At 35.7% G+C, this 72,089-nt stretch overlaps 2 protein-coding genes across 11 annotated transcripts; one reads left to right on the forward strand and one right to left on the reverse strand.

The window, feature by feature from the left end:
* The first annotated feature begins 16,776 nt into the window (after positions 1–16,776).
* LOC148855302 (uncharacterized) lies at positions 16,777–39,873 on the forward strand. Of its 9 annotated transcripts, XR_016113119.1 has the most exons (13): positions 16,777–16,979; positions 17,095–17,151; positions 23,722–23,898; positions 23,988–24,071; positions 25,964–26,043; positions 26,607–26,703; positions 26,887–26,995; positions 37,143–37,201; positions 37,882–37,989; positions 38,175–38,310; positions 39,177–39,277; positions 39,372–39,521; positions 39,601–39,873. XR_016113119.1 is itself a non-coding variant. In XM_088985475.1 (11 exons), exons 1-10 carry the CDS (start codon positions 16,851–16,853, stop codon positions 39,240–39,242), a joined length of 966 nt encoding a protein of 321 aa, XP_088841601.1. In that variant the 5' UTR covers positions 16,777–16,850; the 3' UTR covers positions 39,243–39,277; positions 39,372–39,873. The 9 variants fall into 9 exon arrangements, 3 of the variants coding, with proteins under 3 accessions (XP_088841601.1, XP_088841602.1, XP_088841604.1); XR_016113122.1 differs by lacking the exon at positions 38,175–38,310 and having other exon boundaries at positions 37,878–37,989; XR_016113118.1 differs by having other exon boundaries at positions 39,372–39,873.
* Positions 39,874–41,290: 1,417 nt separating this feature from the next.
* LOC148855303 (small ribosomal subunit protein uS11z-like) lies at positions 41,291–49,682 on the reverse strand. 2 transcript variants are annotated; one of them, XM_088983034.1, is made up of 6 exons: positions 49,259–49,682; positions 47,288–47,407; positions 47,136–47,181; positions 42,698–42,783; positions 42,103–42,232; positions 41,291–41,596 (listed from the first exon to the last, which is right to left on the reverse strand). In XM_088983034.1, the coding sequence occupies exons 1-6, from the start codon at positions 49,259–49,261 to the stop codon at positions 41,529–41,531; spliced, it is 453 nt and encodes a 150-aa protein (XP_088839160.1). In that variant the 5' UTR covers positions 49,262–49,682; the 3' UTR covers positions 41,291–41,528. The 2 variants fall into 2 exon arrangements, with proteins under 2 accessions (XP_088839160.1, XP_088839161.1); XM_088983035.1 differs by having other exon boundaries at positions 42,103–42,266; positions 49,259–49,656.
* Positions 49,683–72,089: the final 22,407 nt, after the last annotated feature.

The raw sequence follows: 72,089 nt of genomic DNA on the forward strand, positions 1-72,089 counted from the left end.
CACCATCAGATCGTCAAAACGCGGGGAGGCAATGTAGTCTTCAACTGCCTTCTTCTTGGCGTCTTCAATGCCTTGGGAAAAAATCTGTGTTCTCTCCCTGATGTCCTCCTGAAGATATTCGACTTGATGCTGCAAATCCAACTTCAAGTCCGCCATATGCTTGACAACTACCCCCATGGCCTCGGTGTCACGCTGAGACCTCGCCTGTCTGGCCATCGCGACGTGAGCAGCCTCTTCAACAGCATAAGCAGCCGCCTCAGCAGCCCGGGTATTTGCCTCTGTAGCACGGAAGGCTTCTTCAGCAACATGAGCGGCAACCTCAGCAGCTCACGCCTGTCGCGAACTCCTCTCCACTTGGGCCGCCAAGGCATGAATCGAAGAATTCACCTACCAAAAGAAATAAGTGAGCAAATGACAGCAGAAGCAACAGAATAAAAAAGTAAGACAGAATCTAACTTACCACCATGGCATGTGTTACGGCGTCAACACGCTCCTAAACTCCCCTTGAGCTCTCGAGCCTGAGGGCCCAGCCCGCGTATGAGCAGACCCGGAGTGAGCAGGAGCACTTGAGTACGCAGGAGCGCCCGTATGAGTGGTTTCAGCGTAAGGCGCCCCGGCAGTCTCGTGCACCGGTGGAGTCACTTCGGGCTTCCTGGGTAGATCCTCTGGCGTATGGTCTGGGGCTTGGGGCTCCTCATCCAGGGGCAGCTCGGTATGAGTTCACTTGGCGACCCGCTTCCTCCTCTTCATACCTTGGAACAAACGCCCCCCACGAGTTCTCTCCGCGTCCATCACACCTACAGAAACGAGTTCGACATCAGAAAAAATGAAAGAACAAAGCAAGCAAGAAACCACATAGCTAGAAACCTACCCGAACTCAGGCCGACTGCAATAAGCTTGGCCTCCGTTAAGTAGTGATGGCACTTTAAGCCTTGCCATGCCCATTGCCGGAGACCCTTCACCGTCTCTTTATCAAGAGTTACGCCCAAATCGAGAGCGGCCTCACCCCACCCGGTCTGAAAGGGCCATCCTTATGCACTTCGCGCGCCGAAGTAGTCCCGCTTCCAAGCCGGGACCTTATTAGGAAGATCGTGCAGAAGCTTGAAACCCTGGCGAGGAGAAAGGTAATACGCCCGTCTCCCCCCAGGAAGAGAACCCGCCTGTCTCTTGAGCATCAAGATAGAGGAGAATATCTCTAAGTCTAAGGGAAAGTTCTGCTCGCAAAAAAGGGAATTTGTCCCCACCAGGTTCCGAATAGAGTTCAGATGAAGCTGGCCAATGGTGACACCGAAGTGGTTTATGACTTCGACGAGAAGGGAATGGAAAGGAAGTCGCAACCCTGCAGCGAGCTGCTCTCGAAAAATCACGATCTCATGGGGACCGTGTTCCCAAGGAAAGCTACCCGAAGGAATAAAATATGGGTACCCCCCAGGAAGATTGTAAGACAGAAGTATGGATTGAAGCCCCTTAGGCGTCATGGTCGAAGGGCCAAATCGGTCTAGCATCCGACATCGGCGGGAGGTCGACGCCAAATTGCCCGAAGCGACTCGACCTACTGGTTCGTAGTCCTCAAACTCCATCTCAGGATCACTGAGGCAGTCTGGGGACACGGCTCGGTTGGTGGAACCTACATCGGCCCTACTCGAAGAATCGTCTGATCTATCAAAGCTAGACATTGGGGAAAAGACGAATTCAAGAAAGTACTCACCGAAAAGTTTGAAGAAAAACCAAAGAACCGTGAAGACTGTATAACCAGCCTTGATGCGAGCTGGAAAAGTTTGGACGCGAGCTGAAAGGTTGGACGCGAACTCAGTAGACAAACCGCAGAAGTGACAAAACAATCGGGGTCCCCCACTATTTATAGCTACAGTAACCAAGAATCGACCGTGCAGATCGAAGACGATCCGAGGCCCACGTTCTTACCGACCGCACAACCCTTAAGGTCGAGACGTGATTGGCGTACGTCTTTCTGAAAAAAGCGAAACGTCAGCGCACGTCTTTTTGAAACCGACGTCGCTTCGACACGCGTCTTTTCGAAACTGACGCGCTGCACGTCTCCCTGACAGTCGCCCGCGCACGTACAGCAGTGGCGCGCCTTTTTGAAATGACCCGCTGTCACGTCCCAGCGGCGCGAATTGGTTTGAAATTTAAAACGCGCAGTCACAACCACTAGCGTTCTTGAGTAAGCACGTTTCCAGCCTTCTCGGAAACCGAAAGAACCCTAGCAAAAGCGTCTCGTGCAGTGAAGGTTCGAAGGACGGGACAAATCCACCAGCTACCTCGCGAAAACTCCCCGCACCATGGCAAGACCCCCGGCGCAAGGAGTGGGGGGCAATTGATGAAGGAAGATTTGGCCCGACCTCTCTATTATGTGACACGTGGCAGAAACAACAGCTCGGCAAAAGGGGCCAAGCCTAGGCGGGAACAAGGGGACACACTTCGCCGAATTGACCCTTGTAACAGCTCAGGATACACTTCGCCGAACTGACCACCTTGTAACAGCTCGGGATACACTTCGCCGAACTGATCCACCTTGTAACAGCTCGGGATACACTTCGCCAAACTGACCCATTTTGTAACAGCTCGGGATACACTTCGCCTCGGGATACACTTCGTCGAACTGACCCACCTTGTAACAGTTCGGGATACACCTCGCCGAACTGACCTGCCCTATAGATACCTCCAAGCTCAAGACCGCCTCGCTCAGCACTTCGCATCACCTTCTAGGCACCAAAACCAAACAAGTCGTACCATGCCTGACACTAGGGAAGTCCGTGCCCGAGGGCGCCACGCCTGACTGACTTGGGATCTGACGTTTGGCAGCAGCACTCTAAACGGCCACCTGCCACCGCCATCTCCAGTTAGACGGTTAGGCAGTGACGATTCTATCTCAGCAGAAAGGACGACGGCCGAATTGACAAGCACAAGGGTAATCATACCCGATCTGACAAGGGCCTCGGGACGAGTACACGAAGTGACTATAAGAACCCCTGCCCCCCGGCAACAGAGGTATGCAAACTTTGCGCTATCTGGTATTACCTTGCTTTTGAAGGATTCTAACTTGAGCTTCGGAGCCTCTACACCGGGTTCCCCCCGGAGCTTTCCCATCTCCTCCGTTTCAGGTTCCCTGCTACCCCGTTCAGAAGCAAGGCAGCGGACAGCTAAGACCAACCGGATCGCGCTCCATCAGCTTCCATCGGCTACTATGAAACCATTGTCTGGTCGGAAAGCGAAGAGACGGGTCAGATCTTCTGTGCCATGATTGGAAGGTGCTTGGAAGGTGCTATGAAACCATTGATGGCCCTGTGCTATGAACGGGAACAAGACAACTTTCTTCCCATTCATCTTCTCTGGTCTCAAGATGGTGTAAATGGGCATAAAACTCTACTATGAAACCATTCATCTTATCTGTGGAAACTTTTCACCGAATCTCCATGTAAAACTTATACAAAGTAGAGTTTTATGCCCATTTACAATTTAAACGTAATCTTAAAAAAATGCAATTAAAATCTAATCAGAATGTAAAGTTTACCCCGATTCTCATTTACATAATGAGCATCCCACAAATGAGCCAAGTGCATGCCCTCTCTCAAATGAAATTAGAAAATATTATAATATTTATATCTATTGTATTTGTATGTAGATTTGTTCATGGTCTGTTCAAGTGCATGCCCTTTCACTAGTTACCAATGCAACATATTGAGGCCCAAGCCCAAGCCGGGCCCAACCATCGGGCCTATATCTTAAGCCCGAGCCCGACCCTCATAAAAGCCCAAAGTCTGAGTTCACCGCAAGGTTGGTGAACTGGAGAAAGAGGGAGAGAGATGATGCCACTGCATTGTAGATGTCGTTGACCTGATGTTGGGACTTGGGAGTGTTTGGAGCAGAGCTGAGCTCAAAGAAATGGGGATTGGTTGTTGGCTTGCCGCTACGAGGACGGAGCTCGCAGGGATGTCGCCGCCTCGCCGGTCACTGAATCGCTGCTTGAGTGTAGATTGTAGAAGAACAAATATCACTACTGCTGTGAAGGGGATTAGTTTGCTCGAAGTTCAAAAAACTGGATGAGTTTGAATGAAAATTTGGGCTAGGGTTAGAAATATTATATTTTTAATAATATTATTAATATTTTTATTATATAAAATATTATCGGGCCAGGCTTTTTTATGAAATCTCGAACCCAGCTCGAAATCAGGTTGGACTTAGATAATAGGGCCCGAGCCCAGGACCACGGGCCTAATAATATGTCAAAGTCCGACCACAATTGGGTTGGGCCATTTGGTTACCCGGCCCATGAACAGATCATGTCTAAATTAAGTTAGAGGAGGACTCTTGTTGTCCAATAAAAGACAAAGTCGAGACCGTATTTATAAGAACTTGGATTGGGTTTCCTTGTTCTCCAATTGTAATCTATCCTTGACCAAAAATGGGGGTCGGACCATAACCCCATGACTCTAGATCTTATGTCTAAATTGACGAAACTCCTTAAGCCTTTCCGGTTCTTTATATTCTGGCTTAGACATGACTAATGTAAGGACTTAATAAGCAGGAGTGGAACTTGAGGATTAAAGTGTATGTAGACTATAGGATTGCTCTAAAGCTAGATCAGATCAAAAGTAACTCGAAGAATGGAGTGGAAAAGAAGTAGGGGAACTTTGAGTCAAAAAAGATAACCAAGATCTACTAATTACCTAAGTAGAATTGGACTACGAAGGAAATATGCAGATCTGTCATGCCTTGTATAGAGAAAGGGGGAGAAACTGTTGGAGGATATGGAGAGTTTCTCGCATAAAAAAATTCAACAACTTTGGCTCTCTCATGGGGACGACAACACCCGGTTTTTCTATAGAAGTTCCCTTACTAGACAAAAGAGAAATTACATTGTTTGGATAAGGGGTCCGAATGGGGACTGGATCTCTAAGCATAATGACATATAATTAATTTTTATAAAGTACTTCCAAAATTTGTTTGAGAGTTCCTTAGAGTCTGGTATGGAGGATCCTCGTTGTTTCATCTAGTAATTACAGATGAGGACAATCTCAATCTTACTTGTGTCCCCTCAGTTGAGGATATTAAAAAGGCAATGTTCAGTATAAGAGCCCTTCAATCGCCTAGTCCTAATGGCATGCCATTTGGAAAGCATTTCTAGTGTCTCCCTTGTCTCCTTTTTTATCTTGATTAATGGTACTATTAAAGGATACTTTTCCCCATCCCAGGTTGACTTGTTCATGGGCTAGTCTGGGCTGGGCTTTGTCTCTTTATCAACAGAAAATGTGCAGTCCAAGCTTGAGCCCAGCCTGACTATCGAGCCTATATCTTGAACCTGAGCCCAGCCCTTATATAAAGCCCGAAGTTTGAGCCCGAGCCTGAAGCTTGATCTATACACAAAATGTCTTATTTTCAATGTACTTTTATAAACTAATATTATATTAATTTAGTAATAATTTAATAAATTAATAAACTAATTGTATTTCCTAATAGTAAATTAATATTTATTAATAATTTAAGAAACATATATTGTATATGTTTATTATATATAGCATAAGTACTTTTTTATTATTTGTAATAGTATCGATTCGGGATGGGCTTATTTGAAAAAGCCTGAGCCCAGGGCTTATTTGAGAAAGCTCAAACCCAAGCCGCGGGCCTAAAATTTTGTCCAAGTCCAAAAAAACGAGTCGGGTCATTGGGTTACTTGGCCCATTAGCATGTCTAATCCCAAGGTATTAGACAAGGGAGCCCCCTTTCTCCTTATTTATCTATTTTGGACATGGAAGGCCTTTCTAGACTCCTGTTGAAAGTAAGGGTAAAATCCAAGGTGTCATGGTTGCCAATAGAGGTGTAAAATGGGTCATGCCAAGCTATGCCACCCTCCCCTGTGATAACTTGGTCCATGGGCCAAGCCTTAGGCCAGGCCAGGCCATAGACTAGGCCAAAGCTATTTTTGCTTATTTATTTAAAAATTTGAATAAAAAGTTATAAATTTTAATTTTATATGAATTTTGATGTATACAATTGCTCATATATACAATAATTAAATAAATTAGTATAATAAAATTGAAAGCAATTGTTTATTTTATTAATATATTATATACTATATTATTATATAATATTATATAATATATAAATATATATATATAAATAATATGTATGGGTCGTACCGGCCTGACCCCAAGCCCAACATGACCCAGACCATCGTGTCAGAACTGGCATGGCCCGCGTGCCACTGTGTCGGGCCATGCTGGGCTGCGGGCGACATGGCCTGATTTACACCTCTAGTTGTCGCCCAAATGGGCTCCTCCAATGAAACATTTGCTTTTTTATTTTTTTTAGATGATTTAATGTTTTTTTTAGAGCCTATAGGGATAAGCTAGGGAATCTCAGGAAGGCGATGAATAAGTTTCAACATATATTTGGTCAATTGATTAATTGTGAGAAGTTAGGCCTATTTTTTAGCAAGAGTATCCATCCCAAACATTAGAAGACGATTAAAAGACAAATGACAATGATAACCCTAGATTCTAAAATTAGGCATCTTAGTATTCCCCTTTTTTGAAACAAATAGAAACATAACTCCCTGGCCTATATCCTAGATATCTTCAAAGTCAAGATGTCAAGGTGGAAAGCTTCAGTCTTGTATCTAGCAAGACTCTTGTCCAATCTGCCCTCCAGGCTATTCCTCTCCATTGTATGGGGATAGCGCTTTTCCCTAAAAAAAAGTTGTAGCAAGCATAAAAAAAATGCAAAATGATTTTTTGTAGACTAGTAATCTAGGCCAAGGTAGGTTTAGGTGGACCTCTTGGTCCTGGGAGAAGCTGTACTCCCTCAAAGTGCAAGGTGGTCTTCGACTGGGTGATGGGTATTGTTAACAAATCTCTTTTGAAGCAGCTTGTTTGGAGATTCCTAATGAAAAAACACAAATGGCGGGCTAAACTCTAGCAAGCGAAATACTTTAAAGAGGGGTATCTATTTCCCTTTAGAATTAAAAGTCAGCCTCCTATTTTTGGAAATCTATAGGGCCAATCCTTATGGACCTTTTTGAGGAAGTGGGTTACCTAGCAGCCCCAGACTCAAATTTCCAAAATTTTCTTGTGCCCTAGATAAGGGGTAAAGAAGGTTTTTTTTGGAATATCTCAACCGTTAAATAGAGATTTCCAACAATTGAAGATTTTTGACTTGATCAGGGAGGATGGCTCTTGGGACAGACTAGGGTTGTTAAGTTTCCTTTAGGAAGATGTAGTTGTTCAAATATGTAAGACTTAAATCAAACCCCGTGAGCAAAACCCCCCCATTGGATTTGGACCAAAGGAAGGAATGGTTTCTTCTCGGCTAAACAAGCATATCAAATGGAGAACCCCTTGCTGTGGGATGCTCCAAACCTACCCCTACATTTGTGCTTTAAGTAGGCTTGGAAGTTAAAGGTAGTTGAGAACTTCAAGATGGCCCTGTAGCAGGTTCTAGCAAACCTTTTCCTTGTTAAGACTAAGTTAGGGTTGGGGAGAGAGGAAATCCTTTGTGCTTTGTGTTAAGCGGAGTTTAAGTCAAATAACCATATGTTTTATCTATGTCCCTTAGCTAAGGCTATTTGGTTTGGACCCCCCTAGGCTATTAATGCTCTTCAGTCACTTCATCCCTCATTTAGGGACTAGGTGTACTAGATTATCAAGGGTGCTCTAAACAAACAATTAACGATAGAAATACTATCCTAGGTTACTATAAGCATTTACTACATTTGGTTTGTGCGTAATGAAGTAGTGTTCAATGGTAAAAATAGGGGAGTTATCTGGCCGCTAAACAAAATTAGTTCTACCTATAACCTCTTGGTTGGATCCTAGTTAGAGGAGACCTCTTAGGAACCAATTAGTAGTAGATTCCCTTTAAGTATCCCAAACAAAACTCAATTCGTAGTTTTCTGTGATGGAGGTTAATTAACCCTTCTTTTAAGTACCCTTGGGTTTGTGTGTATAAATGTTGATGGATCCTATGCAAGTTTGGCTAGAGGGTCTTTTTCTTCTTAGGGGATAGTGGAAGAAACTAAGTTGATGGCAGTCCACAAGGTGTTGTCCAGGGCTAGGGAAGAAGGCTAGGAGCAAGTCGTGTGCTGCTCTGATTCTCTCTTAGTTATCAGAAGCATAAATGGGTCATTTTGTTCTCTTCCTTGGCAGATGCTGCATTTGTTTTTTGATATACAAGAACTTAAGCTCAGTTTCAGTCAAGTTTCTTTTGTTCAATTGGCAAAACTTTGAACTCTGCAATGCATGCTATGGTGTAGTATGCAAAAAGAACTCAGTCAAATGCTTTTTAGTTTGACGAGTGGTCATCCTGTATGTTAGACCTTGTAAATATTGTTAATTGTGGTGGTTAATATAGTTACTTTAATTATAAAAAAAATGCATTTAATTATGCACCATATAGGCTCAATTTGATTGTAGTGTAAATTTCATTTGCATTAGTGTAAATGCATGGGAATGTCAATAGGCTGAGTGTAAGTTTTGTTTGTCTTGTTTGTTACTTGTTAGTAGTAACATAGGTGGTAAAATATTGTTCTTCCCACCTTATATGCAAGAGAATAGAGGTAGTATGAGGGTTATTTGTTTAAGAGTACATTAGAAGATAAATAATGCACAGTCCACTTTATAGCCCTTTCAACTTATAATAGACTGTTTCTTCTTAAAAGCATTGTAGATGGTCTTCTATGCACATGACTAAGGGTATGTTTAGCGAATAAATACTTATCGATGTTTGGGAGATCTTTTCTTAAACCACTTCTACTTATTTTAAGTATTTATTTATGTTGTAGTGTTTGGTGAGCTGCTTAATCCACAAGTACTTATATTTGCAAAAATGATAATTGTAGCCCTAACTTAAACAAAGGCATATATTTAACATTTTTTAACATTATGTTGACACACTTTGGTGAAAAACAATAAAAAAAATAGGGTATTACAAAGGATGCCACTGACAACAATCGATTAGTGTCAAATTTGAAAATCCATCGTAAATTAAAGCGTTATGATCTAAAAACAACATGGGAGAAGGAAAGGATTAAGAGAAATGAAGAAACTAAAGAAAACAACATGAAGAAAATGGGGACAAGGGATGGAGTTTCATGCACCTAAAGCTATGAGAATATTAGGAAAGTTGTCACCACTGCTCTTGGACGTTTGAATGGGGAAGACGATAGGGTTCTATATATCATCCTTTGAAGAATGAATCAATCCTTAAATATTTGGGGTTAGATTTGTTCCAAAAAAAAAAAAAAGAAAGAAGTGTTTTGCACTTAAAAACGCCACCCGTTATTGGTTATTTTTTATTATGGGCTTGTTTGCTAAACAAGAATAAGCACTTATTATCCACTTATTGTGTGGTCTCAACACTTAAAATAAGTTGTTTCTAAATAGAGGCTAAATCATATGAGTCTACTTTTTTCATTTTATCACCCATTAGAATTACTACTATGTTCCTTGCAATGCCTTCATTTCTGGCCTATCATTTTTAGTGATTCTATAAATCCATTTGAATATATGCATTCTTTACAGCACTCTTATTTGGACATTTCCACAAAAAATTGGACATGTTTTATGAATGTTTAACACCTTGGTCCATATAATATTGTTGACCTTAAAAATGTCTTATAAAATTTTTCTTTCAATATAGGTGGTATTTGCTATGTATTAGTTGATTTGATTGGGTTAATTTGGCAATATAGGTGCAGCGTGGATTCAGTGCGTTTGGACTCAAAGGGATTTTCTCTTTGAGTCCACTAAAATTTTGATACATCATTTCATGCTTAACTGGCCATCACTTACAACCGGTTGGAGCTTAAATAAAAATTGATAAAAGAAATTAAAAAAAATCTACATTCTGCAACTTGCGAAAAAGATTTATAGAGCAGTCTCTGTAAAGCCCTGTGGCGCAAACCTTCTCCCCCTAACCAGTAACAACAACAAGCCTTATCAATGGTGTTCAAACTACAACAAAACGACAACAGTAGATTTTAGTGACGACAGCAACGATAATACCGGAAAGTTTCAAACATCAAAGTGTTCAAAGGTGAATGAAACTCCAAAATACAGAAGGCATAAACTGAGAACAAAAAAGCTAATAAACCCACTAATTTGTGTCCAAGAATCCTTTGTAAGACTGAAGATCCTAACTCTAACTCATTTTGGCAAGTTGTCAACACCGACCAAGTTAATGAACTCACTGATTTCTGTCCGAAAATCCCTAATACCACTTTTTTGTATTAAAATCTGAAACCCAATAATCCTTTGAAAATAGAAATTTTTTAGAACCTATCATAAAAGAAAACCCTTTGTATGACAACGTGGCTGCTTGAATATATTTTTGTTAAAAAGATATCTTTGGAGAATTGGAGCTATTTTTTTTTTACTTTCAGAGGCTTAGTATAGAGGAAGAAGAAGACGTCTCGTGTCTTGCAAATCCAAAGCCAAAACCGGATTTGTCTTACCATTAATGGTTGGAGGAGCAAGGCTTGAGTTGCATTTGGATTGAGAATGTAACGATTTATCTTTCAAATCCAAAGCCACAACCATGAGGAAGGTTTGTCTTCCCGTTAATGGTTGGGGGAGAAAGGTTCGAGTATGAGAACACAAGGGTTTCAAACTTTCTGTCAATATTTAGTTAGACTTCTTTACAAAAAATTTATATTTATCAATTTTTATTTAAAAATATTTTTGTCAATCATAATCCACAGTAAAACTTCAACTGGTCGCCGGTGATGACCAGTCTAACACCGAAACACGTGTCAAAATTTTAGTGGACTTGAAGAGAAAATCCCTTCGAATCCAAACACACTGAATCTGAACTGATATAGGGTGGTATTTGCTATTTATTAGTTGCTCTAGAAATGCATAAGGGAGGGCAGCAACTTATGAATGATTTGGGAAGAAAGAATTTCAGAATGTTTAAGGAGAAGAGAATGAGTGCATAAGTTGTTTTGAAGGCATTGTGGTTAAAGTACATTGTGTAAAGACTATGACTGTTTTCTCGGATTTCACCTTTGATGATGTTATTAGAAATTGGGGGTGATGCAGCTTCTTCCTCTTCCAAGAGAAAATTGATAGAACAATGTACCCCACCCACAACTGATTTCCTTGAATTGAATTTTGATGGTAGTAGTTTTGGCAATCCAAGCCCTTCTGGGATAGGTGATGTTTTAAGAAATGATAGAGGAGAAATTCTAGGATTTTTCCAAGGACCAATTGGGGAAGGGGACTCCACAAGAGTAGAGCTAAAAGGAAGTCATGTTTGACCTACAGAAAGTTGTGGAACTAGGCTCTCAAAAGTTGGTAATTGAAGGTGATTCTAAAGTAATCCTAAGCTGGCTGAGAAAAGAGGAAAAAATCCATGGTGGTTGAGAAATGAGATTAAAATATTTATGAAGTAATCAAAAGACATGCAGTTATTAATTCGGTTGGTTCCAAGGTCAGCCAACATCTAGCTGATCAGTTGGCAAAACAAGGGGTGAACAGAGAACAAGTATTCTGGACATAATTGTAACATAGAAAAGCAAAATCTTTGGGTTTTTTCTATTTTTTGTTGTAAGGGGTAGTTGAGGCTACTCAATGATGTAAAGACACCCTTTCTTTATCAATAAATATCTTCTTTTAATGATAAAAAATATGAATTTATTAAAATTCTAAAAATATCACTAGATCAATAAAATGTTGGTTGAAACATTGTTTGAAGATAAAAAATATTATAGATAGATAAAAAAGACTAAAAAGCACAAAAATAGAATGTCTACAACCCCTAAGGTACATTATGGGAGATTACCAATATTACTTCAAGATTCACCATCATGGGTAGATCTGTTCATGGGCCAAGTGGCCCAACGGACTGGCCCAGCCCTGGACGGGCTTGAACATGTTTATTGGCCCACGGGCTTAAACTCGGGTAAAAAATCCCAGCCCGACCTAACTTAAAATTATACTTAAAATGGGTTATGTGATTATGTCCATTTGAATAAATTTTTTTTATTTAAGAATGTAAAACTGTGTTTTAAAACGTAAAAAAAAAAGGAAAAAAACCATCTTGTAGGCCTATTGTTCATTTTAATAGGAAAAAAAACATCTGAATTTTTAATTCTAATTTGAATAGAAAAAATTATAATTTTTTTATTAGGTCAGGTTTTAGGCTCGGGCCCAAATTATAGGCCCATTGATCGGGTCGGGCTTGGGTTCGGGCCTAGCATATTTCCATTAATGATGAGTAAAAACCCAACCCAAGCCCGGCCTATGAACAGTTTTAATCATAATCATGGGTTGCCATCATTTTAGAGCAGTTCCCTTACCTCTCAGCCTAGCGCACTCGTGTTGAATTAATGCTCCTTAATTAATGTGGTTTGCCTATGCTAAGTGCATTAAACCATCCAAGTGAGGCAGTTGCATGCCACGTTCTAGAATATCTCTCCAATCACATGGGCGTCTGGATACCTAAAGTATTGTCTGCACATGTTTGTGTGTCAAGCAAAGTGCAAGTGCAGCTATCCGTTTTGTATGTATTGCACCTCTTATGTCAGTTTGAGCAGCCACTTTCATTAATTTGCACAACCACTTTTGTCAGTCGTGCTCAGGATATTGGTGCTCAACAATACCATGCTTACACCGTTTATATAATTTTTGCAGTCTTGCATATTTCTATATACATACAGAGAAATTCTTAATGCTCTTGTAAGCATCTAAGTCAATCTCAAACAACCCTTAAAACATAATCATTGAACTACAACGATGAAGCTTGGGTGTGAAATGGGCACATTGTGATCTTTATGAAAAAGGAGCATTATGCCCTTTGATTTGGTATCGTCAAATTTCCCCCCGACAACTTCTTAATGTCCTTACTTATTCATGGTGCAAGAGTCTTTCTAAAGCACGTGTCCGCTCCATTACAATATCACCTGTGAGATATTCGTTGGAAGATTGTAAAGATGTATCCAGACATGAAAATGATTTATACTCTAGTTTGATGGAGTTATATTAGCCTTACATTATTTCACTAGTACAACATCATTGTTTAAAGTCCAAAAACCTCCATTGAAAACGTAATCCTGTCAGCCTTACCATTGAAATGTACTAGATACCAAGCATCCAAAAACTCCACAAAGCTATTTGTATCGTTGGATCCCCAATCCCTTGAGAGGTACTTCTTATTCCTTAAGTTCGACCTCTTATCAAGTTTATAAATCCAAAGGTTGATGACCATTCAGCTCTTCTGGATTCAAGATTTCAATGAATCTAATGGCAAGTCATCTCCTATATTTATCATAGAGAGGAAATGCCAAAATAAGAGGAAGGGAGGGAAAGGGAAAAGAATGGGAGAAAAATAAAAATTAAAAGAATTGTTTGACAAAAGATACACCAAAAGTATATATATATATATATATATATAGAGAGAGAGAGAGAGAGAGAGAGAGAGAGAGAGATAGATAGATAGATAGATAGACATGAGAGAGAAAGAGAGAGGATGAGTAGTTGGTTTTGGAGCAAATCATAAAAGTTATTTGATTGTATATGGCAACTTATGGCTTTCTTCACCCTTTACTTGCACATGTAAATACATAGTTGCATATGCATACATGCATGAATAGTGAATAGACATGTGCATAAGTACTTTCGTGCATAAATGCATCCATGTATATATCTACTTATAATATATAAAGCAAATGCTTGACTTGGTTTTCTTGTATGTCAGTTAAATTTGATAGCATAATATTTATTTATATCTTTTTTCTTTACCCTTTACTTCTTCTACACATTCAATAACACATGCCCTTACACTATTCTATCTATAATTCTATGCTACTATCAAGTGGGTTTTTGTCTTAATTTTGGTGCAGGTCATAAAACTTAAATTTGAGTAACTTTATATTTTGCCATTTCATCTTTTTACACATGTAACAAGTGCCCCTTACATTTGTGGTTAATATAGTTGCACATATACATAGCATTAACATGTGATCTTACACTAATATTTGTATAATAATAACAATAATAACAACAACAATAACAACAACAGCAATACATGCATGCATACATACAAACATATATAAAATAGGACGGTCCATGTCAGCATGTCTCTCTTTTGAGAGAAGTTTTTTATCTATTTTTGAGTTTTTGCATTTTTTATTTTCTTTTATTTTAAAAATATAAAAAAATAATCATTGTCTATTTTGATTAGATTAGTAAAGTTATACATTATTAGAGAGAGAGAGAGAGAGAGAGAGAGAGAGAGAGAGAGAAGCCTTTGAGTTTTTCAAGGCCTCTTATTTTAATGCATGTTATTATTACATTTACAAAAGACATTTAAGAGAGAGGGGAGAGAGAGGGAATAGTAATATAACATAATAAAGTAAAATATTAATAAGTCAAATAATATAAATAGGTTGAGGTTAAACAATCAAACATAAAACAATAAAAATAAAAATATTAATTTAAAAATACACTAAACTTCCACTTAAAACTAATAAATATTAACAAAACTTAATAAAATTTAAAAACATTTCAGTTCCACTTAAAAGTCAAACTTAATAAACACTAATGAAAATAAGAAATTTAAATACAAAAAATATTAGTTGATAGTTTTAATAATATTATAATTTAAACATGGGTTTGATATATTGCAAATAGAACGTGTGTTCTAATATTGTATTTTCTTTTGTTTATTCTTTTTATTTTATTAGATAACTTTGTATTGTTAAAATGATAGAAACCTTTATTGTGATACTGCATTCCTTCCTTATAATAGTTATATTGTTAAAATTAATAATTTTTATGAGTTGAGACCTTTATTGTGCATAGTGTCCATACTACACAAGAGACATACAAAATATAGGACCCATTAAAAATGATATAAAATTAAACGGGTTTGTGTTAATCCATTTTTGATAATGGTCCGAGTTTGTTTAGAAACTTGTAACATAGACAACATACAAAATAATAATAATCTATATATATATATATATATATATATATATATATATATATATATACACACACACACTTTGAAACCTAATAAATATAATTAATAAAAATCGCTAATGTTAATAATAATATTAAAATTTAGCAAGTTTTTTACCTAGCAACTACTAAAAGTTAAGAAATTAATAAAAATTAGTAGTTCATAAATAAAAAAAACTAAAATACAATTTAATCCTATTTAAATGTATTTAATATTAATAAGATAATTAAAATTAAGAATAAAAGTAAAAGATTATGAAAAATAATAACATAAACCATTTGTATTCCACATAAAAATTATCAAAATTAATTAAAATACTGCCATAAGACTCTGACCATTTATAACTTAACCAAAAGCAAATATTTTTGTTTTAAGCTTGATCTAGCTCAGATCTACACCAAGCCCACACAAAATGTGGTCAATAGGGTTGTAAAATTAATAAAAATTACTAAAGTTAATAAAAAATATTAATTTTAGCAACTTTTATCTAACAACTATTAAAATTTAAGAATTTAATAAAAATTAGTATTGATAAGATAATTAAAATTAATAATAAAAAGTAATAAATCATTTATAATTTAGCCTAACCCAATTAGATCTATAAATTTCTGTGTTCAAGCAACTATTTTCTTTTGAGTTAGGTTTAACTCAAATATGCACCAAGTCCACACATAATGTGGGTAGTATGACCGTAAACAAATCAGATTCAAATCAATTCCAATTACATTCACATTAACATTCGATTATGAAATTTATAAATATGCATCCACATCTGATTATTATTAGGTTGGATTTTGATTTTTAAAGTATAAATGCATGTATGTATAATTACACATAATATCTATGTATATACATAATTATACTGCATATACAAAATAATAATTTTTATTAGATATTGATTTTAATCAAATTGGATGGGGTTAAATCCACATCCAACCAAATTATTAACCAAATGCAAGTTCTAACATTCAAATCTGAGATAATTAGATTCGAAGTCTAATTGAGTATCCAACTTTCAAAGTCCAATGATGGCCCTAGCAAATAGGACCCAAGCTAAGAAACCCCTAATAAGCTTAACTTAGAAGCTATATGCATATATAATATTTAGATAACAAATTTTATATTAATATATATTTTTTATACTAGACTATAATTGAATAAAAAATTTAATTTGTAAAAAAAAACATAATTTTATAATTAACACAAGCAAGCCTATAGGCTCAAACAAATATTATTACACTTAAGGTATAGGGTGGGCTAGGCCAAACAACCTTAAAAACTTCTAATACACTATCAAAATTTTCATTGGGCTACACAATGGGGGTAGCCCATCCTTCATAGCTCTTTTGGCTTCAATATTAAAAAAATCCTATAAAATAATGCATGCATGGATTGCACTTGATTTGATTAAGTCCAATTATGAATGTTACGATGTATGCAACTTGGTGGATTGGGTTAGGATGAGGATCAATCTAAGCCTAGTACAAAGTCTTAAACCTTAAGTTTGGGCTTACATTAATTTATTATGATTAAAAAAAATTAAATATAGATTAATTTAATTATTCCTATAGGCTACTTTTATATATTTACTGATATTTAAGTGATACTTACAAAAAATTGAAACATTTAAGTTGAATTTGGTGAAGGCTTAAAAATCTAACCTAATTCAAAATTAAAGCTGGATTCATACTTTTCCCTAACCCGAACTTCAACCCAACCCGACCATAGTTTTTTCGGGCTGGGTTCGGGTTAACCCGGCCCAAGTTGCAGACATATGTGCAGGCCCCTTACAATGAAAACGGTTAGTTTTTTCGTTGTTCGCAGCCCTAACCAACCTCTCTGGTACCGCGAATCTGAGAAGTGAGAAGTGAGAAATGCTTCGCGTTTCCGAGGGCGAGAACCGTCGACCCGAGGGTTACCTCGCGAACTACAAACAGCTTCGCGATTCACTCCTAGAGCTTCAAAGCGCCGCTGATCGAATTTTCGACAGGATTGAAGAGAGAGTACGTTGAAATTGGGGGCAGAGTTCGCCTGCGTGAGCTACAATTTTAATCGTTTACAATAGAGTTCTTATTTTAGTTTTTGATTTTTTTTTCTTTTTTGTGTGTATTTCTATAGACTGCAAAAGAGCATGATAAGCTGATGGACTTGTCTAACAGAGTTCAAAAGGCAAAGGTAATTAGAATGTAGACTATACTTCTCATTTTTTTTTCCGGTTCTTTTCTTAGCAAGGAAGATTCATAAATGAGAAAAGGGAATCGAATCAATTACCAGTAGAAGAGTGTAAATGATCATCTCTACATACTTAGATTTGGAAAATCAAGATCATATCCTGCATTATTAGCAATACTAATGATTTCATAGAAAAACCTGATAAAATTAACAAAGAGTTTCCAAGATGGTGCATCAACTGTTAACTATTCTCGGGGGTATCCCCCATGTATAGAAATTGAAGTGTGACCAAGTAAATTGGGAAATACAACAGCAGAAGTGATGGGCTAAGTAGGAGCTGGGGGCTGTTATTTTTAAATCACTGAAGCTATACAGCGTACTAAAGGCCCGTATATTGTCAGGCTGGACTGTTTGACCCTGCAGCAGTACAGTACTAATGCTTATTCACTTGTTTCCATCTTGTCGAATTTAACCCAGATTTTGCTCGCACAATATACACCCATTCACTTTTCCTCTGATGGGTTGTCGGACATCCTAAATGAGTAAAATAGTGATCTCTAGACAAGTTAGAAGACCATATCCTGGGGCGAAGACAGGGGAAGAAATGAAAAAAAAAAAAAAAAGGAAAAAATGTCCACATTCTACATACACAGAAAGAAGAGGAAATAATTTCAACTGGTGCTGGCTTAGTTGGTAGGATCTTTGTAGTAGAGACCTGGGACCAAATCCTGCTGCCACCAGGGGTTGGGGGTTAAGGGGATGGGGAATAGGCTACCCCCATTGTGTAGCTCCATGAAGCAAAAAGGAAGAAGAAGAAGAATGTTTTTACATTAAGATTTCCCAACAAATGATGATATTTCTTTATCAAACAGTTACTGTAGAGGGTTCTCTAATGATAATGAAGAATGTTTTTACATGTCATGCTTGGTTATTTTTTTTAATGGATTTTCTCATACTTGGTTCGTAATGCTTTCCTGGGCATCATTTCTCTTCCAACTTTATAGATAATGAACAATCTGTAGTTGGCTTTGTTATGCAGGAGAGAAGAATGGAAGAAGAGAGAAAAGAGAAAGAGAAGAAGAGAGAAGAGAGAACTGAGAGCAAAAGATGTTGTTGGCGGAACAACTTTTTTAATATATATACTAGGGCAACAACAACTAAAATAAAAAAGAGTAAAAGTACAATAGTACCCCTGTGGTACTATACATAGGAAAAATAACAGCTGTTAACACTCCCCCTCAAGTTGGGACATAGATGTCAATCATGCCCAACTTGTAAATCATGATGCCGTGAGTGGTGTAATCCTTTTGTAAAGATGTCTGCAAGTTGATCCTCAGAGCTGACATAGGGAGTACACACTTCCCCTGTGATAACCTTCTCTCTGATAAAATGCTTGTCGATTTCGATGTATTTAGTTCTATCATATAGTACAGGGTTAGCAGTAATGTTTATGGCTGCTTTGTTATCACAGAATAGGGTCATAGGTCTGCCCACTGGAAAACCCAACTCACTCAACAGATTCTTTATCCACATAATTTCAACCACTCCATGAGCCATTGCTTGATATTCAGCTTCAGCACTGGATCTAGCTACCACACTTTGCATTTTGCTTCTCCAGGCAACTAGATTTCCTCCTATGAAGGTACAGTAGCCATTAGTTCACTTTTTGTCATTTAGGGATCCTGCCCAATCTGCATCAGTATACACTTCAACTTTCAAATATCCATGCCTTTGAAATAACAAGCCAGCACCTGGAAACCTTTTAAGGTATCGAAGGATTCTTTTTGCTACTTCAAGATGAGTGGTCATAGGGGCATGCATGAACTGGCTAAGGACACCAACTGCATAAGCAATGTTTGGGCGAGTCATAGAAAGATATAACAATCTCCCTATAAGTCTCTGGAAACGTTTCACATCCTTGATAGGTTCACCTTGGCTATCACATAATTTATGGTTATGATCAATAAGGGAATCAACTGGCTCCGCTCCCATTTTTCCTGTATCCTGGAGTAAATCTAAGACATACTTCCTTTGGGAAATGAAGATACCCCTTTTTGAGCGGGCAACTTCAATTCCTAGGAAGTATCTTAGATGACCTAGATCCTTTATTTCAAACTATGTGGCAAGAAAACTCTTCAACTTTTGGATTCCATCATTCTAGTTGCCAATGATAATTATATCATCAACATATACTATCAAAGCAACAATTTTACCTTCTCTTCTTTTCACAAACAATGTGTGATCAGATTGACATTGCTTGTACCCTTTCTGCTGAACTGCTGTATGGAATCTACTGAACCAGGCTCTCGGTGATTGTTTCAGCCCGTATAAAAACTCCTTCAACCTGCACACCGTTTGTTCAATGCCTTGAGCCTGAAAACTAGGGGGTCGTATCATGTAAACTTCCTCTTCAAGGTCACCATTCGAGAATGCATTCTTGATATCAAATTGATGTAGATCCCAGTCAAGATTAGCAGCATGAGAGAATAGAACTCTAATGGAGTTCATCTTGGCAACGGGTGCAAAAGTCTCTGCATAATCAACTCCGTACACTTGTGTAAACCCCTTTTCCACTAAACGAGTTTTATACCTCTCCACTGTGCTATCAACCCTATGTTTGACCATGAACACCCATTTACATCCAACTAGATCCTTTCCCTTAGGAATATCTACAAGTTTTCATGTGTCATTTTTATGAAGGACATTAATTTCTTCCTTCATAACATCTGTCCATTCAGGTACTGAAAGAGCATCTGCCACATTCTTAGGGATAGGGACACTGTCAATGGATGTGAGAAAGGCTCGAAAAGAGGGTGAAATGTTTTCATAGGAAATAAAATGGGAAATGGGGTGTTTAGTGGTGTACGATCTAACACCTTTCCTGTGAGCAATAGGAAGGCCAATGTTATTAGCAACAGAGGTATCAATTGCAATGGGATCAGGGACATCAATGGGAACCAAGATACCTAAGTGAGTATGATCTGCCCCTGAAGAGTTTAATGGCATTGGAGGTACAGGTTTTGGATTCTCCACAGCTCTTGAATTTGATTGGCCTTCGTGACAACGGAAGAAGACGCGAAAAGGAGGAGGATCAGGAAGAAGAGGGAGTTAAACCAGTTTCTCCTCATTCCTACTCTCCCTCTGAGGAGAAACAGGGAAAAAAGGTTCGCTCTCAAAGAAAGAGACATCCATGGAAACATAGAATTTTCGAGAAACAGGATCAAAACAACGGTATCCCTTCTGAGTGAAGGAGTACCCAGGAATATGCAAGGAATAGCACGAGGATCCAATTTTCCACGAGTGGGTGACAGATTTTGGACAAAGCAACAACAACCAAACACACGAGGAGGAATGGGAAGAAGGGGGGCCTTAGGAAAGAGAAGCTGATGTGGGGCTTTGCACTCTAACCAATGAGAGGGTATACAGTTGATGAGGTAGGTAGCACAAAGGACAACCTCAAGCCAAAAGCGTTTTGGAACATTCATATGGAGTAGTAAACCCTGGGCCACTTCAAGGAGGTGTCGGTTCTTTCTTTCAGCAACACCATTTTGTTGTGATGTTCGGGCACAAGAGATGTGGTGAAGTGAACCACGTGAAGCAAAAAATTCCGTGAGATCACTTGAAAATACTCTTTGGCATTATTCGACTGAAAAATTTGGATTTCAGTTTGAAATTGGGTGAAGATCATCCACTGAAAGTCTTGGATAATTTTTGGTACTTCATCCCTGGTTTGCATGGGATATACCCATGTATATCTAGAATAATCATCGATAATGGTAATAAAATACTTGTAGCCACTCTTAGATGGTAAAGTAACAGGGCCCCACACATCAGAATGAACAATGTGAAAAGGAAATTCAGATTTATTATTTTTTGAAAGAAAATGAGTTCTACACTGCTTACTCAATTGACAAGTTTGACAAGAGAAATCTGAAATGGACACTGACTTAAACAATTCTGGAGACACCACTTTCAAAGACTCAAAAGATAAATGACCAAGACGACAATGCCATAAATAAACTTGACAATTACAGGACTGACTCTTAAACTCTGTGACTTAAAGACCAGCCTTATTCTCCAACATGTAAAGTCCATCAACCATACATCCTCTACCAATCGTCCTCCCTGAGGCTAGATCCTGGATCACACAGTAAGAAGGGAAAAAGGTGACTGAGCAGTTTAAGGAATTAGTAATACTACTAACAGAGAACAAATTAATGGGAAATTTTGGAACATGTAAAACATCAGAGAGGGTAAGGCCGAGAGGAAGAGAAATGGTTCCTTGACCAGCTATGGTAGTGTATGATCCATCAGCTAGTGTCACCTTGTCTCTTCCAGAAAGAAGGTGATAGGTTTGAAAGTAAGAGGACGTACCAGTCATGTGTTTTGACGCTCCAGAATCAATGATCCAGGGAGTGTCAGGGTTATGAGAAGCAACATGGAAAGTCGTGGCAGAGTTACCTGATGTAGACGCAAATGAAGTTGAGGGAGGAGCATCCATCTGACAAATTGCTCTACCATAGAGCTCTAAATGGTCACGGAAGGAATTTATAATATCCTCCCTTGGGTCAGATCCAGATGAATGTATCTGAGTCACAATATGAATGGGGGGTTGATTCTCTTGAGTAGCCATGTTTGCCATAGTGTGTTTTCTTGTACCTTGCTGTCCTGACTTTTTATTCACATCTGAACCTTGCTTCTTATTTAGATCTTGAGCCCATTTCGGCTTCTCATGAAGATTCTAGCATGTGTCTCGGGTGTGTCGGGGTTTCTGGCAATGAGTACACCACAATTTGTCCTTGTCATCCATCTTTTTCTGAAGATCTCCCTTCTTAGAAGTATTTCCCCCACTGGTGGTAACACTCCCTTTCGCTGCCAACACAACTGCATCTCCTCCAGAACTGTTCATCAAATTCCTTCTGCTTTCTTCTGATTGTACAAGAGCATAAACTTCCTGAACTGATGGAAGATCCTTGCTACGTAGGATCTGGACTCTGATAGATTCATATGTAGGGTTCAAACTATGTAAGAAAGCAAATACTCTTTGTTGGGAGACAAGTTTTTTGTACAGTTTTGCATCTTCATCATACTTCTAGTCCACACTCTGATAATGATCTAACTCCTTCTAGACAGAGGTCAAGTCTGAGTAGTACACAGATAGACACCTCTCCCTCTGTTTATAAATAGACGATTCTGCCTGTAGATGGTAGATTTTTGCATAGTGTCGCAGTTCCGAATATGTTGATTTTGCTTGTTCCCAGATCTCATTTGCCGTTTCAACCCTCATGAAATTGCTTCTTATTTGAGGTTGCATAGAAACTAAAACCAAGACATGACCATGCTGTTTTCCTGGTTCCATCTGTCATATTCAGCACACCCAGAATGTGGTTTTTTGATTCTCCCATTAATATAACCTATCTTTCCCCTTGCAATGATGTACAGCTTGATCCCTCTTGAGCACTCTAAATAATTTAAACCATCAAGAGGAATAACAGCCACGGGAAAGGATAGGTCCACACCCCCACTCATTCCATTCAGCATTGAGGAAAAACCGGATGTAGAAGAATCTTTACCACTTATGATTTCAGATTCAAAAATAACTCTTAAATGGGGTACACAGACTTAAAGAAATTCAACACTGAGGGGGAACAAAAAAAATCCTTCAGAAACACACCTCCTTTTGTAAGAACACAGGTGTTGTTACAGCACTAACAGGTCATCCCTTGACTTACAAGCTCAACACAAGTGTTGCCACATTGCATACAGGTCATCTCTTGACCTACACATCAACAGGACTGCTGTTACAGCAAGTACTGGTCACTTTCTGACCTTCAGTTCACCATAAAAGCTGCTGTTGTAGCATACAAAAGGTACCTGTCACTTTCTGACCCTTAGTTCACCATAAAAGCTGCTGTTGCAGCACAAAAAGGTCCTCATGACCTACAGTTTCACAGGGATCAGTCAACCCCACAAAAAAGGAAAGAAAGAAGTGCTGATCAATTCACATCCAATCGGCAGACCTAGTACAGGTTCTGCCCTGGCACACGACTAGAAAAAAAAAAGTTAAGAGAGAGAAAGAAAAGTTACTTCAGTGTGTGAGATCTTCAATCAGCTGAACAGTAGATGAGGGCGGCAGATCTGGAAATCTGGTGCGAAGAAGAAAAAAAAAACTATTCACTCGACTTCCCCTTTCAGATCTGATAGTCCCGCTCTGATACCATGTTATGCAGGAGAGAAGAATGGAAGAAGAGAGAAAAGAGAAGAGAGAACTGAGAGCAAAAGATGCTGCTGGTGGCGCAGCTTTTTTAATATATATACTAGGGCGACAGCAACTAAAATAAAAAAGAGTAAAAGTATAATAGTACCCCTGCGGTACTATACATAGGAAAAATAACAGCTGTTAACAGGCTTCTTTGGTGGAATGCACAAGTTCTTGATTTCTCTGTTAAATTCCTTGTATATAGACCTCTTTATCAAGTGAATCAGAAACCATAAAGACTAACATTCAAACATGTAAAAATTGGTTTTGAAAATTTCTCTGAGTAATTATTGACAGCTGCCTTGAATTTGTAGGCCAAGATTGATGCTATATCACATTCAAAGGAAGCAATTGTAATCAGGTCTTCTCCAAGGTACCCATCAAAATCTAATAGGGAGGAGGATTTTCACTCTTTATTTGGATATAGAGATAGTGATACAGGTTCAGGATTGCCAGTAGCAACTTTGTTAGTAAATGCAGGGCTGAATAGGGTAGGCATCCATTTATTCCCTTCTGGTACATTCATTCTTTAAATTCTTTTTATTATTTTCATCTTCCTCAACACATGCTGGTATAGCAGGAGTTTGGAGATGGGACACTTGAGCTTTTTCAGTTTTTCTCAGAGACAAGTTCTGACTTTCTACCAAAGGATGCCCAGCCTGAGGTACTAATAGTATAGCTCTAGGATGGCTCATGTTTTGCTACTATTCCATGGTTGTTTTTAATTTAGGTTTTCCATTGCTTTCAGGTTCCTCTGACATAATTGGTGTTAACTTTATTTTTATGCAAGACTGTGCAGCATTCTTGACAACACCAACTAGTCACCTGCTCATTTGGGAAATTGTTACATTGTCATGTATTGGAATGATTCATTTTACCATTGTTTTAAAATGTCACATGTTTAAAGTTAGAAGTAAACAGTATATTGAATGGAATGACAAATAAGCCACCTTTTTGATGTCATCAGAAAACACTTGTTTTCCTGCACAATTGCCCTCATGTCTTGCATTTTCTCAGGGATATTGATGTAGTGGACACATCAAACACCACAACGGTGCAAATTTTCGATAAAAATTTATTATCTCCTCGAGAAATATTTGATATACAGGACTCATCTCTATAATGTATGGAATCTATGGAAGTATATCTAGTTTGTGAGCTTAATTTCAGAAAGCTATCCATCAAAAATGTTTTCAGAAAGCTAAAAATAACCATATGTAAGTTTCACTTGTATTGCATCTCATTGTACATGAACCAAATGTATACATGCACCACCTTTAAAAAAGTATGATTATGGGACTGAAATTGGCTTTCTATATTGATAAGAACCTAAAGTTCATTGCCATCCAAATAAGCATTTTTACATTCAATTCTTGTATAAGTGCATATGAACTAAACCCAACAGAACTAAGATGCTCAAATGCAACTCTTGGATCATGGTCTTTGATATAAAACATGGAATTTTGTGTCTTCTTGGATTCCTTTCCCCTTTGCTATAGAGAATATACTTTACCTTTTCTAAAAAAAAATTGTTTCTATAAGTGGTAACTGGTATCCTAAATATAATAATTTAATTTCATTAAGTTGCATGTAAATTTCTTCTCGGATTATTTTCCCCTTATCCATAGAGAATATACTTTACCTTTTCTCTATAAATGTTCCAAATTCAATATGAGTTTCCTTTTTTTATTGAAAATTTATTAAGCAATTAGTTCAATTTTACTAAAATGAACTTACGTTTTACAGTAAAAATTTATGAAAGAGATGCATATCAGCGTATCTATCAATTGCACACTGTATAAACAGGGCCCTGTAGGAAAAGGTGGAATCTTAAGGGAAACCCAATTACACAAGTGCCGGACGTTTGCTTTCTTTGATCTACTGCTAGAAATTCCATTCTAGTTCAGGCTTTTAATCACTTTCTTGAAGCTTACAAAAATTTTGCAAAAAAAGGAAAGGAAAACAGAGAAAGTATACAAACAGTCTAGGGAAGGAAGGAAGAAGGGAAGTTTGTGTGTGTGGGTGGGGGGGGGGGGGGAGGGGAATCAACCACCAAACGTAAAGCAACTAATCTACACTACTCCTATTTGGAACACACATAGACCACAAGCTCCTTGACAAAGCAACACACACCCAAAAAGTGAAACAAAAGACTCCTACACCTCAGGACTAAAAGTCCATTATCCACTCTCAATAATGAAATTCCTTAGCAGATACATGTGCATGGATGCGGTGTGGAGCCAGGGTCATAACTCATTTAAATAGAAAATAAACTCAGCATATGAGGTAAATATTGTTCACATCCACTTACCTTCTAAGGCTAACTCCCTGCCAACTATGTTGCTTATCCCCATTGCCATCACAAACACACAAAAGAAAGGAAAAATAAGCTAAGAGGCATTTTTGGTAGATAATAAGCTTGTGTTCATAAAGTTCAGATATACTATTATTTCTCTGTCTTTAACAGTTGGGTGTCATGTGGTGCAGAACTGGAATAGAATTTCAGATGAATGGAGACAAGGGACATGGATCTAACCTTATTGTATACCATTTTAGGTAGTGTCTGGAGTTGGCCATTCAAGTGGAAATGCATTTGTTGAGAGCCTTCTTAAACCTCCAGATTTTACCTATGGCAGGTATGCTTCTGATGTGGAGAACATTGTTTTAGCCATCATAATTTCACTTGACAATCAATTGGCTGCTATTATTTGGTAGCCTCATTTCAGTCATTATTTAACTATGACTTGAAAACCATAACTAATCAATTTATAATGGTATAGAGTACTCATTGTTTTTATATGAAAATCGTATTTTTTTAATCAAATATGATGTTTATTATTGTACAAATCTAACAAAACTTTTATGGTATTTATTACTGATCCATGTATCCTATTCCTTAGGTTTCTCCATTTATGGGTGTCATGTACTACCTATTGTATACATACTACCCTGCTATTTGAGCCTAGTTAACAACAAGCTCTCCTTGTAGAGCTCTGAACTAGTAAAAAGTTTTGAAACTACTTTAAATGCATGGGTCTGGTTGAAGGATTAAAAGTTAACACAGCATCTTCACATTTATTAGCCTTTTCCTTTAATCGTCCATTTTCTTCCTATTTTGTTGTTTTTAAATGATTTGTATTCAAGTGATCATTTATCCACCATAGGACTTTCCTCTAACTATGTTTTCCCTTTTCTCTAGCATCCTGAAAGAGGAAAATATTATGACTGATCATTCATCAAGTCCCAAGCATCAGACACTCCCACCTCCACCTCCAAGTTTAATTCATAGTTCGCGGGTAAGACTTAGGTTCTACTAAAGCTGCATCTAATTAATAGCTCATTTCATACACGGATATATTCTTCAACAGCTAGATTTTTTTTTGGACATGGCTAATTAAGACTTCCCCATTTATTTCATGAATTAAATTGTAGCTTTTATTAATCTCAGCTAATTGAACATTCTTCTTGTACATGTAAAGGTGCTTCCAAGATCAGAAGGTTTCAACTCTAGACCGTCCCTTATTCAACATTTGAAGACAAAAAATGTCCTTGCTGATATCCCTAAGGTTTCCAGCAAGCCGTTGGGTGGTGAGTTGTCTTGCTTGTCACCATTTGCCTAATCTCTTTATCTCTATCTCTGTGTAATACTTTTATACTATATCTTTAATAAACAAGTACATTAAGTAATATATGCACATATTTACGGAACTGGACGTATCTGATATTTTAGATTTTTTAGGTTACAAAATTGTCATTCTTCACAGGTACATGCTAATATCTAGCAGTAGTGAAGGTTAGGAATTCTCTAGCAATGATTCTGCAATATGTAGGGCAATGCTTTTTTCATCAGTAACGATTAATATTTTATTAGAAATTAGATTAATGAATGATGTACAAAACTACAAATGAAGCTGTGCCTGGGCATCCCTTTGTTTGGGCTAGTAGCAGCTACCCACCCATTCTAATTATATTATTTACAAATTCCCCCTTTGGGGAATCAATTCACAATGCATGATAAGCCAGATCATCACATTCTTAGACTCTTAACCATCATGAGCCAGATCATCTTCATCAGGTTCCTTGGTTTTTCCATTTAGGTAACCAGGTATTCCTTTCCTTCCAATAAACATCTTAACGGATTGTGATTATTGCCAATAATTTGTGCCATCCAATTTCACAGTGATGATCTGAATCCCTATTCTCAAGAGACAAAGTCAAAGTGTTTGTTTGTTGTGATGTATTTCTGGAAACAACCTCAGAAATCTTGCTAGAAGCCATCCCAGATCAGTAAACAAGTAGTATGCAATCAACACCAACAGAGGCCAACACACTACCAAATAGCCAAGAAACATTTTGTTAAATAGTTCTCTGAGAAGGTTAGAATTTCTTGAGATAACTAGTAGATCCCATGAAAAGATTTCCCCTATTCACCTCTCTGCTGTTACAGCCTACATCCGGCAGTTGGTCATCTAGGGACTGAGGAAAACAGTTCATAAAATCCAAAACTCCTCTGGCATTAAATATACACTAGAAAAAATTTCCAGAAAATTCAAATAAGCTTCAAATGTTATGAGAGCACTTCCACTTGAAAGAAATATGATGTGGGCCTCATGCAGAACCCCCCCCCCCCCCACCTAAAAAAAAAAGAGCACTCTAAGGCTAGTAACAAATTATTTTCTTCTGTTTTCAGAGTAGAAAACCTCAAAAAATATCAATCTTCATCTTTTGATCATGGGATTTACATGAAAATACTCCATAAGGGTTATCTGCTTGTATATTCTCGTTGATTTCCATTGTGCGTATCTGGTATGCCTGCTAACATCATCAGTCCATACAGATGATGTCAGCAGATCATTGGTGGTTAGGAGGCTCTGATAAGACCACTTTGAATTCTGAGAATCTGAGCTGGTTCGAGGGAGCTCACCTTTCTGAAACAGAGTAGAAGGGAGGAAGAAGAGAAAGGAAGAAGTAGAAGAGGAAGGAAGGAGGAGAATAGTAGGGTTCATGCCCAGAATAGATGGGGTTACAATTATTTATACTCTTCCTTCAGTCTCTCCTGCACATGGACTTGACTGTGACTGCTAACTAACTAGAGGGACGTGGCCTCCTCATGTAAACGAACCTCAGTGGAGGTTGCACATGGGTGGTCAGGTGTTTGTCTCATGCCGGGCCTGGTTACGGTGTGTCTTGGGCCTGGGTCTCCTGTTGTGGGCCCGAATGAGTAGTTGAGAGCCTATCAGTCCCACCCTCTTCAAGAAACACCTTGGCCTCAAGGTTGATGTGGGGATACTGATCTTGTAGTTTGTCATAGTCCTCCCAAGTGGCATCTTCTGGTGGCAAGTTTTTCCACATGACTAAGGCCTGCTTGTGTAACTTCTTGCCTATCTTGACCCATCTTACATTTCTGATTTGTTGTGGTTCAATCAATATGTCCCCGTCTTCTGTGAACTGCGGAAGGGTCGGGCTGACCTAAGTCAGCTTACTGACATGGAAAACTGGGTGTAATTTCAAGGAAGCAGGAAACTCCAATTTGTAAGCCACCTGTCCCACTCGTTCAATCACCATGAATAGGCCAAAATACTTAGGGGCTAGCTTCTGCCAAACTGGTCGGGCTACTGAAGGTTGCCAGTAAGGCTGGAGCTTCAAATAAACCCAACCCCCAACTGCAAATTCAAGCTCCTGGTGATTGCGGTCGTAGGCCAACTTCATGCGTTGTTGTGCTCTCTGCAAATGCAATTTAAGGGATCTCAATATCTCATCTCTGTTCAACTGGTTTTCTACCTCAGCCACTGTAGAAGTTCCCTTTCCATATGGCAGCACTCCTGGAGGTTCTGTCCCATATACTACCTTAAAGGGAGTGGTTCCTGCTGAAGCCTGATATGTGGTATTATACCAATATTCTGCCCATGGCAGCCAGTAGGGCCACTGTTTGGGCTTTTCCCCAATGAAGCAACGCAAATATGTTTCGAGGCACCGATTGACCACCTCGGACTGCCCATCAGTCTGGGGGTGGTATCTGGTTGTGTGAAGCATGTGTACCCCTTGAGCGGAGAAATAAGAGTCCCAGAATTTGCTCATGAAGAGGGGGTCCCTGTCAGTCAAGATGGAATTCGGAGTGCCATGTAATTTGGCTACCTCCTGTGCATAGGCTTGAGCCACTGTGGAAGCTGTATATGGTTGTGGTAACACTAAAAAATGAGCATATTTGCTCAAGTGGTCCACAATCACCAGAATCACAGACTTCCCTGCTGATTTAGGCAACCCGGTAATAAAATCCATTGTAATGTCTTCCCACACTCGTTCTGGAATGGGTAAGGGTTGAAGTAGACCTGCAGGAGACTGGATGCTGTACTTATGTTGCTGGCATACATCACAATAGGCCACATAACTCTGAATAATAAGTCTCATCCCCCTCCAGTAATAATGGCTCGCTATCCTCTTGTACGTTCTGAGAAATCCAGAATGCCCCCCAATAGCTGAGTCATGAAAGAGTTTGAGCAACTCTTTCTGATAATCTGATTTACTGGCCACCACCACATGACCCTTATAAAAGAGTGTAGTACCTGTTAGTCTGTTAAGGAATACCTGGGGACTAAAGCTGGATCCCTGTTCCATTGAGCTCGGATCCGACTGAGTTCTGGATCAGATCACGCCTCTTGCTGGATGAGCTCGTACAAGGGATAACTGAGCTTGGACAGACCCATCAGCTGAAATTCTTTTAACCTGGATAGTGCATCTGCAATAGTGTTTGAAGGCCCAGGTTTGTATTCAATATGGAAATCATAGCCCAAAAGTTTGTAAGCCCATTTTTGTTGTTCAGGACTGAGAATCCTTTGCTCCAATAAGTGTTTAATGCTTCGATGATCAGTTCGCACCGTAAATCTCCGACCCAGAAGGTACGCCCTCCACTTGTGTAATGCCAGTGTAATCACCATTAATTCTTTCTCATATGTGGACTTTGCTTGGACCTGGGCTGATAGAGCTCGACTGAAGAAAGCTAGGTGTTGTCCATTCTGCATTAGAACTGCCCCAATTCCCTTCCCGTAAGGATCAGTTTCAACCACAAATTCCTTATTGAAATCTGGGAGAGCCAAGGTGGGGGGTGTTGTGACTGCCCTCTTAAGAGAGTGGAAGGCTTGTTCAGCGGACTCGTCCCACTCAAAAGCTCGTTTCTTCAACAACTTAGTGAGAGGTGCGGCCAACATGCGGTAACCTGCTATGAAACGTCGGTAATACCCGGTCAGCCCAATGAATCCTCTAAAAGACCTTGGATTCCGGGGTCTAGGCCAGTTCACCATGCTTGAAACCTTGTCTGGATCAGTACAAACTTTGCCACCGGCTATTATGTGCCCAAGATAATTGACATGGGTTTGCCCAAATGAACATTTAGTGGGCTTGGCAAACAAAGAGCGTTGCCGAAGTAGGTCCAGAGTGCGACGCAAATGTGTCATGTGTGAGGTCCAGGTAGGACTGTAAATAAGTATATCATAAAAAAAACAATATATAACGCTGCAAATAGGGTCTGAAAATTTCATTCATGAGCCGCTGAAAGGTAGAGGGAGCATTGGTTAAACCAAATGGCATAACCACAAGCTCAGTGTGTCCATCCGATGGCCGAAAGGCAGTCTTAGTTATATCTTCTGGGTGGACCCGGATCTAGTGGTAACCAGACCTAAGATCCAGTTTGGAGAAAAAGAGGGCCTGGCCCAACTCATCAAACAACTCCTCTACCAAGGGAATTGGATATTGGTCCTTTACCGTGATGTTATTGAGGGCTCGGTAGTCAACACAAAATCTCCATGACCCATCCTTTTCTTTACTAGTAAGACGAGTGAGGAGAATGGGCTATTATTGGGCCGAATGAACCCTTTATCCAAGAGTTCTTGGATCACCTTATCCACTTCTACCCGCTGATAGTGTGGATACCTGTACGGGTGGACATTTGCAGGAGGAGCTCTCGGTTGGAGGACAATCTGGTGTCCAGCTGTCTAGTGGGGGGAAGAGCAAATGGCTCTTGGAACACGTCCTTGTATTCGCTCAGGAGCTGTTGGAGTTGGTCCTGCTGCTCTGGGTTTTGGGCTATGGAATCATCAACAGTCAATGTCGGCCCAAGAGGCATGGGACCCATACTTATTAACAAGGGGGTATCTGAGTGTTGGTAGCTTTTGAGAATGAGATGGGGGGTTCGGCTGTGGCTGAGACAGGTCTGGTTCCCCTTAATAAACAGGTGGTTCCATCATGCTGGAATTGCATTGTCAGTTCATCCCAATTGCACATTACTGGGCCCAGTTGTTGAAGCCATTCGACGCCTAGGACTATATCAGCCCCTGAAAATTCAAGGGGGTGCAGATCTATGGAGAAGATGTACCCCTGAATCTTAAGCCTAACAGATTTGCATCTTCCCTCACATCTGACCCCTTGCCCGCTGGCCACGTTTACAGCAAAGGGAGCTATGGGTTCCACATCCAATTCGAGTCTCCGAGTCAACCCAGGGGTGATGAAATTTAGGGAACCTCTACTGTCAATTAGTATAGCCACCTTTTGGGCCTTAACCCACCAGTCAACCCTCATGGTACGTGGGTTCTGGCATCCCGAAAGTGCTTGCAAGGAAATCACATTATATTTAATTTCCATAGTTGGGCCCGCTTTGATGGGTCCAACTTCCGGTTCCCCTTCACCCTCAGCATCCTCCTCTTCAACTTGCAATAGGTAGAGGTGTGGGGTCTTGCACCGATGCCTCGGGGTAAACTTTTCGTCACAATTGTAACACAGGCCCTTCTCTTGAGGGGCCTGTATCTCAGTCCAGGATAACTTCTTGTAAGGTACAGTCATGGTTCCGGGGTTCTTGGGTACTGGGATTTCTGGTTTAGTGCCCGGAGTGGGAAGTAATGGTCCTGGAGTGGAATCCCCTTGATTGGGTGGGTTTCGTAACAGAGGTCCAACCATGACTCCAATAGGTCTAGTGGACTTCCTTAATCGGTTCAGCCTGTCTTCTTGGAGTTTAGCTAATCCGATAGCAGCAATAAGGGTTGAAGGTTGCAGTGATTTCACTTCAATCCTTATGTCTTCCCGTAATCCCCCAATAAAATAGCCAACCAGAGCAGTTTCTGGCCAGCCATGCACACGGGTAGCTAACCTCTCGAATTCAGTCTGATATTCTCGTACGCTACCAGTTTGACGTGGGACAGTAAGTCATCAAAATTCTCATACCCAGATGGTCCAAACCTCACATGTAAAGCTTCGGTGAAGTCCATCTAAGTAGCCTGGTGGTGGGTTTTCTGGTACCATTGGTACAACATAATGGCCTCCCCGCCCAGGTGGATGGAGCCAATAGGCACTCGTTGATGTGCCGGGGTCTCATGGTATTCAAAATAACGTTCAGCTCGATAAATCCAGGGTATCGGATCATCACCTGAGTAAACTGGGAATATGATTTTCGTCACCTTGCCTGGGGAGATCCCGCCGTGTCTTCACGCGCTGCTACTGGATCCTTCAGCTTCTGGTTCCCTCGCCATGGGTGTTGACAATTGCTTGAACTGTCCCACCAGTGCCGATAGAGTCTCCTTGATGTCTCTCCTTTCTGTTGTGGTTCAGTGAACTTCTACTTCAATACGATCGACCCGTTCATCTAGTGCAGTTGATCTCGTATTAGTCATCGGTGCTAGGCTCTGATACCAGTTGGTAAGACCACTTTGAATTCTGAGAATCTGAGCTGGTTTGAGGGAGCTCACCCTCCTGAAACAGAGTAGAAGGGAGGAAGAAGATAAAGAAAGGAGTAGAAGAAGAAGGAAGGAGGAGAATAGCAGGGTTTTCTTTCATGCCCAGAACAGATGGGGTTACAATTATTTATACTCTTCCTTCAGTCTCTCCTGCACATGGACTCGACTGTGACTGCTAACTAACTGGAGGGACATGGCCTCCTCACATAAACGAACCTCGGTGGAGGTTGCACATGGGTGATCAGGTGTTTCTCTCGTGCCGGGCCTGGTTGCGGCGTGTCTTGGGCCTGGGTCTCCTGTTGTGGGCCCGAATAAGTAGTTGAGGGCCTATCAGGCTCCTTGTGAAGGTATAGTGCTTTGATACCAAGTTGTTTATCTAGGATCAATTTGCATAAGTTTATTAATCAAAAAAACAAAAAAAATCAATTTGCATAAGGTTGTTGGTGATTTAAGAGAAAGTAGAAGAAGAGAAGAGAAAGGGATAAAGATTAAAGAGTAGAGGAGAAAAGAGATATGCCTTTGTAATCTGTGTATGTGCCTTTTTAGTGTCCCTTTTGTGTACATATTCTCATGTACCCCTTTCTTTTTTAATGAAATCTGTTATCTTTCAGCTCAAAAAAAGAATAGTGGAGAAAAGTATGGTTGGTTGTTTGATTCACATGCCCACCCACCAATTTTTATTGGATCTGATTCAATAGGGAAAGGACATATGTGACCCTCTACAACTTGTATAATGACAGGAGTCACGTGACAATATCAAATACATAAAAATCCCAAAATACCCTTACAACTCAATAGCTCAACAGAGGTGAGGGCACCTACAAAATGAGACTTTCCTGTGACCCTAGGCATGCCTTTTCAAACAATGGTAACAAGTAACAACAATTCAATCCATAAAAAATAAAATAAAAAGTTGCAACAGCTCAAATGAAACTGAGGCACTTAAAAAAAACTAGAATTTGATACAATTCTCATGACTCAAAAGTCAAAAGGAGATAGATCATTTTTCCCTATCTGACTACATATCATTATTCACTTGATACATGTAGGTATTTCCTCATTATTTGACAAGGAGACATAAATTTGCATTGGATTATTTAATGTCATATTTGTCTTAAACATTAGACTATTGTTACTTCTAAATCACATATCCTTTTTTTGTCATATCTTTATTTTTATGCCTAAGGTCATGGTTTTCAAGGCACCAAGGTGAGGTACCTTGTTGTCCAACATGTATACGTCAAATAAGTATAAATCTCATGTAAAAACATAGAAAGTTGGCATATTCGTGAGAAGAAGAAAGAATAGAAAACCTAGAAAATTTAGGGGCTGAGACCTTGTTTCTGTCTTAGAAAAAGCAAATTAAAAAAAAATAGAAAATAAAACAGAGAGGGGGTGGGTCCCTTACTATAGTCCTAGAAAAAAGAAGAAAAGAAAGGGGTGGATACCTTGGTTGCTCTTGTATGTTGACTGGATTAAATTTTCAAGTTCTTCATTACTTATTGGTTCAGGTTTTGAGGTCCTAAAAGGGTTCAAGACAATGTCACCGACTTGTGTGTCAATCAAAAACCAAAATAAACAAGAAAACAATAAAAAGAAACTAATATAAGAATTATAAAATTACTAAATCCGAAAAATGAACAATTTAGTTTAATAGTCCATTGTAATGTTATAATATCAATAAATAAAAAGTATGAAAGTATCATGTGGCCCCTTGTACAAAAACATGTAAGCACTTGGGTGAGGCGACCCCCAAGGGCACCTTGTTCTTGAGGTGCTGTGACTGAAGAAATCTCTATTGTTCTTTCCATTCTTCTATTTATAATGTCATGCTAATGCCATGGACTAATGGTTTGGCAAGGACCTCCAGTTGTGAATTGTGAACATATGCATCTAAGTTGTGCCATTGAAAATGTTTTCATAGTGCTTTCAATAGGTCAGGTCTGGAACTGGTCTGAGTAGACCTGGTCCCCAACCGATAAATAAATATGCAGAACCAGTCCTGAACCAGACCCTATAGGATTTGTAGTAACAAACCAAGAACTGATCCTTTTTTTTTTTTTTTGATGAATGAATGGTATTTTATTAAATGGAGATAGAAATAGTACAAGCATGAAGCACCCTAAGAGGAAGCACGAGGTGTTACCTCCCCTTAAAGATGGTTCCAAACCCAACTCTTTTCAGATTGCAGTTACAAATTAGCCAAAAACAGAGAATCCCTTGAAGCCCCTTGTTTAGCCAATTATTAAATGGGATTATTGGGTCTGACAGGATTATAATTTACAGCTCTACTTTAACCTTTAATTTGACAATAAACCTGCTCATTTGTTAAATTACACTTAAACTCTAAAAGACATGATAATATAAATGTATAATAATATTAAAATTATTCCATGAGAAGGACAGGTATTGGAGTGGGGGTATCTTTGTAATATGCTAATAATAGTCGCTTCAAGTCTTAATTGGCTAGAAACAACCAAAACTGATCCCGTCCCAATTATAATAGGGATATAATATCAAAACCCAGAACCAATCCCATTATAACCAGGACGTGTAATGTAGACCCAGTCCGTATATAATAGGGTTGGTTTTGTTCAGTTCTGTCAGGTCCATCTGATCCATTGACAGCTCTATGTTTGGGTCATTTTACTGTGAATTGTGACTTACAAGAGTATCAATCTCTATTTATTCATTTTAAATAGTTGTTGGAAAGTGTTTTGTTGTTGTTTTTTCCCATATGTTTAACTTAATATAAGTCATCAAATTTCTATCATGTGTCAATACTATCAATCAAAAAAACAAATTCAAAGTTATGATAGGTGACAGAAGAAGGATTAGATTTTGGCAAAGACATTTGGTGTGGCAACAGGGCATTGATGGAGGAATATCCATCCCTATTCTTAATATAAGAAGACAGGAGTGTAAGGGTGGCTGATCTATGGACTATGTGGGGAGGGAAGGAATATGGTGTCCAAAGTTTAGGAGGCAGCTGAGCGAATGGGAGATTACAGACCTGGCCAGATTGTTGCAACAGCTTCAGGAATACAAGCCGTCTCCAAACCATCCTGATGAAAGAATTTGCAAGTGGTCCAAGGATGGAAGGTCGTTTAGTGTTAAATCTTTCTACAATGATCTAGCTGAAGGAAGGGGGTAGAATTTTCCCTGGAAGGAGATCTGGATGTATCATGCCCCGTCTAAAGTTAGTTTCTTGGTGTAGTCTGTTGTGAACGGGAAATGTCTCACTAAAGTCCAGCTAGCTAGGGGGTGTCTGGGATTGGAATCTCTGGAGTGCTTGATGTGTGGTCAGGCAGAAGAGTCAGTGGATCATTTATTCCTGCATTGTAGGGTTGCAGATTTGCTGTGGGGTATGATTCCTCCAGTGGTCAGCTGGATCGTTTAAAAGGAGAGAAACAAAAGGGTGTTTGAATCCAAGAGGTCTGAAGATGATGTCTTGCACTGAGCTACAGAAACGTTACATTCTTGGCTGTCAGCCCTTGTGCAGTTCAGAGGTCTCCCACATCATCAATTTTTTGAGTTTAGTATATTATTTTGCTAATATGTAATCTACTCTGGAGTATATTCCTTCTGAGGGGTTTTTTGGGGTTTTGTTTTGGGGGCCTGGGTTTTAGTTGGTCCTTTAGATGTATGGTTTCTGGCTGTACATGTTGCTTACAAGGATCATACATGTAATTTTGTTTTTGGATAGTGGAGTTCAATACAATACCTTAACCTTTTTTTCAAAAGTTATGATCATCCCACCTCTTGTACTATATGTGTATGATGACAATTTCAGGTTTACAATACATTTAATCCTGAAATAAAAATATGACATTTACTCTTCCACACTTCCTATGATGGATTTGTTTATTCTGGCAGTTATAAGAGATTCTTTAGCATTTTTTTCTTCTATTTTTGTGAAGGCTACGTTCAACAATTTATTGTGGTTATTCATCAAAAAAAAAAATTTATTGTAGTTGTGTCATATATTTCAATTCACACCAATACCTTGCTTGCAGACCCTCGGAGATCTGTTAGACCCACTTCTGTAGGCAACTCTGGGTTTGTTACTGGAAAGGTACATGGTTTCTGGAGTTCAGCATAAATGTGTATAGTGATGCTAATATTCATGTCTTTCTTTTTCTGGCTTGTGGACCAACATGTTGAAATATTAATTGGCACCATATCCTGGAAATTTGTCTTGCAAATTTGTTAACTTGCTCTAGTTTTCTATTGGTTGGATGGAGAAATACCAAAATAAAGGTATACAGCTTCAAAACCCAACCCGAAGGCTTATCTGCTTATCCCTCCAAGTGGACTATTTGACTGGTTTGCTGTCCAGGTTAATGGGTCAACCTGTGATGTGACAACAATAAAAAATTAGAAAAATAAAATAATATAAAACCAGGTAAACCAATAAACAGGCCAACAGTTCAACTTTCCAGGTTGTTGAGGTTGACCAAGTCAATAGTTTTTTTATAAAGTGGCAGATTACAGGTTGACAAGAATCAGAATCATGACCAGGCCACTGGGTCATCAGTCTGACCAGCCAGGTGAACGGTAGGTTGAAAACGTTGGTATGCAGTATATGCATACACTTAAAAAGGCATTGAAATTAAGCCAAGCTTATCTTATAAACTGAATTACTTTTATCATGAAACTTTATGGTCTATGAGGGTACCCCCCCCCCAATAAATCCAAGCAGTGTCAAAATTCATTGATTTCTTTTTTTTTTTTTTGTTAATTTTGATAAGACAGGCAGGATTCTCCGATCTGACTTCAAGCCCAAGTAGTTCCTCCACTCCATCAAACAAAGTCAGTGATTCTGGTAAATTAAAAGACATTCTTGCAGCACTAAGACCTAAGGTATATCCCTCCCTTTCTTATTAATAAAATCATTACTCACTTATCAGAAAAAAAAAAAGACCTAAGGTATATCCCCTACAGATCTCTATATATGGTTCTGTTTTTGAGCCAGGCCTTTTTCTTGTCTTCATTTCATTGCTTGTTGACACCCTTGCCTCTTCTATTGACAATGGGCTGTACTGTAGGGCAAATACATTTAGATGATATCCATCTAAATCCAGAAAAGGAATTAGGGTCGCATTTAGTGTTGTTTACAGAGAGCCTTGCTGCACAGCATTACTATACTCCTATCTGTCTCACCCAAGTTTGTTTTCCATCAAGGTAGATTCTTCTTAATTCATGATGATTTGCAGTCTTCATTATCTCTGAGCAAGCCAAAACCCAAGCAAAGCATTTCTCTGCTGTTTCTTTGTCTTTGAACACATTAACATTCCAGTGAGTGAAATGAACTGTTTCTTTAGTGGTGAATGGGGAGTCATTGTAAGAGAAAAATGATATTTTTTGGGTTATCCTAATACAGAAAAAGTTATGAATGAAAATTGTACAGAAAAGGATAATGCTTAACAAAAAAATAAAAGAATTTTTTTAGCATTATTAGTTTCTTGTAACTAATAGAACCTCTTTCATCCATGTCTATAAATTGTCAGAAGCTATACTGCATATGCATATGTGAGGAGGAAAAAGAAGTTTATATAGAAGATAGGTCACTTGGGCCTCTTCCATAGATAGTGTACCCAATTTCTGCCACAGTGGAGGATTAACTGATTATCAGATAGGAGACACTATAACTTCATATTGCATTCTTGTTAGATTGGATGGTATGGTCTGATATAGATCCAACTATGATCAGAAAAGCAGGACCATTTAGCATCCCTGCTGGTCCAAAGCAGTATCCAGGTTTGGTATTATCAGTTAGATTATCAAGCCAACCTGATTAATTAAGGAGCCTTTTATCTTTCATCTGGAATTCCTTTTCCCTTTACCTATATAAAAGTCTATTTTGCATACTGCTTCTAGAGTCATTCTTTATTATTTAGATGAGCTATCATTTTAACTGATATCTAGGTGATCTCTTCTCTTTCTTTGAGACCCTCAACCCCAAGCATGGTAAAACTTCACTTTGGTTGATCCATATTTTATGAGGTTACAATCTAACATGTTGAAAAAATATCTAAAAATGGGTCTAGGCCCCATTGCAGGAATCTTCAGAGGATCAAAGTGAAGGAGATGACCAGGATGACAAGGGACAATAGGAAAAAGGCTCACATTCATGCTCAACTTTGGAATTGTAGGGATTGGGTGTAACCCATCCATGGAACTAGTTGCTGACACTTGATTTCTTTTATGGAATCACTGCCCCTGATTATTTGAATTTTTTTCAGATTTCAGTTGCTGACATAGACAATCTACTTCAGAGAGGTCTGATGTCCTTAAAAGAGCCTTCGTCACATTTTTTTTGTGAAAGTAATGCTTCAGCAAATTATCTTTCTGATCAGATGGTTGAAGCTGTTATCTATTAAAGAATGCTGCAGGTCTGATCCATTGATTCCAAACGATCGTTTTTGAGATTGTTACAGCTTCACGTTTTCTGATGATGCTTGTGTCTACTAGAACAAATATGCACAACCATATTCTGAGGATTAAGAAGTTTTACCTGGTAAAATCCTGGATATTGTGGAGTACTAGGTCCAAAGACCAAACGGATACAGGGAGGGGTAAGCTTGAAGCTTTTGAAAATTTCAAGGGCGGCATTGAGCATTGATAAAATCATAAAAAGCACTCCATACATGCTTTACATGTATATTGAACATACAGGCAAGAAAAGTTAATCATGTTAAAGAACTGTACTCTTTTATAATAAAAGCTTAAAGTGCTTAAGGTTTAGATCTTGTTTTATTTTCGTTTTGGTGATTCTTGATTAGAAGGCTAGTTAGTCGTCATTTAAATGAGTGACAAGTAGATTAATTTATTTTCGTTTGTTGGAAATTCCTTGTTTGACTAGGCTGAAGCCCGTAACACGGTAACAGATCTCCTAATGTGCTATCCACTTAAAATTCGAGGTTGCTCGTGGTACCTACAACTACAATAGACTTGTCCAGTGAAATGAAACGAGTGTCCAGACGCTCCATAAAAATTAAAAAGAAAAAAAAAATAGAAAGACCAAAATGTGTTTCAACTTTCGAACGAATTTTACTAAATATAAATTTTTATACAAGTACACATTTAAATATTATCAAATAATGAGAATATTAATATCAGATCAAATGGGTGAACCCATATTGGGTTCCAATTCGAGCAAAATGGGTATTTAGTCCTATGCTTCCTTTAGAAATTGCAACCATGCGAAGTGCCTATAGGCGGTTTGGAAACGATGCAAATATGTAGTGTAAAGCGGTTAATACAAATTGTAAAGTAGGATTAGTTTTGCACTGATAAATATCATTTTTTTTTAATTGTAATGAATGTAAACACTAATTCCAATAAAGCATATGCATTTTTTTTAACAAAAACCCACTCGAATGCAAATTTACTTCTTTTTTATTAATATATTCTTTTTTATTAATATATTCTTATGCATCTTGCAAACCAAGGGAGTAGCCACAAGCATTAGCGTGAGGAGTAAAACATAGAGTTAATCCATGAAAACCTGCACCATTGAGAACCGGTAATCTCATAATCCAAGTCCTAGACAATGTTTTCGTCGGGCTTGTAAACGTTAACAAAAGAAAATTAATGATTTACACTTGGGATTATAATTGGCAATTTCAGGGACTGGATGAACACATTGTCGACTTAACAGCTGCTAGTTTGTCCCATTATCCATCAAAATGTCAGCGGAGCTGGATTCATCATTATTCATGGTTCTGGACCTTCTGGTTTTAGAACTAAACATTCTTTTATTTATTTTTAATTTTTTTCAACGGCTATATTTTCTTGAACCTCACAAATCAGAGTAAGAAGGCTGAGCATCATCAATTGTGATTGATGCGTACATTTACATACTATTTAGTATTTACTTTTGATGCATGAGACACATCATGCAACTTCCAAGTTGCCTGTTGAGAAAGCCATGGAATAGCATACAAATAGTTTGCAGAATACTGATTGCATTGGTGAACGAAACACAATGAAGCCACCAAGTAAAAAGTAATCTCACAAACACTGCGTATCCATTGACCATCTTTCTAAATGGGATAAAGACGCATCGTTTGATAACGCAGCAACATTTTAACCACCCCATTTTTGTGGTAGCCATGCAAATCCAAGCGTATGTAAAGCAATTTATAACTCCTGCACAACCTTTTGTCATCTCAAGTATAATCTCAGAATATTTTCTCCACTTCTGACAACAAAGTATATTTGAATTGCCGATGGTTTCTCCATAAATTGTCCTATATTCCAAACATTCTATTGAGATATCACAAGTTGGCATTAACAAGGAGAAAATACGATTCCACTTTGCTGATTCCCGACAAATAAAATCTTCCACTAAAAAAACAGAACTGCAGCCAACATTCTTGCCAAATGGATGACTTTATCTACAGTCTCCTCCCTCTTCTCCCACCCTTTCTACGGGTGCTGTCTGTTGGGATTGGTGTGACATCCTCTGAAACATCAATGAAAAGAAGTATTAGCAGAGGTTCTTGAACTCATAAAGACAGGTAGACTACATATTTCGATGTATTGGTAGAGATATGTAAGAGGACTCAGTCACTCTAAGATTCAAAGAGGGGGTGTATAGATTCATTTCTCAAATCCAAGAAAACTGAGTTGCCCTTCTAAATATAAATTGTCCATGTGCATGCATGCATCCATCTAAGATTTCCTATTCATTGCTTACCGAGGAACATAATTCCTACTTAAGATAGAGAAGTTGCAAGATGTAAATTATAGGTATATCATGCAGAACTAAATCGTTCTTGTGCTTGCCACTAATGTCAAAAACTGGCAGCAGAGACATTTTTTCTCTAATATTGATAAAGAAATATTAATGATAAAAAGGGATTATCAAGAATGGACAGACCAAGACAGAATGAATCCCCACCATATTAGCAATAACAGCGATATGGATCAAATTTAGAACTTAGCACCATATTCAAATTGATGCCTTACCAATGCGACCAACTTTCATGCCTGATCGAGCTAGAGCTCTTAGAGCAGATTGGGCACCTGGACCAGGTGTCTTTGTCTTGTTTCCTCCAGTTGCACGAAGCTTGATGTGCAAAGCTGTGATCCCAAGTTCCTATACAGAAATTTAACAGGAAAATCAGAAAATGCTATTTGCATTTTGAACAGCATAAAAAAATCCATCATTTTCTTTTGAATATATAAAAATCATCATCATATCTAGGCCTTATCTCAACTATATGGGGTCAGTTACATGAATCCTGTTTCACCATTCTGTTCTATATAGTGCCACATGCATTATTAAATGCCTAAATAAATTGAAAAAGAATTATATGACAAAATATAGCAAGATGAATCCACTGCCCTTCTGGCCAAAGAAATCATCATTAATAAATAATTACTCGAAATTTCCAATCCACAGAAATGCAGGGAAAAACACAACAATTGTCATGGCCTGGTTTGGCAGGGCAACGACATGGACTAGAAATAGCACTTGGCCTTCTATCAAAGCGCTCTTCATTTTGGTACGATATCAAGTACTCAATACATCAAAGAGGTTAGGAAAATGCAGTAGGCATACTTTGCATCGCTGAGCAACATCCTGAGCTGCAAGCATAGCAGCATATGGTGATGACTCATCCCTGTCTGCTTTTACCTTCATACCACCTGCATGTAGTAAAAAGAAAGTTACATGACATGCATACCAAAGTTTCTGTTTGGTCTAGTCCAGGACTAGTGAAGGAAAGGAAATTTCCAAGTAACTCAAAAATTGTAAACAATCAAGGCACTCCAGTGTATTCAACAAGGGTAAAACCTCCATAGTAATTAATTCAAAAAAAAAAACAAGTGCACTAGATTATAGTGATGGTTTCTCTGTAACCTCTCGAGTCTACACTGTAATAAATGATGTTAGTAGACTGGTATTCCAAAACGTAATCCGCTTTTAAATGTACTCAGTTTAGTGAACTGGACAAACTGAAAGCAGCATCCATATAGTAAATCAGAAATCATGACCAATATTGTAAATTCAACAAACAACCATATACGAATTATTATAGGAAAAAAATACCTACAAAATGTACAAGAAAAATAATGGTTGAAAACCCAAAAGTATGAAAGCACTATGAAGTAAGGTCTATGACATTCTAGAAAAGGATCTGCACTAGTAGCTTCTCCAAAGTTTCCCCAACTTGCAAAGTAAGAAACATCTCTAGTGCTGCATAATTTATATTTGCCATTTCATCAGCAAAGAATAAGTTTGTATTCTTAAGTGATCAAAATGAAAATTCTAACTGAAAAGGAAGCAAAACAAAGAGGGGTTAGTTTTAAAACAATAAATAGATAAATAAAGGAAATAAGGCAGTGCATCAAGTTTTGCACCACCTTTTTAGGATTTTCTTGGAACTAGGAAAGAGGAAAGCATTTGTCTTTTTTAGTTTGAAGTATTCACAAACAATAAATATGCTGTTGGGACCTGCTCTGTTCAGAGCTTCTTCAGTCCCCTTCATCCACTTCATCCCTCCTTGCATCTCTCTGCAGAGTTTTTACTTCTTGGTTCTCAATTTAACTGGTACTTCATAATCTTGAAATTCATTTTTAGTTTATTCTATATTCTTCAAAATAACCCACTATAAAAGTCAAAACCATGGCTTCCAACTTATTTTACTTAAAGGCATCTCTTGTAATGTAAACAATTTTTTTCTTGCAACACTGATTCTTCATTTGTGCTTTATAGAACTGGGTTTTTTTTTTATTTTTTGAGAAAAAGCAAAGTATTGACATTTCACCATATGATGTCCAAAACAAAACCTCTGTACAACTAGAGGCAGTACAATGAGAAAATATAAAAACTCCCCTAGTCCTTATAAAGATACTATCCCTTGACTATTCAAAAAAAGACTGTCATGTGCACAAAATGAGTTATATTTCCTTTAAAAAGTTTATGTATACAACCAAGAGTAAACTTTCCTACTATTTTCTTAATTGTATCAACTGAACCATGCCTGTTGTGAAAAGCTCTCCCATTTCTCTCCTGCCAAATAACCCAAGAAACAGCTTCCAGATTTATAATCCAAGCAATTTCCCTTTTCAAGTAAATCCCTGCAAGCTCCACCCATTTAGAAACTCTGCAACAGTAACTGGACAGCAACTTCTTACACCAAACATAGACAAAGTTCTAATCGATACAAACAAAGAGAAGCTGCAATGCAGAAGTGGGTTGTCTGCTGATTCCAAGCAACCCTCACATAATGCACTGTCTCTACTCAAGTTCACCCCTCTCCTTATCAGATTGCTCAATGGTACTGATTTCAAAGTTATTTTACACTCTTGGCCTGTTAGAACTCAGACTGCATAACATGCTCACAAGAAATAAAAATGATCAAAAGTACCTTTTCATTGCCTTATTAAGTCTGATGAGTTATAGAGATTACCATGTTTTAGAATGGAAGTCAGAAATTGTAAAAAAAAAACTTCAATTGATACTTTCTTTTTTCGATCTTTGCTGAGCTTCAACTTTTAAAGGGCTATGGCTTCCAAAGAACATCTCACCAACCATAAAAGAAACCAAGAACTTTCTGGGTTTTATGGCTTTCAAAATCCCAGCTACAGCCTAACCAAATAGAGCTCAAACTTCTAACATGTAAAGATTTATATGGTATAACATCTCAAAGCAGAGTAGATTTAAAAGCATCCATTCAGTATGCATTGCTGCATCCAGCAAGTATTGCGCCTGACACCAGTATGCTACGCATAAAGAGATATCTAGATATCATAGCTTTCAATTACATGAGTGAAAAAAAAGGGTACAGTTAAGAGCCTTAAGTACACCCATGTAATATATCATCTTTGAGTACTGTGCCTCATGCCCGTTTATTTTGCCTGACACCAGAGACTTCTCTGCACAGGAAATGATCTTTCCAATAATTCAAACTGTATGAAAGGAAGCCACACTCATGTAATTGGCCCCATGTCATTGCCAAGAACCAATTAAAGATGAAATATCATATTGGATAACCTCCCCATGAACATGGATATCTACTATAGCAATGGAAATATCATTTACCAGCTCCATGTCCTCAAGATTCTTTATTTTTGTTTCTTCTTTCATTTTGCTAATTGCTCTTGAATACAAGTTGACAATAATTCTCCTCTAATGTTATAGGGCAAGAAGGCAAGTGCCTAATTGTGTTCCCATAATACAATCTAGAGACCACCACCCAATTTTGGTCCCAGCTACCTGGGGTCTTAAGAGTTAGGAGGGGTGGAATGGATACAGAGCTAACCTTTTTTTCTCTTTTTTTTACAGAGTGTTGCTCTCAGACTTGAATGCATTCTCAGACTTGTGAGCCTGAGAATTTAAAATTACACCAAGCAATTAGTTTTGATAGGCAACATTACACCAAGCAATGGCCCCTGTATGCCCATAACGTAATCTACCTTGGTAGCTACCTGATTCTATGAGAGTATGAGGATCTCTAGGAGCTTAGTCATCAATATGGTGTCTAACTTCATATTAGGGATTACCCCCTCACCCCTTTGACCTTATGGTCAATTTGGTTACCGAGAAAGAGATGGGATGAGAAGCATCTTTAAGGAATATTCTTTTTTCTCAATGTTTGTTTTCAGAGAAACGATGGGATGGGAATGGAAAACAAGGGACATGAGATCCCAAAATGAAGGACGCGAAGTCACACCATTTTGGTGAGACCCCGCTGAGAAAGGCATTATTGAGAAAGTTTTGAGCTTTGTCAAAGAGATACCGGGCTCCCTCTTCATCCTTTGTCTACATGCCTTCCAACGGCTACATCTCCGACGACCTCAAGCAACAGTTAAGTTCTTCCATCTCCGGCGATTTCGAGCGACGGTTGAGTACTTCCATCTTCGGCGATCTCGAGCAACATTTCCAGCAACATCTCAGGTGATCTCGAGCAACATTTCCAGCAACAGCTCTGGCTACATCTCCGACGACAGTTCTGTTTTCTTGAGCAACATTTCCGATGACATCTCTAGAAAACTCAAGCGACATCTCCGGTTATCTCAAGCAACATTTCCAGCAACATCTCTGGCTACATCGCCGACAAGAGTTCTGTTTTCTCTGGCTCCACTATCATCCTTTTGCGAATTTGATTTATTTTTGCACCATTTCCTCTTTTGGGTCATCGGAACATATTTTTCATCACTGTCAAGTAGTGGAGTGGCCATCTCCTCCGTTTTGGTTGGATTCATGTCTTCAAGTATTGTTTTTTAATTTTTTTTTCAGGTCAAAACAGAAAACAAATGGGATCCTCTAATTGATTCAGTCTGAGATAACAAATCCCCTGTTGTGCATCCCTGTACAGATCGGTTTATAGTTCTGTTTCTCTTGTTGCTAATGAAGCAATGGTGTGTTGGTTTGTCTCTTGCAATACTAGATGTATGAACTTCCATGGGGAATATTGATCGATGGATGTTCTATTTTGTTGATTATCTAAAATTTCATGGTTCATTTCCTAGAAAACAAACACAAGAAGATGAATTTTGATCATTATGCTTCTTGGGAAACAAACACCGGATGCAAAATTAAGAAAAAATATATTCCTTTCTCATCCCATCCTTTCTCATTCTATCCTTTCTCATCCCATCCTTTCTCATCCCACCCTTTCTCAGCAACCAAACAGACCATTAAATCTAGTTTTGGGTCTCCAATCCAGTAAGACCTATTTTTAGAGGTAGCCTATAGGAGATTATCATATCTAATGTTGCCAAGGGAAACCAATATGTGTATCTGGCCCATGGACCTCCTCAGGCAACAAAGAGACAAATTCGAACCCTTGCAAGAAAACCTATTTATTGATCATCAGGAAAAAAGTGAGCATTTTATATTTACAGATTATAGAGCAATATTACCCATAAAAAATGCATCATAGAACAATCTTAAATAGATCTGAAGTATATAGTTCTTGCTGTTGCAGCAAATTTAAAAATCATTTCATAAAACAAGGGATGGGGGAAAATTCTTGGGTTCTAGTGTTCCATACCAGTAATGCGTACAATAGTTTCTCTCCCAGACAAATCAGTCACATGCTGCAATTTTAGAATAATAGAAAATGCAACAAGAAAAGACAAATCAGGAATTTTCTGTTGGACATGATGGTAGAAACAAAATAAGAAAATGAATGTATACACTTACAATGAAGGTGTCATTAAATGATGCAAAGATATGTGCAACACCAAAAACATTTTCTCCTTCTCGTACAGTTGGTCCAAGAGTCACATTTTCCTCCTTGGGCTCCCTAACCTTCCTCCTAGACTGTAAAAACCATCCAAAATTTATAGGCATAAGGAACTAGAAATAATAAAAAAACAATCATTTCAATAAAGAAATTAAAATTTGGATAAGATTGATAGTCCATTTGTCAGCATTAAACCACCTAAAGAATAGCTAAAGAATGAAAGTTAACAACAAACAAGTTATATTCAATCAGAAAGAGAGGGAGCATATACATAAAAAAATGCAATGAGAGATGTATCTTTTCCAAAAAACATTCTTTCAGATCAGTTTCTATGATCAATCTTCAAAGCATCAATATAATCATCATAACCAAGGTTCAAAGTATCGATACATATTGACCAATATCGGGAGCTTCCCGATACACCCCTACAGAGGGTATATTGGGGTTTTGACCGGTTAAGGGGGTGGACGGTCACAGGCCCCTCTGAACCGGATTTAAAAAAATTAAAAAAACTACCAATACACCTCTACTGGCATATCGGGCTTATCGCTATTTTGAACCTTGATCATAACCAATCCTACAAAGTTGGGCCAACAAAATGAATTATGGTCTTTCTTCTTTGACCCAACTGTTATACATCACTAACCAAACCTAGGCATCCTTTTGGCTATCCCTTGCAATTTTAGAACCTTTTGGCTTGAATCAAGTAAGTACTTCTCATTGGCACATTTACCAGCCTTTGTTTCATTTGGAACAGACACAAATAGCAAATCTAGAAATTACTTCCTCGGTTCCTCCCTTTGTCGCATTTAACTTGCAGCAATGACTTCTTAGTTTTAAGAACCCACACATAATATAACACAATAAACATCAAAACAAGGTTTCCCAAATAGACCCATAAATAAAAATCTCAATGGCCCAAGAACATGCAGTATTAGATGCTATGCAGAAAATTCAAGTTATCTATCAATGTATCATGTACAAATTTACAGCCAAAGAGCCCCATAACACATTCAAAAGCCCAGGCATCCACCAACTGCACTTATTTCTACCATTCATAAGCATTTAAATTAGATGGCATTATGTTAAAAGGTCCCCAAGGGGATAGTGACTGAATACCCCATTCCACCAGTGATTGAACAACAAAGATGTCAATCTATGACAATGTCAAGTACATTATGTTACTATGTCATTGCTAAAAACAATTACACGGTGTAGGAAAATAAACATAGCAATCAATTCAATCCCCTTACCAAAGGCATCAAGCACCAAGCACTATATGCCACCTAAAACACTCTTTCCCAACCACATCAGCCCTTAAACCAAAGCCAGATCTCTACAGCACCCACAAGTGGTAAGCAGCATAACGTAAGTGGACAACCATTTGTTTCAATATTACATTTATGGCGTGCAAGTCCTAATAAGAAACAAGTGACGTCTCAGAAAACACACGAACAAAAACATTATTACGGAGAATTTACATAACCCACAGAACCACGCGATTTTATAAACTTCAACCTTGAGAAAACATTTCCTTGAACCAATAGTAAAGTATCCACTCTGGCAATTTTATGTTCTACATGGGGATTGAATTCCATTACCATTTACAAGTCAGGATTCCAGTAACACTCACAGAGCGATATGTATTATTGTATCCACAACTAATCAACTACTGGGAACATGTGATTGCAAAAAGCCAAAAACAATTACGTTTCAGGAGAAATTATTTATCGATAATAACTGAGGTTAACGAGCTTCTCTTGAATAATCAGGCCAATGTAGCTGTAAGCAGCACCCAAAAATGCAAGAAAACAATCAACAAATAGATCTAGAGTGATTCTTTCTCTCTGTTGAAGGTAAAGCGCTGAATCCAAACAGAATAAACCCAACATCCAGATGGTATTTAGAAGATTTATAAGTTTACTCACCATGACTGCAGAAGCGTCTGTGTTTTATCTCTCTCCGCTCTCTTCTTCGGCGCGAACAACTAGGCCAACCCGGAAAAGTACAGGCGTTTTAAGAAGAGGGGTTAGGGTTTTGGGAAATAAAAAAACTTTGGTGTGAAGGAAAAAGGCAGAGAAAAGAAGGAAAAAGCAGGGAAACCTATGGAAGTCTTATAAAGATTTTCATATTTTTCCGTTCTTTTCCTTCAAACTAAGCATAGTCTTATTTTGGAGACACGATTTCCTACCCACTCTCTACCCCGCCCTGAATTAGAGCCATACATCTCTATCATCAATTAAGAGATGTGTGGTTACAATCTACGACAGTGGATAGAAAAAGTGAAAACAATTTCCTGAATTAGAGCCGTATATTTGCTAGGCTCGTCTTATTGATGGCAATTTCATTATCTTATTAAAATTCGGGTCAGAAGACTCAAATTCAAAAGTCAAAACAATTTCCTCATCATGGGTGGGGCTCAGGCTAGCCCGACCCATGAATAGTGTATAGGGCCTTTCGAAAGAGTAGTTTACAGCCACTCAAGCAGTGTTTGGACCACTCAATGGGCTCAGCTATTCAGGCTTCTTGACTAATAGAACTAAGTGGACTTGACATTCTTGTGGCACAACCCTTGATATCATTCATAATTGGGACGTAAATGGATTGAATTCGAATCGAATCATGCAATATCCAAATTCAAATCTGATTAAAAATTTCAATATCTGGTGGATATTGAAAATTAATATTTGAATTCGACCAATTAATTATTTTAGGTAATTAACAAATATATAAAATAAATATTTTGTTTATATAAATTATTAAATATATAAGTTATTTATATAATTTAATTATTATATATAAATTGTGTAAAATATTTAAATATTTTTATATATTGTATATAAGAATAAAATAATTGGTTGAATTCGAATATTTATTGAATCGAATATGGTCATATCTGAATTCAAATCCAATTAGCTATTTGGTATGAATAGGATATCCAAATTCAACCGATTAGATATTTGAATTATTCGAATTCGATTCGATTATGTCGGTCTCGAATTCAAAAATGGATTTTTTAATACTGTTGACGCCCCTACTCCAGAATGTCTTCAAACGTGTCAAAAGGATTTCTTGGGCCTACAATGTTATCAATGGAAAACTTAGGGATGGAAACAGGCGGGTTTAGCACGGGGATCATATTCCCCGTCCCTGACCCCGATTTTGAAATAAATCCCTATTCTCGATCCGGATCCCCAAAATTTTTAGTTAACAATATCACATATATAATATCTATTTAATATGAATAGTAATTAATATATATAATCCGGGTCAAGGTAGGGCAGGGACTTCATTCCCCATCCCCAACCCCGACCTTGGTCGGGAATCCCTATTAATCCTTGTCCCCATCCCCGCCCTACCAAAGCAATCCCCATCCCCAACCCCATCAGGTTGGAGAAGTTAGGTACCCGTCGGGGATAAGGAAAATTGCCACATGCAAAAATGGTGTGAGAGATGATGGTCATGCCTTAAGGCCCTAACAATTAGCTTCAATGTGGGCCATCCTAATGGCGTGAAGTTCACCTTCCTAGGCCTAGGGTTGTCAATTGATCAGGGTATCGATCCAACCAAATCCAGTCCAATATGAGCCCAATAAATATTTCAAATTGGAGTGGCCCAATTCAATGTCTTATTGGACCGTCCAACCAATTCAAATTGGTTTTAATTCAGATTGCACCCAACCCAAACTTGGTCCATTGACACACCTACTCTTATCTTTCGCCAATGGACTGGATATTGGTTCAATTTAAACCAATCCAATATAAATCCATTACAGTTGGACCAGGTCCAATCCAATCCAATAAATACTTTTAACTATTAAGTCTCGACAAGTCTAATTCAATACGTCTTATTCGATCATCCAACCCATTCAAATTGGTTTTGGTTCAAATGGGACTTGGCTTGTTCAAATTGGCTTTGATTTGGATGGAATCCAACCCAAACTTGGTCCATCAACACCCCTACCTAGGCCAAACCACAACGAATGGCATTGCCCATAGCCATAAGAGGAGCACTCGGCCTAGAGAATGAGAGGGACCACAAAAGCTATACCTACCTAGAGGTGTAAATCGGGTCGTGATGCACCGGCCCGACACAATGGAACGTGGGTCGTGCCAAGCCTAACACAATGGTCCAAGCCGTGCTGGGCCTAGGATTCCAAGTCTACGGGTCAACACAGCCTAGCATGGCCTGCGGGCCGCAGTCGACCCACCCGAGGACCAATGGCTAGTTTTAGCTTTTTAGGGTTTGTTTACAGAAATACCCCTAATAGCTATAAATGGCTAAATAAGGGGTATTTATGTATTTTAGTTTGGGGGAGAAAGAATGACACAAATGCCCACAATAGCTATACAATAGTTAGTTTGGGGGCATTTTAGGTAAAGTAATAACTAACTTTACAATAACCAAAATACCCCTCTTAACAACTAAAAAATGACTAGTTTTTTAGGGTATTTTGGGCAATTGAATTATTTTCAATCCCTATAAATAACCCTATCCTCCACCATTCTCATCACACCATTTCAACCATTCCAATAAATAGTCATATCCTCCACCATTTTCAATTCCTACAATGATCAAAGTCAAGAACAATAGGAGAAAATGATGAAGTCAATAATTTTTGTATACTAAATAGTTGTATAACATTTTTTTCAAATTATTGTAAATTTTGTTTTAATTTTATTTAACTTATTTGATATTTTTTAATAACATAATTTTTTATTTTCAATTTGTAACTATATTGTATTTTTTTATTTTATTAATTTCTTCCATTTTCCAATTTTCATATTTCATTCATCCAACCATTGTATGCTTTGTATCATTCAAATTTAAATGAAATAAAATTCTTATGTTTCTTCTAGTTTGTTATTCACTTTAATTCTTTATCTCTTTGACTTCTTATTTGGTTAAGTATTTTTTACATTTCTTTGTTAGATTTCTTTATTTTTTCAAATAGTTCACAAAGGAAAATTAAATATTTTAGTTTTATGTAGCAAAGAAATAAAAAATAAAAAAATGTCAAAAAAAAACAATCTGGCCCAGTTCGGCCCATGCCTAAGACCCAGCCCATGGCCTAGTTCAGTATGGCCTTTAGCCTGCCCAGCCCAGACCCGCAGCACGGCACGGGCCTACACAGGCTTGGGTCATGGGCCATGCCGGGCCAATCCCCAAATCACCCTAGAGAGGGGTGGCACTGTTTGTTTTACACCTCCATACTACCTGGTTGCTTCTATTGAGGAAAGGGAGAAAGGTGCACCACAGAGAAATACCAAAAGAGGAGGAGGATCCTAGAATCTCAACCAACTACGGGATGCCAAGGAATTGGGTCTTTAGAATCAATTCTTACCATAAGAAAAAAAAGCCAAAAAAAAAAAAAAAAAAAATCATAACTAGCGCATCATGCCAAAGCACCTTAAGTTTGTTTAGCTGAATAGACCAAACTGTCAATTACTTTAGCATTCACATACATGACTTCACATATGCTGCAACTGTTAATAAAACACAGTCATGACCCCCCGTTGCTTTTAACTCAAAACATAGAAATGTTATGTTGTATCATTCTATTACTTTTGCGTGTTTGTGTATGTATATTTTATTGGGTAGTTGCAAGGAAGTGTTGCAGGAAATATCCACATAAATAAATAAAAAATGCTCCTTTCAAAGGAGGAAATATGGTGGATAACATAGCTGTATCTCCCATGTTTCAGGAAACAAAAAAGAATTTCCATTATAATGCCAGTGAGATGGTTTTAGGCCATGTTTAGTTTAGCTATTATTTTTTCTCATTCTTTTCGATGATAAAATTCTATAATGAACAAAAATAGGTAACGATCCGCAAATGGGAAAATGTTGTCATAAATCAAATTCTTTTTTCCAAAACAAAAGAAAAAAAGTCTTTTTAATGACACATAGATACAATTCTCATTGTTTGAAATCCAAAACACAGTGATTTTCTTTTTTATTCCATTGTTGATTTGTACTCTTTATTTTATTAGGTGGTCTCAAGAACGTGTTGTGAGCTTGTGACCATGGCTACAACCAAGGTTCAAAATTTTGATGCGTATCAGGCTATATCGGTCGATACGTATCGTATCAAGGGCTTCCCGATACACCCCTCCAAGGGGTGTTTTGGGATTTCGACCGGTTCAAAGGTGGATGGCTAAAAAAATTAAAAAAGACTATTGATACTGTCCAATACACTATCGGCATATCAATATTTTCAACCTTGGCTACAACATATATAAACTTCACACACATGGCTACAACATATGGTCCCAATAAAGGTTTTGGAGATTAGGATGAAATAAAGTATTTTGAGCTATTTTGAAGTGTTGATAACCAATCCAACAGCCCATTAGATAGGCAGCATTTTTTTATCCCTCAAATGTTCACTGTTGCCAGGCCTCTTTCAAATAGACTAGAAAATAACAAAGTTAGGGGTGTCAATGCACGGTTTCAGCATAAATTTGCCCCAACCCAACCCTAACATTTTCTTTATATAACACACTTAACCAAGTTATATATGCAAATAATTCAATGTTGTAATGTCAATGGATTGGTTTCAATATGCAGATACCTCAATCCGAACCAACCCAAACTTGATTAAGGTGGTTTCAACCGTAACCCATTAGGGTTGGATTAGTGTGGGTTTACCACTTAAATAGAGTCTTTAGTGGGCTAAAACTTAAAGAGGGATGGAAAATTAGGTCATGTAAATTATTAACACTTTCTGGTTAAATTATCAACTAAGACCCCCAAACTATCAGAATCTGAATAGTAGTGATGTAATTTTTTTGTGTTTTTTTTTTTTTCAACAATACATCAATGAGTTAGCTACCTAGAACTATCAACATCAGATTGAGCCAAGGACCTTAATTAGTCAAGGCAATTAAAAATAAAAAGACTATAATCCTAGAGGCCTCTTTTCACTACAAGAAAATGGGTCTATAGCTACTACAATGTAGTTACAGACACAAAAAACCATAGCTAAAACATAGGATATTACCACCGACATAATTATATCCATAGCTAAATGTTGACCTTTAGCTCACTTAATTATGAACTTATCTTCCGCGCATAAAAACTATTTATAGCTATAGCTACGGATTTTAGTTATCCATGGTTATAGATTATAGATGAATGAAAGGGAAAACACATTTTTCTCTCATGCACAACCTTATTCTCTTTGAATATATTTCCCTCATTCAAACTCCTTTGACTAGAGCCTCTCTCCCCTAGCTCACTCTTCTACTCAAGTTTCCACTTTCCAAAATCAAATATTCTAGTTTTTTGCTCAACTTCCCCTTAAGTGCTCAAAGCTAGAACAACCTTTCAACCTTCCACTCAGATTTAGGTCGTCTTCTTCACTTTCAGCGTTGTACCATCTTCATGCTAGAAGACAAGGTTCTTCAACTTTTCTCCTCCAATTGCTACATCATATCAACATTTCAATCTCTTTCCCTTTTCTTTAGCAGGTTTGAACACCTCTGTTCTAGCTTTTGGTTTTAAATCAGAGAAGACCATGCCTCCATTAGCCATCATTAAATCCTAAATATAATGACAACTCTGTATAAAACCCTTGGCTTTTTTACTCCAATGTTTGATTATCATCCACTTGACCAACGGTGTAGTTACTTGTTCAACCATTTATGCTTTTCTTTCTTGTTCTTATAATTTCTTCTTCTTATTATTTCTCTCATATCTTAACATCAACATCTGGTGTTAGGGTTTTGATCATGACCCTAAAACAAGGGTAAAAGGGTTCCAAAGTTCATTTTGGAGATCCCACTCCAACGGGGTCAAACGAAGTCACAATGAGTGCAGGACTTCTCTCTTCATCTCCTGATCTCTCAAGTTTGCAAATTGTTATCAAATTAACTCTAATGTTTGATTGATCTTTGAGAGATTTCATTTTATCTGTGAGAAATTTAAGATTTCATCTTATCTTTAAGAGATTCCTACTCCAATCTTCAATTTCAAACCAGATCCATTCTTGTTTTTGGAGATTTTATATTGTTCAATGGTTAGGATTTGGGATTGGAATTTTGGCTTCAAGATCTCACTCTAGGAATTTTCTCATTATTCTTGCTGCCATTGTATTGTTACCTATCTCACTGGAGCCCTTTGCTCAGCTTTCTATTTTTATTCAATACTAGGTGATCTTTCACTCCTTTTATTTGCTTGAATGGAATTTGTTGGGTCTAGCTCTTGAGAAATTTGTAATTGGTATTATAATATTACTTTATATATTATTTGGATTTTAAGAATCTAAGATTGGATTTAGCAAGGACTTGTGTAACAAATCATTGACATAGGCAGGCATAGCAAGATCAATTGACCATTTTATGTGAATTCTCTCTCTCTCTCTCTCTCTCTCTCCCCCTCTCTCTCTATATACATATATATAATTTGTTTTTTTCTTTTTGTATATCTCCACCTCTTTTATTGTAGAATTGTAGTTCTATCTAATTTTTTTGTGATACATTTTTTCATGTTATACTTGTTCTTTTAGTTAGATTTAGAATCCTTACATATATGTTGAAAACGATCTTTTTATCTAGTTATTTACTTTCATACTAGATTTGCTAGCTTCACTAATTATATTATCTTTCCAATTACGGACAAGATTGTTCTACACACCTAGAACGATGCTACAGGGGATAACAAAAAGGGTGCTCACTTATTTAAAGTTGGTGGAATTTTGGGATCCATTGGCCTTGGGATTTTTTATGCATTTCTTGTGACCTTTTTCAATGGTCATTGTTAGTGAAGTTAGTACCTTTGACTCCTAGTCAAATAAACCTTTCTGAAATCATTGTTTGTCTTGTAGACTACATTGAGACTTGATGGTCGTTAAGCACCAGGGGCTTTTTCTTCAGGTATTTGTTAATTATTAGGCATTAATATGTGGTATCAACTATATTTTCTAAATTGCGTTAGTTGTTCAGTGGATTACACATGCACCTTCCCTTTGGAAATGTTCATTTAGTTTGTAGTTAGGATCAAGTAGTTAGTGATTCTTTAGGCTATGGGATTATTTATTGGACCATCATTTATTCTCTCTAGAGCTCTTACTTCCATGGCTATAATGATGGTAGGTTTGCCTATTTATTTGGATTTGATGTTTAGTTACTCACAAAATAATTGACTTTTGGTTACTCATAAAAAAAATTGATTTTTAGTTTTTTCTTTCATATGTATATTCTTGTTTCTTTGGGTGGGCATTGTGGTATGTTCTACTTAATGATGACATCGTTGTATAGTTCAACTACTAGTCCTTTTCATTTTGGTGTTACTAAACTTAATATTGATATGGGATTAGGGTTATTTCCACTGAATTAGATAAGATTATGCCAAATTTGATACCAATGAATCATACAAACAGAGCAACTATTGGTATGTTGCTTATTCCTATGTTCCAAAAATTTTCTTTATTTGAAATTATGGCTATTATATGCTTGTTTATATTTGATATGCTTTTCTTTACCCTTTTTTGTTTTTGTTTGTTATAATTTCTTGTATCTATATGTAGGACTTTTCTTACATTTACCACTGGATGAACTAGATAAAGTTAGAAATTGGAATATCCTTCGATCCACCCTTTTAAGAATGAAATGGAATAATGAAATGCACAAGAATATTTGATTATCTAGATATCTTTAAAATTTATCTAAACATGATATTTAATCTAGAACATAGAGCTAAGGCTATTTGATTTGAATTACACAGAGCCAAGGCCATTCTCTCTTGGTGTAGAGCATATTCCTTTGTAAGACTAAGAACTAGACCTTGGGATCTTCCATTTGGCAACAAGGTTGGAGGCCTGAATGAAACCCATGTTTTCCTATTTCCCCTAACCTAGAAACATGTTTCAGCCAAAAAGCTCTTGCAATTTGTCCAAATTAAGCCATTTTATGTGGATTTTTTTTTAATTTAAACATAAATCATTGGATGTGTACTATTAAGCGAGTATGGGGTTGATGTTGATTAGAGGATGAAAGCATGGCCAATCCAAAGGATTGTCCATATGATGGATAGTTTAGATTTGCTAGATCATAGCTTCAGATAGCAGAAACAAATTTGAATCATTTGGAAAAAGAAGTTAAGTGAATCAATTAAGCATCCTACTTCAACATGCATACATAGAAACAAGTTTTAGATAAAAAATAGTGTATAACCATTTCAAATTTGCATTATTGGTAGTGCCCACTTACAAGAGTTCTATAAACTTCAATTTGTGTAAATTCCATGTCCAACACCATGTGCAGCCATGTCCTTGCCATATCTGGATAACATGGGTGGACAATCTAAAGCATGGCTTATCAGTAGCATCTTAATGAAACAAATTATAGCTACGGATAACTTAAAAACCGTAGCTAAAAATACACATATAATTAATAATTCAGGCTTTAACTACAGATATAAACCGTAGCTATATGTTGGTTTTAGCTATGGATTTTGTCCTCCATAGCTATTACCTATAGCCATTGTGACAGTAGCTACCACTTTTTTATCGTAGCTAGTCCATAACTATAGACATATAACTACGGATTTTTGGATTTATAGCTACAATTTTGTCCATATCTATAGGTCTATTTTCTTGTAGTATTTATCACTCTTCTTTGATTAAAAACACCAAATCCAATAATCTTTTACTTGGTTTGAAAATCTAGTTTACGGTCCCAATCAATCCTATAAATCCTAAGCACAACTTTACTCACTAGATAAATGATAAACAACATATGCCCACGCCTTAAATATGCGAGGCTTCCATCATAATGTCATTTTGATAAATTAGATTAAGGCCTCATTCATTTTTCGTTAATTGGATAAGCACACGAACTTGCATTCTTTGTGGGGATAATATATCTATTAAGCACACTTCCCAATGCTTCTAGGTTACTTATAATTGTTTTGTAACTTATTAATTTTAATTTCCAAATGGTTAACTTGGTTACCCAAATTGAAGTCAATTGACAAGTATCGAATTATCAATTATCCTCCAGTATTTTCATGAGATCCAATATAACATATAATAGATGTAAGTAACCTGGTTAAATTTCACACTTATTAACTTTCCCATTAACCAATTGTCATGCCCCGATCCTAAGTTAAGACATGAAAACACTATATGTTCAAAGAATATGAAATTTTATCATGCTCAAAATCAAAATTATAGATTTATAAAATAATTTTAAATACTTAAAAAATAAAGTTACCAAAATCTATCAAATAACCCTTACATCAAATATACCAAGAAAAACATCATATTAATAAATGAGATCAAAATTCCTATTCAAACATATTCTGAAAATATACTACAACCACTTTAACCCGACGACAAAGTCTAAAAACACATATATGCCTTGTGGTGAGGGCCTATAACAAACTAACCTATGGTATTATTGTATTTATCCTTAATAGTAGAGTCCAACGCATAGTTACTTAATTTATAATTTCATAAGGTCAAATATTTTCTCATGCTTAATCTTAGTTTGATAAAATATAATACCTTTTGTAAAATTAATATTTTTAAAATTAACTAGAGAAATAGAATGCCGCTTTGCTGGTATGCTAAGTCCCAAATACCTAATAGATGTATCAAATTAAGGAGTGACATGAAAGGCTATAAATAATAAATAGATATATAAATTAAAAAAATGTTACAACAATTTTAGAATTATTGATATTGTGTGCATGATGCATATGTTTCTAGCATATTGCATAAATCTCACTAAGTTTTAAACAATTTATTACTTTAGGCTTCTCTAATTTTTAATTTTCAAATAATGCTACGTTTGGAAATGATGCAAATAAGTGTAAATGCAAATATGTAAAATGTAAAATGGTCCATATAAATTGTAAAGTTTGATTAGTTTTGCACTGACAAATTTACCTTCTTACCAAACAGATTTTTAGCTATAATGGATGCAAATACGAATTCCAATAAAGTATATGCTTTTTTTATCAAAAGCCCACTTGAATGTAAATTTACTTCTTTTTTATTGAAGTACTTTTACATCTTATTATCAATGTAAATATGCAATGAAAAAAGTGTTTTTCATCATTTGCCAATGCATAAATGTAATATTGTCAAATAAAGGCAAAAGTGAATCAGAGTGCAAATTTACCCTAAATCAGGATTTAAATTCAATTTGCATTGTTTTCAAATGCAGCCTAATATGCTCTTAGGACCAGTTTTCAATACTTATAATTCATTTTCTTATGACAAAGTTTATAAATTTATCATTTAACTATAAACTCGTCATGATCAACTATAAAATAGAATCAAATTTGACACGAAAATATTGTAAAATTATTGTTTTCTAACCACTCATATTTAATTGTTGACATACATTACTTCCAAAATATCCAAATATTTCTTACCCAACTTCTTAAACTCATAATTTTTAATTTAAGGTATAATTTACCATTATGAAGATCTCATAACATAGTATCAATTAAGATTAAACCATTTATATCATTGTACAACGGCTTTTGTAGTGATTTAAAATCAGATAATCATCATTCTTTCAAACTTTTCAAGTTTAGTATGTTTAAGATCATAACTTTAAATTATTATAATTTTTCACATAGAAGGGTAATGAGGAGTTTTACATCATATTTTGAAAAGATTATTAAGGACTATAGTTTAAAAATAAAATATAATAAAAAATATCGTCAAATGGTCAATTTTTTATTACCTAAATCTGGTTGATATTCATTCTATTATAATCTAAAATTCAACGTAATTCCTATTATACAAATTCAAATTTACAAGATTGGATTTGTTGAGATTTTAGTGGTATGAGATTTTAATCAAAATTGTTTTTCTTACTAAAAAATGGCAGAGAAATGAACATTTAACAAAAAATCCAAATTCTTAGTTTAGAGCAAATTCTAAAATATAAAAGAAAGCAAAATTTACTATTAAAAAAAATAACTTGCCTAGTGTAAAGTTGGAGGGATAAAAGTGGTCTTCACTTTGGAAATGTAAATAAGAATGGGATGTAAAATGACAAATAAGTGAGTTTTGGATAAAGTATGAGTTTTTAAAATTTCAAAAGTGAGTTAAGAACTATAAAAATATTTTGATTTCTAATGTCTTTCAAAATATAGAAATGCCCCTTTTTGTTGCCAGGAACATCTTATTTATGGATGGAAATGTCCATTTATAAGCAAAAAGATTAACTAGTTTTATACGTGTTTATGGATGATTACAAAAATCTCGCTCATCTATTATTAATCCGAGTCTCGAGGCTATTGAGATGGTGCCATGTGTTAGGCCATGATTTATGGAGTATATTTGTTATGTTCCTTATTCATGAAACACTTACCATGCATCACACGTAAAGGGTATGTTTGGTTAATTGTTATTACTATCGCAGTTATCTTTTTCTGTGTTTTTGTTGTTTGTGAACATGATATGTAAGACATTTTTAATAAATCTTTATTTTATCTTAGTAATATTGGCTCATTTATATGAATTTATCATTTATTTTAGTTTTATTTAGTCCATGAATTCGCTTTATATTACTTTAGTCATTGATCTATGATGATATTAGGATATGTCCTTTTACACTTATATTGATTCTAATAAATATCTCAATCTAAATCAGCCTCATGGGTGGATGGTGTAGATTTATGTAGATATCAATATGGGCAATTGTCTCAATGAGATTTGATAAAATTATACATATATGAAGAAAATTTATTTTTCACAAATGCCTCCACTCAATTAAATTAGTAGCGAGTCAAAATAGAGATTTTAAAAAGATTAAGAGATACAAGAGAAAAAGAATAATTATGTTAAAATATAAATTTTAGATAATTACACAAAATTATGGCACAAATTGAGAGATTTTAAGAAAATTTGAATGAGGAAAAAGTTTACAACTTTTCAACTTTGTTGTTAGTGCTAATTTGCCAAAAAGAAAGTTAAAAGAGGAAACTTGATTAAAGATAAAGAATATCAAATAATTTAATTTGTTTCTTTTTCATGTTCTCTTTTATCTTTAAATTTTGTCAATCTTTTTTCTCTTACTATGTTGTATGTTTCAAATAAATATTATTTGAATATAAAATCTTAATAGTTTATTGTATTTTTTTTGTAAACTAATGCCCTTTTAATTATATTTTTTTAAATAATTTTATATACTTTTAAAAGTGTGAAAGTATGAGAACTATAATATTATGCTTTATTTGGTATATTTTTTACTTTTAAAAACATTAAGTAAAAGTACAAAAAGCACGAAAAACATGAAGTCAATTTTTGATACTTCATGCTTTTGGCCCTCTAACATATTTTTAATTTTTTAAAACGTGTATTCATATGTATTCAATAATATGTATTTTCTTCATGGCGATTATATATATTAACTTACATTTAAGTGTAACGTGGTATCCACATATATTGATTCAACTTTTAAATGTCACGTGACATTTATATGTGACACATGATAGTATATATGGGTGTCATATGACATCAAAACATAATTAATGACAAATATATGCCATGTGGCATATATTATCATTGATTCATATTAAATACCATATAACATACATACAAATATATAGTCATGTGATAATCACATATGTGTCATGCACACATATAATATATTTTCTTGTATGTAAAATTAACAATTATTTTTATTTTGAAAAATATGTTTTTGAAAAATTTTTTATCCAAAGGGTTTTAAACTAAAAATATGAAAATAATTTTTCATTTATATTGTACTTTGATAATTTTAAAAGTATAAAGTATTATCAAATAAAGATTAATAACTTGTAATTGTACATTTTAAGAATATCAAAAAATAAGATTATAACTTTTACACATTAAATTCATTGGCAGTATACAATGAGAATAATAATTGTAATTTTTTTTCCATTTAGACTATAACAAAAATTCTCACTTTTTGCATAATTAACAATGAAAATATGATTGTTCGTTAAAAAATAATGAGATATTAATATAATTAAGATATACTTTACACATTAAGTCCATTGGGCATTGACTTCGTCTTTTTGAACTTGATTCTCCCTTCAATGTACCATATCCACGCCCAATAGTTGACATTTCTTTATTTAATGTTAATTTAGAGTGAATATGAAAAATATATTTTGGTAGAATGTTTTAATAGTCATACAAAATATTTACAAAAAAAAAGGCATACAAAAAAGTGTTGTTTAAAAAATATTTGTCTTAATTGCTAATTAATTTGTGTAGTCTTTATTTTTAAGATAAATTTGTTATAAAAGAGAAAACATAATTAATTTATTTGCAAATAAAAATGATAAAATTTTATATTTTTAAAGAATGCTTTTTCAATTTCAATTTCAATTTTAGGCCCTGTTCATTTATGGTAGTGCAACTTATTTGGATAAGTGCACTTATAGAAGTAAATGTTTCTTTTATAACATTACTTGGATAAATGTATTTATCCATATTCTTTTGATTTTTAGATTCAAATGTAAATGATAAAATGACATTTTTTTACTCACAAAAAGTAATTATTAAAATGGATAAAATGGTTTTATTATGTTTTATAAATATTTTTCTTAGGTAAAAAAATTATCAGTCTATAAGATAGGTAATTTTACCGATAAATAAATAAGAGTAGCTTTATCATGACTTATTACTTAATGCAAAAAGAACATTGTAAAATTAGTCAATGGATAAACCATGCATATTACTTACAAATGAACGAAGCATTAATAATCTATTTTCTTTTTATTTCAGTTAGATCTAAAAAGGCATATATGGATTGACTATTCTATATTAGGTTTTTACATTACTCATTTTTATTCTTTTAATTCATAATTTTTGTATTCTATTTTTCATAAGTAATGATGGTAAAGTAATTTTCAAGATATGAAAGAAATCTAATGTTATGAATATTGTTTTTGTTTACGACTATTAAATATTTTCTTTAAAACATAGATTATGAATTTTACTAAATAATCATGCATTTTCCATTGATTTAAATAAAAATAAAATAAAAGTGACAAACCATTTTTGGATATACTAATTAATACTCATGTTTATAGATTCTTGTATTTTTAAATATTTTTAATATATTTTTTTTCTTTGAATTGATAAAATATTTTAAATTATTTCCACTTTTATGATTTTTTTAATAAATATGTTTTTTTATAATTTATGTTGTATATTAATTACTTATTAATTGCATGGGATTAAATATTTTAGATTAATTTACTGTTATATCCTCATATAAATTATATACAAATATTATTTTAATCTACAATTGAAATTGTAGTTTAATAAGTTGTCTAGTTTGATTTTTTTTTATAATTTATGAATAGATTTTTGATAAAAAAAATAAATACTACAACAACCATCATCTCCCTAAGAAGATAATCATAAAGATGATATGTAAAATTGTACAAAATAATATTGAGTTGAGATTAACTTAAAAAATCTTCCAATAAATTTTGGGTTATGAACAAAAATTTATGATCATCATTTAAATGATTAAGATAAAATATAAAGAGCATATTTATACAATGAATCTTATTAACTTCGTCATTATAATTTTTTTGAAAGAAAATTGAAAATTTGTTAATAATATTTTATTTTTGATTTAATATATTTATCAATTACTTAGAATATAGGCCAAGCTTTAAAAAGTAAGAGGTGATGGTTCATTTATTATTGATGGTTTTATAAATTGGAATAAGAAAAGAAATGTTTTATATTTATATTGAAAATCTAAATAGAACTTAAAAAAAATTTGAAGAAATGCTAAAATTTAGCTTATATTTTCTTTCGTGGGCATTTTGTGAGATATTTATGAAAAACGTTGCCACGTAGGTGTCACTTTAACATTTCTTCCATTACAAAGACTCGTATGCATAATGATTTACAAAAGTAAAATTTGATTTATGTAGATGTCTAATCCCGTATGTATAAAGATTTACAAAAATAAACATTGATTTATGTGGACGCTTACCGTTGGGAGAAGTTTCATTTTAACGCTTTTTCAAATAGATAGGCATTTATTCACTGTTTTGTTGATGTGGTGCCTAATGGTGCCTAAGTGTCAATAAATGGATTCATTAATGTTTTTCTCAGTTTTACAATCAATTCAAGTACAAATATTTAGGGAATAAATCAACACATAATTAATGAACCAAAACCAATACATTGAAGTTAATTTGTCTAAGCAATGAAGTTAAGCTTAAAGTATATGTCAAAATCACTTTATAATATCAATTTATTACATTTGACATTTTTGTGCTAAGGTTGAATTTTTGTGATTATTATAAATATAAAATTTATACTAATTAAGATAATATTTTTAAATCTTTTAAGTTTTTTTATTGATCACGATGAAATAATAAATAATATAATTTTTGAGAATTATTAATTAATGGTTTTATTATATTGAAAAAGAAATTATTAATATTGTTGCAATTAAGATCATTAATATAATAATAGAAGATCTTAAAAATGAGTTATTTTTCATTATAATTGATGAGTTACATAATCTTATATATTTATTAACGCGAAAGGAATGCCCTCCCCTTTTAGAAAATGAAATTTTATTGTTCATTGATTATAGATTAGAGTGATTTCATTGCATTGCATGTACGTGTTCATATTTCTTTATATTTTTTTCATTGAATGATGAGACACTTGTCCATACTCCATCTTCTATTCAAATTTTCTCTTTTTTATTTTATTCACTTTTTTCTGTCTATCTTTTGTTCTCACTCACAAAAAATGTGAAGTTGGATGAGGAATAACGAGATTCATTGCCTTTTATCTTCGAGTGACAAAAGATGAGTGACGACAACTCAAAGCGGCGACAACCTTTTTCGATCCCATCTCTGGCCTCCTTCTCCCTCTCCCTTATATTTCTTGAGAATTATTAATTAATGGTTCATTATATTCAAAAATGTATTATTAATGTTGTTACAATTAAAACCATTAATGCAATAATTAAAAATCTTATAAATGAACTATTTTTCATTATAGTTGATGAGTCACATGATATATTAATTAAAAAACAAATGGCTATTGATTTGTTTTATGTGGTAAAAGAGAAAACATAAATGGATATTTTCTTGATATTATAAATGTTAGTGATAGTAGTGCTTTATCCCTTAAAGTAACAAACAAATATTTGCTAATAATATGTAATGTGAGTTTAACGGTCTTAAAAATTAATTTTAAAAGAAAACATATATGTTCTATGTGTTCGTTGCTTTACTCATTAGTTATAAAACTTATATTATTATTATTATTGAAATGACCTTGTAATACTTAATAGGATTCACATTTTGATACATTAATAAATTTAATTCTAATGTTTTCTTTAGTGGTTGATATACTTGATATTATTGTAGAATATGGTTCAAATTTAAAATCAATGGTTGAAGCTAAGGGCTATTTAGATTTAATATAGTAATTTTATTTTATTTTTTTACTTTACATTTGATTAAATGTCTTAAAAATTACGAATGAAATATTATAAGCATTGCAAAGGAAAGATCAAAATATCTTTAATGCTATAAAATTAATCAATATTTATAAAGAGCGATTACAAATGATATTAGATATAGGTTGAGAAGATGTGTTGAATAAATCTCCTTATTTTGCAACAATCATAATATTGATAAATGATTAAAACATTGACATGAGATTATTAGATGAGTATCGAACGATTACGATATTGGATATGCTATGACTGGAGGTGTATCCTGCCAATCGTGCGTATCGATTTGATACGAATACCTATCGACGTGTATCGCGTGGTATTAGTCAATATTGTTCGACACTCTTTTAATTTCAAACGCACACTTAACTACTGAGTTATCTTTTATCATATGCTTATAACTAAAATAAATTAATTCATATTAACTTCAACATGTACATTTCACATAGAATTTAAATAAATAAATCATATTTATATCCAACAACTCTAACTGCAAATTAAAAATAATAACATTCAAAAATATTATTTCATAAACTAATGGATTAAATAATTTATCAAATCCACATTTATATCAAAAAATGATTTTTAATGTCAAGAAATTCATATCTATAAAAATATTAATGATATTGCAGTTCTTTCAATACTTAAATTTTATAAATTTGCACATGATATGTATCTTAAATTTTTTTTATAAATTATTAATTAATAGTTTAATTATAATTAAATAAAAACACATTTATTATATATTGTATAAATTATTAATTGATATTTTATTATAACATTAATTTTTTACAAAAATAAAAAATATTGTTTACCAAACATTTGAGAATTAATCTTCTAGTTGACTTTTTTGTTAATGATAAAATTAAAAATAGTAAACTTGAAAATAATTAATATAATAATTCAAATATTATAATTGTATATGTTTTGTACCTTGGACTTTAATAGGAAATAAAATATTAATGGTTTTGTGTGTGTGTGTATTGGATTTTTCATTGATGCATTTGTCAATAAATTTGTATGATATCCGTGCATTCTAATGTATTAATTGTAATGTGTTTCTTCATATATATTATTAGAATATGTATGTTTTTCTATATATTTATGCATTATTTGTAGCTATTTTTACATTAAATTTAGTATTAATAATATATTTATAGAATTTGTAGCATTTCCTTAGAGTATTTGTATCCTTATTTGAATTATCCGATACATTACCCACTACCAAAATTTTAATCCTTATTTGCAATTAAGATTCAATTTGGGAAGAGTATAAATACAAATACATACAAAATAATACAAAATGCAAGGTTTTGCACTATAACTATAGATTGCAAATTTAAAATAGAGCTCAATGATTATTTTATTGAAGTAAATATTGAGTTGCTTCTTCGTATAGCATACTTTAATCTAAATAATCTATTCTTTATTTTTAACAAGCAAAAGTTAATTCACCTTGATCAATTTTATCCATGTGAATTTTCTCGAGTTGATCTTATGGCACTTGATAATCAATTGGAGATTTAGGTGGCGTTAATTTGATAAATCTAAAATCTGAAATCTAAAAAGTTAAAAAGATATAAGTGTCTGAAATCTAAAAAGAGACATAGATGCATTTCGACTTTTTAGAGGCTCTAAACAAAGAAGGTTGTTTGTGTTGGATCAAACCTTCATCATTTGAAATTCTTTAATTTTACTATTTTACCCTTAGAACAGACTATTTAGTAATTTTGAGTTTAATTTCTACTATTTCATAAAATACAATTTATTAAATTCAAAATAATATTGAAAAATATGAATAAATTATGATAAATTATAAAACAATTAAAAAATTATTAAAATAAGAATAAAATTGAAAACACATATAAATTTATAAATTTAAAATTAATTATTAAAAATTAAAATAATAATGAAAATAGTAATAAAGTTCATGAAGCAATGAAAAAATATTTAATAACTATCAAATTATTAAATTAAAACTATTAAAATATGTTATAATTAAGAAAAATTCAAATAATTAATAATTAATACAAATAAACATTATAAAAAATAAAAAATAATTTCTTAAAATAAGAATAAAATTGGAAATACATATAAATTAATAAATTAAAATAAATTATTAAGAATTAAAATAATAAGAAATTATTGAGAACAAAATTCGAATGCTGCTGCTGAGAGTTGTAGTGGCGGTGGTGGGAAGACAAGGAGGAGAGAGGGAGAGGGAGAGGGTAATTGAATGCCGTTGTTGAGAGTTGCAGCGACGGTGGTGGGAAGACAGGGGGAGAGAGAAGGAGAGGGAGATGGAAATCGAACGTCACTATTGAGAATTGCAGCAGCGGTGGCAGGAAGACAAGGGGAGAGAGAAAGAGAGAGGAGAGGGAGATCGAATGCCACTACTAAGAATTATAGTGGCAGTGGCAGGAAGACAGGGAGATATCGAACGTTGCTGGTTCATCATCAATGGAGAAGAAGAAGAGGGGAGAGAGAGAAGGGTAGAGGGAGAAGCTTGTGGTGGAGATCGAAGAAGAAGAAGAAGAAGAAGAAGAAGAAGAAGAGAGAGAGAGAGAGAGAGAGAGAGAGAGAGAGAGAGAGAGGCATAACAAGAATGGGCATTTTTGTCTTTTAATGTGGGCTAAAAAACATCTGAGCGTGTTAAGTCACTAGCCCACCTCTTACAAATTCAAATATGAAAATGCATTTCAAATCCTTTTTTCAAACTCAACCCAAACATAGGTGGCGTCTGAAAAGCAATATTTTTAGACTTCAAAGATCTGAAAAGTATTATCAAATGCGACCTTGCATTATTGATATATGCAATTCTAGTGAATTTTTTAAATTAAGGGAAATTAGTAGCCTTGGAAAAATGTTAATTGAGAGAAGAAATCTTATTTATCCATTGGCTTATTTGCTTGTAAAATTAACATTGATTTTACCTATTGCCATAGCTACTATAGAAAAGACATTTTTGCAATGAAAATGGTGAAAAGCCAAGGAGATCACGAGATGAATGATTGATTGGTCAAATATATTGAGAGAGATGTATTTAATAGCATTGATAATGAGTTAATTAAGCAACACTTCCAAAATACAAAAATTCGTCGAGGGCAAATTGGACTTCCTCCTTAATTTGATAGGAAAAGAGAAAAAAAGGTTCTTAAGTTTAAAAGAAAAAATAAAAAAAAAAGGTCTCCTACATTCAAGGCTAAACATAAAGATTTAGTTCTTATGTTTTATTTTTGCTTTTGCTAAAAAATCCCTCGAAGGTGAAAACTTACAGGGCTAGCCCCCTAGGCCTATATCCCTATTAAGTAAATAATCTCTTTTTTTTTTTGTATTTGAATTTTGACGCCAACTTACTCCCTTCTATATAGTTCTATATATCGGAAACGAATGGGCATAAAGAGTTTGGGTCTGGGCTGTCAATGGGCCTGGGTGATGCTGAATCCATATATACCCAAATCCATACCTTGTTATATGCATAAATTACAGGTCTTGTTGGTTTTGGCCCATAGTTCAAGATCCGGACCCACTAAATCATTTGAACTATTAGGGCATATTGAAATTAATAAAATACTATTGAAAAACACTAAATCCAAATTTATTGAATTTTACCGTTAATAATATAAGGGATAATTGGATTTTCTTTGTTCCTCCTATAAATTTCAGGATCCATACGTTTGTTATAGGATCGGATCTGGCTCAAAATGGGTCTTAGATTTATGGACTTGAAATGAACCAGTTACCCTTGGTCCCAAATTTTGTGAACCCAGACCGTATTAACCCAGGCCGGACATGGCAGGTATCAGGTTAATTAAGCACCACTGCTACCTAGAGGAATGTAACATGTATCATCCAGAAGATTATAGAGCTTGAACAGCGAAAGGGAAAAGAGAGGTGCTTGAGTTAAGATTAATATTAGCATGAATAAAAGGGGACCATAAAAAGCCGTCTGCACCAGACTGCTCAATTGTGGGATTCAGGATAAACTGATATTATGTCAGTTTGTCACTAGGATCAAATCATAGGAAAGAGAACCATTTGAATGTTCCCCGTTGCTCTCAACTACATGGGATTTAGATAACATAAAAAATGAAATTCTTAGGCTATGTTTGGTTTGATCGAATAAGAGAGAATAGAGAGTTGAGGAAAAAGTACTTTTGCGGTGTAAATATCATTTCCACTGGTGTAAATGCATGCTAGTGTAAATTCTGGTTTACTTTGCTTCAAATTTAGTTTTGTCCTATTTATTTGTGAGATGTGAAATTCAAAACAATAGGATATAATCTTCACCTTATATGAAAGAGGATGGAGGTAGGAGGAGGACTATTTTTTAGGAATGTGGTCTCTGTTTTATATGAAAGACAATACAGGTAGAAGGAAAATTTACTTCGCTGAAGAAAAACTGATACAAAGTTTGCACTGGCGATGAGTACAACTGAGACAAAAGTACGGACTTTAATTTGCACGAGGTAAGAATACAAATCATAGTTGTTACAATTTACAAACCAACAGATGAAAAATTTATTTTTGGTTCAGTTTTACACTGCAAACAAACAAAGTATGAAATAATTTTGTTAAACTTCTTAATAACTCTCAACTTTCTGTTTCTTTCTTATTTTCTATCAAACTAAATACAGTCTTAATGTGTTGATGGGGCAACACCTGAACAAAAGAAAGGAAAATCTCTATTCAAGGCTTTCCAAACAAAAAGGGAATTGCATTTGAAGGCTTGGATTTGGTGATTGATAGCGTGGACTAGGCAACCAAAAAACTGGTTTGGATACCATTATCTGATCCTTACGGTCTGACCAATCCGGTCCGGTCCGGTTCGGGTCTAAGTGGATGAACTTCTATGAAGTCAGTTGGAATTACTAATCATCCTAAGACAACAGAGACAGGCTTATTCATTTTCCTTGATGCAAAGGAACAAATTGTCTGGACAATATAAAAACAATGCAATCCATCTCACAACCAACTCCCAAATAATTTACATCAAAATACTAATTGATCATGACTGATACGTTCATGGGCGACCAGGAAGATCCCACCAGCATGAGCCCATGAGCCCACAAGACACTTAAATGACAAGAATGCTCTTTGAAAGCTCACTCATTACTCTCTTATTATTCCTCTTTAACAAGAAAGAAGAAAGAAAATATTTTCTTTGTAAGAAGGACAAGGAAATCGTATCTACAGCTCACCAGAGCTCATGTGTGTCTCTGAGCCAGAGACAGAGGGAAGGAGGATAATGGCTACTTGCTGCTAAATTTAAGGAAAAATATGGATGATGACCTGGGCGCTATCATTCTAGAACAGATTTTATCATGTATTGGTTTCTCCCTCCACCAAACACATACCCCACTTCAGATAATGAATTCACAGACCATCTATCTCACCCATTACCCATTAAGGGCCCACCAGTAGTATACTTTATCCAGACCATTTAGTTGGTGGGCCTCATGTCGTGCACAAGCCCAGGCTTTTATCAGTTAGGAATGGTTTGGGTTCAAGTGATGCCCATAAATTTTCCTTTTGTATTCATAGAAAGGAAAAAAGTAGTCTTTGGATGCCATTTTATAAACAATTATGGGAATGAAAGCACATCTAAGTGAAAGTGTCACACTGAAACATACGTATAGTTGTTTATTGAAACACACCACCAAACAACCAACCCATGAGAAAACATTTATTTCTGCTGAGTTGTAAAGCTTATGGGTAGGGGTGGCCATGAGTCGAGCCCGAACATAATAGAGCTTGACTCGTGAGGCTCGCAAGCTGATCTCATATATATAATATAATAAAATTATAGAAAACAATATATATATATATATATATATATATATAATAAAAATATTATAATTCTTAATTTTTTAAATATCAAATAAAAATATTTTTTATATATAATTTTTTATTTTTATAAAACATTTTTTCTCAAATCGAGATAGAGCTTGAACTTACGAGTTATTGACTCGAGCTGAGCTTGAGCTCAAGGTTCTAGCTCAAACCGAACTTGAACTTAAGCTTGAGCCTTGTACTACTTTGTCGAGCTGAGCTTGAGCCTCGTACTATTCAGCTTGGCTCGGCTCGAATCCACCTCTACTTATGGGCTGCTTCTTGAAATGCCCAAAATAGGTCCAACCAAACATAAAAAAAAAACGTTTAAAGTGAGTGTTTATTAGATAAACGTTTTTTGATACACACACCTTCAGGAAACACCAACAGTACCAAACACCCACATAATCATACATATTAACAAGCATCCCCAAGGTAATTGGTTTTTGCTTTTCACTCTAATGCCTAA

This window comes from Nelumbo lutea, chromosome 4 (assembly GCF_056320005.1).
Source record: "Nelumbo lutea isolate HS-2025 chromosome 4, American lotus-T2T, whole genome shotgun sequence".
NCBI classification, from domain to species: Eukaryota; Viridiplantae; Streptophyta; class Magnoliopsida; order Proteales; family Nelumbonaceae; genus Nelumbo; species Nelumbo lutea.

Coding starts and splice junctions, on each gene's coding strand:
- LOC148855302 (XM_088985475.1), top strand. CDS start 16,851: ATGCTTCGCGTTTCCGAGGGCGAGAACCGTCGACCCGAGGGTTACCTC. Junction 17,152..23,721: donor ACAGAGTTCAAAAGGCAAAG/GTAATTAGAATG, acceptor TTGAATTTGTAG/GCCAAGATTGATGCTATATC. Junction 24,072..25,963: donor CAAAGGATGCCCAGCCTGAG/GTACTAATAGTA, acceptor ATACCATTTTAG/GTAGTGTCTGGAGTTGGCCA.
- LOC148855303 (XM_088983034.1), bottom strand. Junction 47,182..47,287: donor CATTTAATGACACCTTCATT/GTAAGTGTATAC, acceptor CTAAAATTGCAG/CATGTGACTGATTTGTCTGG. Junction 42,233..42,697: donor ATGTTGCTCAGCGATGCAAA/GTATGCCTACTG, acceptor ATTTCTGTATAG/GAACTTGGGATCACAGCTTT.